At 38.6% G+C, this 72,089-nt stretch overlaps 2 protein-coding genes across 2 annotated transcripts; one reads left to right on the forward strand and one right to left on the reverse strand.

Annotated features, from left to right (window-relative positions):
- Window positions 1-11,986: 11,986 nt before the first annotated feature.
- Window positions 11,987-40,444, reverse strand: LOC109029991 (uncharacterized). The gene is made up of 3 exons (XM_072299071.1): window positions 40,372-40,444; window positions 30,121-30,480; window positions 11,987-14,541 (listed from the first exon to the last, which is right to left on the reverse strand). Exons 1-3 carry the CDS (start codon window positions 40,442-40,444, stop codon window positions 14,159-14,161), a joined length of 816 nt encoding a protein of 271 aa, XP_072155172.1. The 3' UTR covers window positions 11,987-14,158.
- Window positions 40,445-54,359: 13,915 nt separating this feature from the next.
- LOC109030045 (uncharacterized) lies at window positions 54,360-63,780 on the forward strand. The gene is made up of 4 exons (XM_019040791.2): window positions 54,360-55,715; window positions 56,790-57,290; window positions 61,476-61,687; window positions 62,575-63,780. The coding sequence occupies exons 1-4, from the start codon at window positions 55,712-55,714 to the stop codon at window positions 62,773-62,775; spliced, it is 918 nt and encodes a 305-aa protein (XP_018896336.2). The 5' UTR covers window positions 54,360-55,711; the 3' UTR covers window positions 62,776-63,780.
- Window positions 63,781-72,089: the final 8,309 nt, after the last annotated feature.

A 72,089-nucleotide genomic window follows, 5' to 3' on the forward strand; every position in this document is an offset into this window, starting at 1 on the left:
GCCCTCATCAAAAGATATAAGATAAAATACTCACGCCCTTTTGATCTACTCGATTTTTACATTTTATGATTAAGGACAAATGAGAGTACGCTAGAGTGGGATTCGTAAGAATAATTTAATATTATTAAAAAATTCACAGTTTCGGGTGACAGCTTTTATGCCAGCGTAGTATAAAAAGTGCGTCCTACCATCTCTCCAACAACTAAATTCATAAAGATGCCATGCAAACTATAACATCATACAGACTTACTAATCTTACCTTAGAACTTACAACAGTCGAGTCAACAGAAAAGTCCAATGTATATTTATCATCTCCCCCCTTTTTTTTACTTTATTTGTCTTTATAATGTCATACGATTTGTTTAGTTTCCGACGGTTTGTATTTTCAAAATTTTAAAATTAAGAAAAATAAAAAACACGATCGAAACTTTATAAATACTATTTTTGTGATTTGTGGCATTTAATTTGTTGTTATTTTTACAATCGCCCACACAAAACTATGGAAATCCTCATACTCTCACGATAAAAATAATTTTCAATCAACGGGTAACTTTGAAAATTTTATCGTGGTCTCTCTTCTACGAAAAAACTAAAATTTAATCTGGCATCTTATAGTATAGAATAAAAAATTCAAAAGCACTTTATCTCGTCAGAACTTCAAAACATATTTTTGATAAATACTATTTTTTTAAATGATCTGAGGGGGCGCAAAGACTCGTTGTAAGTGTCTTCTTTAAATAATTTGGTCATCTGGCTTTCTTCCAAAGTGTGTCTTGATTCAACCGAAGAAACTGACCATTATTACAGAAATACTTAAACTTATATTTGAGTCAGTTTTTACTTTAAAATTCGACAGGAATAGAAAGAATAATTAATTTTTTTAAACTTTATAGGAAAGCATCTAGTCAATTTTTATTTTCCTCGAAATACCCTGCCAGCCTTGTGGCACACTTTAAAATATTTTAGAATTTGATAAAAAAAAAAGTTCCATCGGGTGTAGACAGAAGAAGAACTTTGCGGATCCGCTTCTGTTTGCAGACGAGCCGGAGGACCTGTCCGGGGAGAGTTTAAAAGTGAAAGTGGTGATAGTCATCGTCTCCCGCCTCGCCCAAGGCAGCCTTCGAGCAGCGAATCTTCACGTCCTCTCCTCAGCATCCTGAGCACGCCAGCCAGAAAAGGATCTGCTTTGAAAATTATTTGCGTGATTCACACTCGTTGCCAGTCAAAGCCGAAAATCCATAAAATATGAAAAAGAGGAATACATTTTTCCCCCGAAAACGTCATGTGATCCTTAATACATGTGATCCTTAATACTGACCATTGAAACAATTTAAAACTTGGAGGATGACGATACTTCCTCTACCCTAGGGGAGCGAGAAATTTAGGACTTGCACAGTTAAAAAAATTAAGAAATAAAGAAATAAAGAAAAAAAATAAAAAAGTAAAAAAATGAAAACTCATCAAAAAGTTTTAGGATGTGCAAAGCAAGAAACCCATGTTGCGTGAAAATCCCACTTTATGCAGATTTATGAATGTTGTAACACTATTTCACTATTTTCACTACCTTCACTATTTTCGCTATTTTCAGTACATGTTAACAACAGTTTTACGTACATTTTTCATTTTGCACGTTGTGTAATCCGCGGATTATTTGAGCTTTGCATCAATATATAATTTTGTTTAGAATTTAATACATTCTGAATGTTAATTTTTGTGTTAATAACTTTTTTGCACTGATTCCAAATTAAGTTTTCTGCTCCGATTAGGAACGAAAAATGGCTATTGGTTTTAGAACACGGATGCTTTGATCATTTTATTACATTTTTATTTTTCATTTTATTTGTTTTTTGCACCAAATTTTTTTCCAGAAACATACCTATGATGTTGACGTTCGACAGACCTTTTAACTTGTTTTCTAACCTAATGAATTCAATCATCAGAAAACAATTCTCCGACAAGCGTGATTCTTTTTCAGTACCATATCATGTATGTATTGAAAACCAAGGTTCTTGCCCTTTCATCTGCGCTGCGACATCATCAGTCAAGATCATTCTTCGACTACCTGAATCAGAGGGCTGTTGTTCAACCCCATACTGTCATGCTGAGGAAAAGAGCGGTATCTGCTGGGCCTTTAATTTTATGATGTTTCATAGAACGATGCAAGTGCATTAAGAAATATGAATGTCAAATAATAATGCATAAGGTTAAAGATTACAATTTTGGCTGGCCCGTAAGTAGCCTTGAAACGTATGGGAGATTTTTGCAAAAAAAATATGCAAAGCCTTTATTTCATGCTTTTTTCATCGAGTTACAAACAATGCAACACCTCTGTAAAAACACCGCTAAATCAATTAAGGATCCGCCCTGATGTTCAAGTACATGTACACAGCTTTACATGAGGCAGACGGTGAAAGTTTGAGCTACAGCTCACGGTTATTTTTCAGATATCTGGAGTCGTAGGTATCCTGTTGTGAGCGTGCATTTCTGTGGACAATCACTCGTGAAGAGTAAGCATGCAGCGCCCTCAACGGCTCTTGCTGTAACTATCGTGGCTGCAGTCGCTAGATCATATATATAAAACTCCATGACCACGGTCTTCAAATGCAGCCTCCTCCTTCTGTAGGTGGGTCTTGTTGCGCAGTTTTTACGCGTCTTAGAGACGTCATTCGTCTTAACATCACCGTGGAGGTTCTCCGTCATGTAGCTAGAGTTGGATTCAGTCATTTTTCAAAGTCACCAAAGAACATACATCGATACATATCGCTTCAGCGTGACGTAACACCACTGGAATCTATGAGACCTTCCGCTAGTTTCCTAGTGGTGGACTTGTCGAGCCAACTTGCCGGACAAATTGCACATTACGATGACAAGTTACTCACCCGCCAAAAAAAAGCATAATACCGTGACAGAACGTTGTATTTTTGAAACTTTACGCTCCCACCTATGCCGGGACTCTAGATAAAAGTCTCTGTTCGTTTCTGTCGTTTCTGGTATGTTCTAATTTGGGTCAATTTCAGAGTCACAAAATGTCATAAAATTGAATTATATACAATTTTATAAAATTGAATTATATACAATTTTATAAAATTGAATTATATACAATTTTATAAAATTGAATTATATACAATTTTATAAAATTGAATTATATACAATTTTATAAAATTGAATTATATACAATTTTATAAAATTGAATTATATACAATTTTATAAAATTGAATTATATACAATTTTATAAAATTGAATTATATACAATTTTATAAAATTGAATTATATACAATGTTATAAAATCGGTTGATAAAACTAACAATAAGACAGCCCTGAAGTATTCTGGAACATTGAAAACTCAACTTCGAAATTTTAGGGGGAAAAAGATTATGAGCCGAATTCCAACATTCTTCATAATATTTATGGTTATTCTTTAAAAGATGTATACTCAGCCTCTGGAAATTTTATGACATTTTATAAAATATTCTCAGCTAACTGATTCTTCTTCCGGTGAATTTTATTTTACATCACTGGTTAAATAAAGTCCCTGCAGGGGTGAAGAACTCGAGACTAATATAGGATGGTTCGGTGTTACCACTGACTTCGTCAAGAAGTAACTTTCGGGTAGAAAAGTAAATTTTAGATGTAAACATAATGGACGTAGCTTATCCAGTAATGGAAGAGCCTTTTTACGTAAAAATTTCGAATCCTTTGCGCTGAGTTTGGCTAAATGTATTAGTAAAGTTAGCACCCTTTATGTAAAATCTGGGCATCAGGATTATTATTTAAACCCTTAGTTACAGACACCCTACTTGTAGGTTATTTACCTCTACCCCTGATTAGATACTTTGAATAATTACAAAGCTGATCTTACTAATGATTTCGATCTGCAGTACCACCATGGCGTTAATTTCGACGATGGTTCCAACCTCATCGTATAAGTTTTTGTATGGTTTCATCCAGTCTTTGATATAGAATAAAAAACCATTCAACTGATGCTTCTTCAGGGCATGACTTGACAATGTCCACATGAATTTCTTATTGAATTAAGCATAATCACAAATAACATTTTTTTGAATATGTTTCAAAAAAGAAGGAGAAATTAAGGTAATTTTCAAAAAGGTGGGGAATTTTCCTCCGTTTTTGTTATTTAGTAAGTGGTATTTTTCTCAATTGACCCACTTGCTTCCAATGATGGGGACAAAATTATTGAAATTTCTTTAAATATTATCAAACGTTTTAGAAATTACATGAAATTTTATCTTAAACTAAGGGGTCCACCCCCTGACCGCTTCACAGCCCAACCCTTCGTAGCACTTCACGCCTCAGACGTTATGCGTCACGCATTACTCTTGTGATTTGATATAGTAGAGCAAGATTTCCAAATTTCTTGTAGCAAAACAGATGGGGTATTCACCAAAATTCGTAAAACGTGACCAACATTCATGTCGTTTCAAACCCGTATCCTATGTTGGTTTATACTGAAAAAATATTATCCCGGATCAGGGCTCTCATTTTATGTCTGGCAAAAGTTCCGGGAGTCGGAACTTTTTGTTCCAATTTCACTCACTTAATGCCTGTCAAAAGTTTCGGGACACTTTATAGATTCTTTCAAAAGTTCCGAGAAAGTTCCAGAAAATGCAAAAGATCCGGAACATTTCGGGAATTTCAAAAGTTCCAGGAAAATTCAGAAAAATCTCAAAAGTTCCGAAATTCAGCACTAGTTCCGGGGCACTGTCCCGGATCTGAAGATAATCTGAAAAATATCCAGGTTGTCTCAGTCATGGAATGGAGAGTAGATCCGAGAATCATACGTCAATTTTCCTCATTCATCAAGTTGGCTGTGCAAAAACGCTCGAGCAGACCGCGTGCACCGAGATCTGAAATCGGCGCGTGAACTTTGCGAGGCGACGCGACGAGGTGATTTTTCGACGGAGATTCGGTTCGGATGGAAATAGCGACAGCTTGAGTGATTTTCGAGGGAGATGATCGCCGCCTCAGCCCTCGGGGCGCCATGTCGCGCTCCGATGAGGCCTACTTTCAGATCCGTGTCCGCACGCAGCTTACATCGACTCATCTCCCATCGCTGATTAAGCACCACAATTTCACTGCCTCCATATGCTTCAGCCGCCTGGATTATAATAAATATTTCACAGTCGATTCTCTTAGAAAACATATAGGCAGAGGGGTGTTGCCATGCTGGTGGCGTTTTCACGCGGTTTTAAAGCACCGATCCTCCTGAGACCCAGGTAGCATGCAGCGATCGTGATAAGTTGCAATTTGATCGAAAAATGTATCGCAATTTTATCGACGGCGATTTATCGCGATATTATCGAATGAAAAATTCGCGGTAAATTGAGATAAAATTTCGACTTTATCGAGCGAGATTTTACGGAGGTAAACTTTTCACAATATCGAGGACAATCGCTTAGATGTTGATGATCTTAGCAATTTTATCGTCAGAAAATCGTGAAAAAATTGAAAAATTCGATTTCAATAGCATACATTTGCAATGAAATCGCAATTTTATCGACGGGGATTTATCGTGACATTTTCAAACAGAAAATCGTGGTTACCTGAGATTTAATTTAGATTTTATCAAACGCGATTTTACAGAGATAAAATTGCTTTAAGATTGAGGACAATCGCTCAGATGTCAATGATCCTAGCGATTTTATCGCCAGAAAAATTGCAAATAATCATTTCCATAAATCGCGATATTTCCGTTGAAAAATGCTACTTGGGTCATGCGGTTTTAAGGCGCCAATCCTTCTGAGAGTGGTTTTTTGAAGGTCCGAGTTTAATAGAAAGCGTACTTAGGTGCTATTTGGATAATGTGAGTTATATTTAATAGATTTGGATACAACTAGAGTCCACGCCAAATAAGTTTACATAATTTTAGACTGCGAGAAAAGATCCACCATCTTGATTCTTGCATTTACGTTCCGTGCTAAAATGACGTCGCGTCAGATGATTTTCCGTCGCGGTCCAAATGTGCGTAAACTTATTTGGCGTGAAATCTAATCGGAAATTTTTGCCTGTCTAGACTTCAAAGTCATGGATAAATATTTTCAACATGAAAATAATCATTCAACTTCATCCTTTTTCAGTCTAACGGAGGAACAAAACTTTAAACCTCCTTATCTTAATTCACACTTGATGTGAATCGGAGCATTTCTGTTAAGTACAGTCGAAATAAGGTTCATGTCACACATATGCATCATTTTTTTCAGGGTAAGTGGCTGAAAGATGGTCGAAAGTTTGAGTAAAATCCATGTAAGAATTTGTGAGTAAACTCAAATTATGTAGAAAATTCATTTTATTGAATAGAATTGCTTTCTGAGATCCACCGCATTACGCCCCTTTAAAGTATGTTTTTCATTTATATATAAATAGTTTAAAAAGTGAGAATCTGCTGATTATTTGTAATTTTTTCATTAAATTGATTACAATTGTTGGTACAACCAGACATTAAACACACATCGTTTGAAGTAAAATAAAATAAAAATTCTCCTATGAACACATTGTCAAAAGGACACTGATCGTTCAGCATTCAAAAATGAGAAAAAAGAAATTAAGCATGCGTCTTGTGGAGGGAAGTGATTTAATATCGATTTGGCGGAAAATATAGATTTTTATGCATACCCGCGAAAATTTTAATTGGAAACAAAATAGGATAAGAATTTGCAACATAGCATTAACAGCTTATGCACACTTTAAAAAATGTCTCGAAAACTGTGCATCAAGGAGGAATGGAAAGTTGTTGTGAGGCTATGAAAGAGTCCTCAGAAAAGATGTAGAACTCTGAACTAAACGTTACTTCGTTGCGCCTGGGAAGTATGCGATTATTTCGAACGGAATGTTACGCCAGGTTGCTTTCTCTCAGGCGTTTTGAACGTTGCTACGGTATACGCTTGCTTGCAGAAGCTAGCCGTAAGAGAACGGTGCGCCGGTACATCCGTATTTGTTTTAAACAGTAATGCTGTTTGTTTTCAGACATTCTTCGCTCCACCACAATCTGACGTGCACAGTCTGGCCTGGTAGATTTACATTGAAGAAAGTCGATAAGATAAATCGTGTTTTTAGGAACCTGGAACTTTCGGGTCAGACTAAAAATAGTCGGAGAAGCTTCGGTTTTTAGTTAGAATAAAGCATGGTTACATTGAATTACATCCATAACAATAACATTGATAATTTTGATCGAATTTCATAGATCGGGCCAAAATTAGCTTTTGGAGAAGTACATCAGTGCTTCAATGTGTGAAAATGGGTTAAAATGTAAATGAGAGACAAAAAATAATTCTACCGTGACATGAACGACGTCCGAATAAATAATATATCTTATTTAAAAAATAAGTGAGTTTTTATAGAATATTGTAAGAACGAGAATAATCGTGTTTCTCAATAAGTGTCATCAGCATAGGCAAGATGATACAATACTGAGCCTGAGATTGTTCTTAATTTCTTATTTAGAAGTGCAATTAAAGTGACAAATAAATGGGCAATAAAATAATAGTTGTTTTAGTTTATTTTTTCGTATAAATATTATGGCCTTCATTTATTTTAATTTATTGCGATTAACGATCAAAGAATATTGAAAAATTAAGCAGGTCTACCATTTTCGATGTAAATTAAATAGTCTATACATGAAGTCTATATAATTAATTCACAGAAGACGTCCACCGAAATTATGAATTAGTGTTTTATTTTAAGTTTTACATTGTATTTCATTGAATTGCACAACATTCTAAAAGTTTTATCTTCGTTGATTTTTGAACTTATACATTATTATCATGCACACTTTTAAGCACACTTTAAAGAGGGGAGTGTAGATTAAGGGTGGTATTTGCAAACAAGAATTTTTATTTTAAAAAAAATGAAAGCCTTCTGAAGAGGTAAGGTTACGCTGGTGTAACTTTTTAACAGTTTAATTTTGAATTAATACACAGACTTATACTTACAGGATGACTACGTCTCCTACGTAGTGGCGTGGCGCGCTTTGTAATATATCGATTGAATATCGAACCATTTAAATCTTTGAAAAAGGATCGATAAACAGGGTGTTTGCAACGAACACCTGAATAACCGATTCTTTACCACAGATTTAAATAGGATTGAGGATTAATCATTCACGCCTCGCCACTATTTTCTTAGATTCCAAAGTTTTCCCAATGATACGATTTAGGGTAAAATTGACACTTTTTAGATTTATTCTGAATTCAATATTGTGGAAAATATTGGTGATAAGGAAGCATAATGTAATTGTATATCCAAGGCGAAATTATTTTTTTTTAATTGTTTAGAAAAAAACTTGGGATACTTTTAAGCTTTCCTCACCACCTATTGAATAACCAACAAAGCTATTAATAGCTGATAAAGTTGAAGTTTTGAAATCTATAAAAGAATTAAAAAGGAAAATAATTTTTTTTCAACAAATGCACAACTGCTTTTGCACGTCTTCGAAAGAAACTGAGTTCAACGGACCGCGATGTCTAAAGCCGAAAAGTGCCTTCATTTTCCGATGATACCACACCATGACAAGGAAGCTACTTTACAGATGCACAGTTGAATCGCATACATGAGAGCATATTACAGACCTTAACCAACAGCTAAACGGTATTTTTGCATGCGATGCAATTTTGCGCATCAAGGGAGTTTGCATCGATTATTGCGTTATTTGAAATTTCTGCTTTGGAAAATAAATCTCTTTGAAGCACGATATTAGTGGCAAACAAATATTTACTTACAGGCTCTAATTTTTCAATATTTATTCAACGAGAGTCTGATAAGTTCATAATCATGCTGTCTTCTTCAAATAAGTGTCTGCCGTCTTAAGCTTATAGTCTAAGAGCCAGACGATATTTAGTGACAAACTTGTGACACAAGTTTTAACTATACTTAAATCGATAGCCTTACATGCACAAAATGGTCGTCTGCCATATTTTAGCGTATACCAATATATGGCAGACAACCATTTTCCGTGTTAGTGCAGATTTGAGTGGTCAGAACTTGTGCCATGATTTTGTCACTGAATATAGTCTGGCTCGTAGACTATAAGCATTGAAATTAAATACAGGAAAAAATGGCGGCCTTTTTTAAAGTTGGAGTCCCTGTTTTACTGTCACGACTGATTTTTAGGATAACTTACCGGACTCTTTATTGAATGTAGATTTGCATGAACATATACATTTGATGAAATAGTTTATAAATTATGATTTTTGAGTAGTCTCAAGGTCATTTATTGTTTTACTGCATTTTGGCGAATTATATGGTAAATATTATTAATGAGGATAAAAATCATGGATTGGAGCATCGTCGCAATGTTTCTGCTAGAGCTATGAAAGTAATAGACTCGAGGGACGGTAATCATGATGACATGGAATCATTGTTGTCCAGACTTTGATTGGACCGATTTTGATAGAAATGCAACAAGTCACATTTTGGAATAAAATTGAGCCAGGAGTAGTTCTGATTCCATCTAATCGTTAATTTTCTTCCGTTGGAAATATTTTGGACATGAAAACAGTCGTGGAAATTTTCTGTAGCGTTGGATTTCATGGAGGAATACAACTTCAAAACTCCTTTTCTTAACTGGTTCAAAATTGAAGTCCCTTGATGTAGTTTGTTACACTATAGGTCCAATTTTTCTCGGCAATGCTTATGATAATGCAGATATGCCCAGGATAGTTAATATTATCAGGCCATTTTCCTTCCCCCCTCTTTTTATATGTTTGATCATGTTCATCAACTGTCAACAGAATCCAATACGGCATTAACACTATTAACAGAGATACCAGTTTGAACATACTCTGATACTGAATAGATACAGCTTTCTTATCCTTGCGTTCAAGTCTCCAGGCCATTATATAGCTTCAGTCGAAGCTCTGACTTTTGGGGCCGTTCATGAGTTACGTAACGCTCTAGGGGGGAGAGGAGGTTCTGGGAGAGCGTTACGTTATTTTGTTTTTTCATGATGAAGGATGGGGACCTTCGTCCTACGTCACTCAAAAGGGAGGGGAGTGAAAAATGCCGAAAAAGTGCGTTACGTAATTCTTGAACGCTCCCTTTCCACCAACACCTCAAATATTTAAATGGCAAATTTAATCAATATTCCTCTAATATGACCATAGGCAGACTCACGACTATTGTTTTTCAAGCAATTGAAAAGTCACGTGAAGATAAGCCACAAGCATGCACAGTGAAAAGGATACATTGATTTGAATTTGTTACTCGCTGATTTTTCAATGTATCAAACTCAAATCATTCCTCTTTATTTTTTCACATTTTCATAAATTCCTCTGTCATATTAATATTTTCGTGCCGCGGAAAAATGCCGAATGAACATCCGGCTGTTGCCACATTTCCTTTCAAAAATCATTCACGTTTGGGGGGCATTTATGAATATTTTTCCTTGAAATTTTCAGACACTATAGGTAAAAATTGCAGTTTAAATGTTTTAAAAAAAATGCTGAAAAAATTTAAACCCTAGAATGTATCTAAAAATGTTCTTAATTTATAATTTATCAGAAAAAAATGTTTAAAAGTGTGAAGGTTTAAACGACGTTTCCCCTCAGCCCGGCAGATAAGATTAGAGGTACGTTGCGAGGCTTAGAGTATGAGTTTATGAGCACCCGCAAGAATACTAAAGTTTCATCAGAGATATTTATGAAAAAAAGTTAGTAATATTTAGAACTGAGTTGTCACGGGGCCTGTATTGTTTATATTTTATGAATGTATTCATGTTATTTTCAGATTTCTTTGTAATTGCAATTTCCAGAGTTCCGGGAGAAATACTCTCAGTCCTTTATTCAGGGCAAAACTTGAACGTACAGCATTTCCCTGATCAAAGATCCACGTGACAAAATTTAAAAGAAATTCATCCGTGAAATGTATGGGCTTTCTTTCCAAAAACTAAATGCAAAACGATTATCGCTGCTGAATATCACTGATGACGGTAAAATTACCTCTGAAAACTGCAGCGCGTACAACTATACACATTGAGCTGTTACCGAAATACCGTTGTCTATTCAGGAACAGGAGTCCCAGGGATGGAATATTGACGTCATAATTACCTGTATGTGTTTTTAGCCAACTATTATTCAAACGATGAGTAGAGACTGATATGTATGAAAAATGCCTTACATACAGACAAAGAAAATCATGCCCACCACCAACGGTGCCGATATTGCTTTGTCAAAATTAGTGTCGCTTAGCACACCTTTTAAAGCTATTTCTGAGGTAAGAGGCTCAGAATTTGCATAAGTGCGTTTGTTACACCATATTTAAGAGGAATAGAGGCAGGAATATTACGCTTCAGTGCGTATATAGTAACATTGTAAAGTTTGCTAAGTTATACTTGACAATTATGAATCTCCTCACTAAATGCTACAAATTTTCGGTAAAATACTATGGCGATCCCTGTAAATTGTTAGAAAGTTTTTGTTTTTGTTTTTGATAAAACGAGTTTCTTTGAATTTTTAACACATATAATTGAAATTAAACCATCGTCTATTCTGTTATCGGTCATTATTCGTTAAGGCAAAGGAAATATTGAAAAAAATAAGAAATGGGGCATGATGCATACATTCACCAATGCGCTCAAAAGAGTCGTCTCCAAGGTTGGGTGAATAATCTTCATTTCTAACCTTTATTCGCACGAATCAAAAGAGGCCTTTAAAATGAAAAATCTGGTCGTTAATCGTTCAATGAACTTAGTTGGTTCCCTCGTATTCTAAGAAATTTAAAAAAAAATTGTTTAAAGAATCATATGAAGTACAACTTCTAGATCTGATTTCTTACAGTTGTCGCTCGGTTTGATAAGAGCTTGTTCGTATTTTGATTTTTTATTAAATTATTGTGATATCTTAAAATATAATCTCAGAGTTTCTTGACTTCATTTCTCATTGAGTTTACGATTTAAAAAGTATTCTGTCTGATATGGTGAGAAAATGTGTATAAATGTGATTATTTTAAAAGAAGTTGCAAATAAGAAAACATGGAATTTAGAAAATAAATATTAATTTAATTTTCGTAGAAGGTCAGATCTGGAGTGGATTTTAAAGGTCGAAACAAATTCGAATTTAATCACATGGACAAGGCATACTTAGAACAACTCATTGAGTTTACAATATTACCAATTGATAAGTACACAACTGTACATTGAAATATGGTCAAACTTACAAAACTAACAAAAATAAATTAGGTAATAAATTAATTATCAATCAATCAGGGAATGTACATTTTGGTAGCTGCAATTTGGTTGAATTTAAAACAGTCCTTATCACACGTATGTACAAAAGGAATTTTGTAATCGTGGGCCTAGAGACGAAGTTATTGGTAAAATTTACATTAATGTGACTGTAAGGATGAATGTATTAACAAATTGTCAGTCTTTGAAGAGTCAGCGGGATATCATCCCTTTTTGTCGAAAAAAGTCAAAAATAGTTATGTTGTCAAATGTAAAGTCCAGTCAAGTTTCCTAACTTAAAATTCAGTCACAAAAGATGAGAAAAACATTAATTGAACAGAGAGGTAACTTAAGTCGAAGTCAAAATCTATTAATATACAATTGATAGTATGAGAAAGTAAAACGTCAATTTTTGGAGGTAGTCTCATAAACAATGGTAGTCTCTTTAACTCCACCGTCGGTCAGTCTGTCAGTCAGGGCACCATCCGCAGTATTTTTAGGTGAAGATCTGTCAACATATTTTTTTAACAATAACTTTTAAGTTTGGTCTGGATTTCGAGTTGTGAAAATATGAATGCCAACTAAGTTTTCACTGGTTTCCACGATGGTCACAGATAATGAAAAAAGTAGGATTTTATGAACGACGTACAGAACTGTCGCAACAAACTAAATTGCCAATGACTGAAATTACTGTAGATTTGATGACTGCATCTAGAATTATACAATTAAATATAACAATTGAGCAATAACTAGAGGGTTAAATTACAACACAAAGTAACTTAAGCATCAATCAGTTTTCCACGGTAAATCTATCTTAATCTAAAACTACTTTTATTTGGCATCGCATTGGATTCACACGCTGTGTTTGTGTCCGGTGAGAATTTAGAAACGGATTTGGTTTTGTTGATCCCCCAAAATGTGCTAAAGGATCACATATTGTTTTACATTGTTTCATTTGAATAAATTAATCTTTTTGGTTTCTTTTATTTCTATAGAGAGATTGTCAGTCTTAGGCTGTTAAAATGCTTTTATGGTTCAACTTCGTTCTTGTATCATAGATTTTAATTGTAGGCTTCATTTTTATACAATGCGTGTGTGGAAACGATTGTCACCTTTACCAAACTCGATTTTTTCACAAGTTGGTAACGATGATATAGGCACGTAAGGAAAACTGGTTTAAATCTTTGGTATCTGACACCGCAAACTCTTGAGTCATGCGCCTTCACCGCATGATTTAAAAAATTCATGTTTAAACATACAGTTTTTAAGGCATGCTACTCAGTATAAAGCTCATCGCTAAAAATACAGGAAGTTTTGTGGGCTGTTTTCAAACCTTTTACCATAACCGAATTTCAGCCTATCATCAACATGTCGATGCCACCCGAATATTTATCATACTATTAAAGCTCTTTCCCATACTCCTATCATATTGTTAACTCTATCTCAAGTCATCCAAGCGATGACTGAGGGAGTCAGAGAAACTAGTTGTTTTCATATCAATCTCTCGTGTTATCCTTTTAAAAGCCATTCAATCAGTGAGACGTTAAATTTAAAAGACTTGCAATCTTTATAATTTAACTTCACTTATTGAACTAGAGAAGATAGGAAAAGCTATGAAACAAACCACGCGAGTTAGTCTCGATATTCGGTCGATGAAGAATTGGACGTATTTCTATCAAACGGAACTATGTGCATTATTATGACGTGAGCCCTGAGACCCATAAGAATGTATGCATAACAGGGTTCACGTCGTTGAGCACATAGTTCCGTTTGACAGAAATACGTCCAATTACGAAATCTTTTGATGCTTGTGTGCAACGGTATTTTTCATCTAATCTTTAGTTTGAAGGCGCATGTAAATCTACCCCATTTAACGATGGGTTTCGGAGTCGTTTCAGAGGTCAAAAAGGTGAAAAAACAGCTCAAACACTTCTAAAGTCTGCGTGTCTGGGCGTCACTTTGAGCTGAAATCTATTTTCAAGAGAGTTATGAGTCGGCGCTGCCGGAGGAGGCGGGGATCTGGGCGCTGTAGGCCATCTCGTGGGCGCCCTGGAGACCGTTCATGCTGCGCTTGTAGTAGCCGCCTCCGGGGGCGCTCTGGGCGGCGGAGTTCCAGCCGGTGGCAGCCTGGTTCGTGGCGGAGGTCCAGTTGTCAGCGATCTTGCCCCAGCTGCCGATGCCGCTGTAGCCGCCGTGCGAGTACTTCTGGATGGCCAGGATTCCGGCGACGATGAGGGCGATCTTGCCGATGAAGAAGGCCTTGGCGGCGAGCAGACCCACCACTCCGATGATCAGGGGCAACACGGCGAAGATCTTCAGACCCAGGAGAGCGAGGATTGGGTACAGCTTCTTCTTGATCTTGCCACGGCCTGCAACATAAAAGCAATGCTCGGTTCATGAATCACGTCACAGTATCAACTTATGGTAGTTGAAAATTATGGACTTGCAAACTGCCTTCATTTTAAGAAGTAGGCAAAATTGTCACACTGACGTTAAAATAGTTACATACTCTGCGCCTGACCATTCAACATGAACAAGATCCGTGTAGATGATGCCTTGTAAATGCTTGCAGTATCCCCTTAGGTTTGTAGGCGTCAGTGCGCGTTTCGAGCTGGTTGTACGCCGCGCCGCAGCGTGTCATGAACTTTCCCACAATTAATAGGTCACGGTGTCAAAATGTAGGCAATTTCACATCAAATTCGAAATTAGCGACTCAAGTAATATAGTAGTTACGAAACTTTTGTCATCAAGCATACGTTTTTCACAACAATGATATTTGAAATTTTGATCTTTAGATAAGTTAAAAGACAACTTGACGACATTTAATGCGTCAGGGGTCGTACCAAGGTATTTTCTCCAAACTGTTCTCAATTAGATTCAGATTTTTGTGGAGAAAAAGTTTAGATATTTCCCTCAAGTTTTCTGCATAGCACTGTCTTTGTTACCGATGCGTGAACGTTGAATTCTTGGAAGGTTTTGTCCTTCCGTGCTTTCGAACAAACAGCTTGGCCCGATTTCAAACGGTTTCTTCTATTTATTTATCTGTTTATTCAGTTTTGTATTTATTTTGACAGAGACCATGGAACAATACCAAAGTTGAAACTCGAGAATACGCGGAACATACACCTCCTTGCACGAAATACGTGACGGTATGTGGCCCACCGAAAAATGACCGTATTACGTGACCAGCATCAAACGCCAGCGCCAGCACCTTCTTCCTTCAAGCCTATATGCTCATCACCCCACGCCCAGACAAGGGCCAAAATGAGAAAACTTAATCGTGAGTCTACTGCATTGCGACCAGCGTACCATTAAATTTAAGCAGGCGCCCATTCACTTCACTTTTAAGAGATTCACTCAGAAAGCTTCTCGTTAATTACATCCTTTACCGGCATGACAAGGAGGACCAATCATTCAGGTGGACACATCACATTCTCCTTGGTTTTGTCTTTCCGATCAACTAACACAAAATTTCAACGATCAGACTGCTGAGTTATCCAAAATTCTCCCTATCTACACGGAGAAAAAAATCCCGTGCGTGGGACCCGAAGTTTAGGTCATATGGATCTCTGAAGTTTTCAGATTGAGCATCTGAACACTTTAGATCTAGCTGTCGAGGTTTGGATCACACATCTAAAACTTCAGTTCTTACATCTGGAGTACTTCAGATGTGAGAACCGAAGTTTTTCGGATGTAAGAACCGAAGTACTTCAGATGTAAGAACTGAAGTTTCAGATGTGTGATCCAAACCTCGACGGCTAGATCTAAAGTGTTCAGATGCTCAATCCAAAAACTGCAGAGATCCATATGACCTAAACTTCGGGTCCCACGCACGAAGTTTTTTTCTCCGTGCACGTGCTCTAGACCTCCACTGCAAGGTATGCTTTCACGGAGAAAAAGCTATGGCTCTATAATCAATTAGTGGTTCATAGGGAACACCACTGATAGTCGTAAATGAACTAATACTTCTAGGCCTGTGAACCATACTAATGAATACATATCATCACTAAGGTATATGTGCCATTGCTATTAGTTGTGTTCCATGTGAGCCACTAATCGGTTTATAAGCCATAGCTTTTTCTCAGTGTGGATCCCGCATGTAAGAACTTCATTTTGCATCACCATCCGGCAACCAGTTCATAGTGATCTCCGCTGCAAGGTCAGTGACGTTCACGTAGGGGTCATCAGCACGAGAGTAAGTCGTAACTAAACAGGTTTGCTGCCGATTGCACCGATGACGCAAGCTAGTCTGGGTCCGGTCTGGCCGATCCTATCATCAAAATTCATCGGGGCGCCGCCGCGCGGGCCGAAAGCTACATCGCGGCGGATCGAGCTTTCTTCGGGTGACGCAACTTGCGGTCAAGTTCGAGGCGCGAGTCGTGATCTTCCCGGATCCGCGAGGCTCGGATCGAGAACCTCGTTAGTGCAGGTTGGGATGATCTGGTCCAGCTGGTTACGTCACGCTGGTGCAGCCTCACCAGAGGCTCGATACTCTTGAAGACTAATTAAGCGCCTACGCCTTTCTACATACAGGGTGATCCAAGATTAAACGGCCAGACTTTAGGAGCCGAATCAACCCCAAACCCCTCCCCGTCCATTTAAATTGAGATGTCGATTTTACTTAGATAATTTTTGAATTCAGGGCGTAAAAGTACAGGGGAGTACAAATTTTCATGAGATTTGGTTCACAACCATTGCCAAAATTCAGGAAAATTGATTTACTTTCCGAAATTTTGGGGGGCCGTAACTCTGATCGGGGGCACTTTATACAGCAAAAAAAAATTGGCCTCCGGCCAATTTATGCGCGGCGCTTCGCGCCGCGTACCGGCGCTACGCGCCGGCATTTGGGGGGCTTCGCCCCCCCATCCGCTTAGCGGATTGGTGCGGGGACCGCACGGGACTTTCTCGCTCGAGCCGGCGCTTCGCGCCGGCATAGACACTTTTACTGGAATATTTAGAAAAATACTGCCAATTTTACAAAATCATAAAGTTTGATTGGAATTTTGATCACAGGATAATAGTTATGAAATTTTTATTCAAACCACTGAACTTTATTGTAAATGTCTTCGCGATATGTGATGAATTCATATATTCGGACTCGACTTGTTCATTTTATGAGGCATCTTCAATTAAATATGTAATTGATTAACAAAGTCTCCTGTCAAAGATGGCGATCCGTAAAAATCTTAGCTTTTCTACGATTCATTAGGATCCATTAGATTCATTGACATCATACTTCAGATACGATTTTATATTATAATCTCTCCTTAAGCACGGTCAAAAGCCATCAAATATCTACTTGAATGGGTAGAATGACTATTCGATGTTCAAATAGTCTTAAAACTAAACGGTTTTCGCTTAGCATCTCCCAAATTTTAAATTTGGCGGGCGAATCTACCTGCTGGAAGGTTCACCACACGCCCGCCAGGAGCGCCATCTCCTTACTGCGTATCCCTGTAATTCAAAGCGAAAACAATAGAGAGCGCTGAGAGCGCCATCTCCTCGCTGCTGTCAACAAACCTCGGTTTCTAACAATTTATAACCTCCTTTATTAAGTAACAAGCATTAAATCAGTCATATTTGTGCCGTATTATTATATTATATTTGTGCTTAGTACCTCGTAAAAAGGAACCGCGAAAGATGGAATCTGCCGGGATTCTAAATTCATTAACAACAAACATATTAGTATTTAATAAAGATCTAAGTGTCAGTTCTTGCGTTAGCTTGATGATTCATAGTACCTTTGATATATTGTGAGTACCTAATTAGTTGTCTAATTTTGCTTGGTGTATACCTACGGAGTAATTTTGGAAATAGTATATGATGCATTATATAATGCATTTGAATTCCTGGGTTTCACCTGACTCAAAGCGTTCGCTGCTGTTATCTAGAAGCGTTCCGACTCACTTATCAGAGAATTGAGCGTTTCCTATCGGTCCCTCTGCAATTATGAGATTAGTCCAAGAATCCTTTAGGAACTTAAATTAATGACTCAGATGGTGCTTTTGAGCCAACTTTCAAAGAATTAAAGGCATTTTTTCAAAATCTACAGTCCATGAGCTCTCCGTGTGACCGAAGTGCTCTCCTCGCTATATGACGCGTAACCCTTCAATTTTTAGTTTAGTCCAAAGACCTCATAGGAACTTACATTATTGAACCAGGTGGTGCTCTTATGCCAACTTTCGAAGAAATGAAAGGCATTTTTTTTCAAATTTACAGTCTTTGAAAATGAGTTGTTTGTGTGATGTCGCGGAGCAAAGTGCCCATCCATTTACAGCAAAAAATCTTATTTCGACCCATAGAACACGCTCCTGGAGTCTGGAAGTTTAATCCTGGATCAGCCTATATAGCCGTTGAATTAAGCCACTTTTTTAAGGCTTGGCCAAAGGACCGATATCAAAACAGTTTGTTTGTTCTGGGAGAAACCATCGAATATCGGGCGAAGTGGGTACTAATTCAGTCTCATTATACAATCTAATTTTTTTACTTCTATACAACGCTTTTTGCCTGCATTCCATCCTCCTTTGATTTACTTGTAACGCATTGAGATTGTTTTGAGATTGTTCGTAATGCAAACTAAATCTAGGCTTTATTACCTGGATTCTTGTAATATGTAAAAATCGAAATTTCTGACCTCAAATCGGGGTTTTCCGCTGTTTTGAACAATTTACGTTTCCACGTTATGTGGCTCCTTTTTACTCCAACACATATCGATCTTATTCGATATTATGAATAATAATAATGTACAAATTGTACATTCTCAAACTTTTTCAAAAGCTTTACGTAACATTTTAGTTGTATCCAATTTGTTTATCATGCGAGTATGCATCCATAGAATCGGTTCTGATTCTGCGTGCGGTATAGGATAGTAGACCTGATCTCATCGTAAAAGCGAACTTGGGAATTTAGCCGACAAACGCGCGGAATTTCTGCTTCTGCGAGGCGGTGAATTTTTGTGCAGAGAGAATGACAGGGCCGAAAAAGAGTCTAGTCAGTTCATTAATTAAAACGCCGAGCTGAGCCCGCGCAGCGCGACTGAGTCTGAGCTGTGACTCTGATTTCGTCCAGCAAAATGACCATATTTGGCACGCTTTCCACTCGCGTGCCATTCCTCGTACTGTTTTCGGCTTTACCAAAACTCAGCAGGAAGAGTAATGTGTATCTTCTACTGTCAGCGTTGCAATATCTCGCACCGAGGGAACGCTCCGGCGTGAAAGCTGTTGGTTCGAGATCCGGCCCATTGCCCATAAATTGTATAACATTTTGCAATAAGGAACAACAATATTTGGCTCTTCCATTAAAGCACGTGCCTCCATCGGGAGATCAATGGCATGTAGATATGTTGTTTCTAAAATGAGCCAGAAAAAGTGGCTCCATATTGCAAAATGGAATCCAGATATAGTACAATAAGGAAGTTGCACGAACGGAAGACGTAGGGGACGTCCAGCAAAATCGTGGATAGTTGGCATTCAAGATGAAATCACAAGATGCCATTTACCAGATGACCTCTGGATCGATAGGCAAGGATGGCGATTAGGTGTCGCAGAGCGCCCGGGCGCGCTGTAAAGCGACTCGAATGTATGTATGTAGGAAGTTGCACTAGTCCGATATTTCGGTTTTGATTGGTTCAGATTACAGACCAGCAAATAATAACAATATTTTTCCGAAAACCAAGTTTCCACGTCCAATATCTACTGAGATATTGCCCTTTAAAAATATAACTATGACGTCATCTACCGCGATGGTACATACCATGGTAGCATTCACTTTGGTTTCATCCATGGTTCAAGTTGAACAACAAGTGCAGAAGTGTATATCTCTAATTGATCATACCAAAGTGAGAGGAACCATGATAAATACTATCACGGTACGATGACGTCATACACCGGAGTTTTTGAAAGGTAATATCTCAATCAATATATTGAACGCAGAAACGCGGCGTTTTGGACAGATCGTATTGTCATTTGCTAATCTATAACCTTAAAACATCAAAACGCAATCCTGCGACAGGTGCATTTGACCTATATACTTTGCCCCCAGTACGGACATGTATACTGCCGTGCAAAGGAGAAGAATAGTGTCTATCATCATGTTTCAGAGAAAATATAATTTAACGTTGACTCGATCATACGGCGGTTATGTACTAGTTTCCATGTTTTTGTATGTGTTTCCTACGTTAAGAAGGGTTCTTAACCCTTTCACTTTCCTTACACGCTTTGGCTGCTTGACGGTTTATTAAAGATTAGAAAAACCCTCACTACCGGGGTTGTTGCACAATTTTTGGAGCTACATCCAGTTGCTAAAATTGATAACACAATACATCTTGAACGGGACGATGATGCAAAATATTTTCATTAAAAAATGGCAGCATTGATCCTATGACGAATCAACTTATTTTGGCGATGTCGAGCCGTAATTTGGCGTGTTAGCGAAGTCGCAAAACGGAGTAACGACCTATCAGCTCTGCAGGAAAATTAGTGCAAAAAGCATAAAATGAGGAGTCGTAGGTCAAGCGAAACGCAAGAAATATTTCTACCTCAGCCACACCTTGACGTTCTCGCGGATTCTAACTAAGATTTAATTTAATTTTACGTTACAATCAGCGTTTATCTATGGATAGTAGGAGGTTACAATATCTAAGCAAACATTTTAAGTGACAATGGACCACTAGACAAGGTACGAATTTCAGCATTCTGATAATTGTTTCGTAATTAAAATTTTGCATAGAACACGATGAGCACAAAGAAAATTACCGAAATTAACTCCTTACGAAGATATTTGATGATTCTTGATGCGTGAATTCAAACCACCCGCTCATGAAAACTCAATGCTCTACGTGATTCACATGGCGCGCTAAACGTTATCATGAACGTCTCTGCGATAAAAAAAAATCTGGCAACCTCAATCTTGTCGCTTTGGCTCAGCTATAGCAAATTGCTAATAGTTTGAATAACACATGGTGGGAAATGAACATTGCTCGATTGAGAAGCTTGCTGAAACCGTTGTAGTGCGCGATTTGACTCGCGTAGAGCTTTGAGTTTCTTGTGAGCGGGCAATTCGAATTTCTTGTATCCAATGTGAAATAAAGGCGTTAATATCTTACTTAGGAGTTAATTTCAGTAATTTTCGTTGCGCAAATCGTGTTTCACGTGAAATTTTGGTTAGGAAACATGTATTAGAATGCTTTAATTCTTACCTTGTCTAGTGGTCCATTAGACAATAATATTTTCTGAGCAAGTAACAGAGAGTCATGGGATACTAAAGTAAGTTGAGCTATTTTAATCAAAGAAATTAATGAAATTGATGATTCTGCACTATTTTCATGCATCTTTTTCTTCAAACTACTTCTATGTATACCTGCAGATATAAGATGCAACGTTATCTGTTTTTTCATTTGAGCTAATAATAACACACTCTAACTTTTTGATTCGGACACAAAATTTTCCAAGTATATTTTTCTTCAATTTTGTCTATTCTCACGAGAAAAAGCATCAAACACCGGAGGGTTCTCCACGATGCACATTTTGGCAAATTGTTCGTGCTACAAAACTCTCTCAAAATATTCTTATTGCGCAAAATTTTTCGAACGGATTATTATTGAGCAGAGAACTATTTTTTAGATACCTTCCATGATTTTTTGTATCATTGGCAGGTTTTCTGGTTTAACTGTTTTTATTTTCTGCGTCTTAATCGATACTTTCTACAGGATTTAAGGACGAATTGCAACGTGCACCCACCGGTTTGTCATATTTTGTCAAAAAATGTTTTTTATTTTATACTTTTTTACCTACAGGAATGGGAGTTTCTGGTCAACAATGGCATGTTTGCAGAACTGGTGCAACACAGAACCATTGATATCGTGCTGAGAGGCGGCAGGAAACCGCTAATCTCTTCACGGCCCAGTATTGAATAACAGTGCAAAAAGCGCAATTATCCTGGATTGAGGACTCACTCAGCTGTCAGCTAACTTGGATTAAATGGTTTCAATAGTTGATCTCTGAATAGTTTTCACTTTCCTGGTTCTTGCCAATGCTGGAGAATGACCATGAACATGTCCTGATAAAAAAGGCAATTTTTAAATCAGCGCTCCTTTATCAAAAGGACCCAACAACACTCACCCCACTTACAATCAAGCAACTGATCTTTAAAAAAAATGTAAGGATCACACTGATACTGTTTGTGACAATGTACGTGTGTACAATCAGTGCCTGATCAGAACAGGGGTTTGTGTTTCAAATTCAAAAGGAACGCACAGAGCAGACATTTGCCATTTTTATCAGGGTCATGAGTAAGAATCTCGGGACGATCATGGTATTCACTTATTGCATCACACATTATTAGAATGAAAACTTAATTGAAAAAGTCATTCTCAAAAATACTTAAGCGCAAAAATTAAAATATGAGGAAAACACAAAAAAACTTTTAAATTGACCTGTTCCACATCTTGTAGCTCCAAAATATGAAAACATTCAATTGGTTAATCAAATTATTACTTGAATTAAGATTAAAAACGGGTTGATCGATACAGTTTTTACTATGTTTCTTACATTTGAATTTCTGGCGCTTAAGTCTTTTTGAGAATGGCCGATTTAATTTCTATCCGGATATGTCCTCCTTCAATTTCGCATAACTGGTGGCACTGGCATAGTGCCTCTCTGCAGGAACGAACAGTGAGGCACTACATCATTTATTTTTGGTTCAAATCAGTGGCGTGGCGTGAAGGATCGATTATCGATATTTCTCCATTTGAAGCTGTAGTAAAGAATCGATTGTCAAGGTGTTCGTTGCGAACACCTTGATAATCGATCCTTTTCCATAAATTTAAAAGGCAGAGCAATCGATATATCGCAAAGCACGCCACGCCACTGGTTCAAATTGTATAATAAAACGGTCAAACCGATAGTTGAGAGTAGATTCCAACTTCCATGCAAAGTTTACAATGCAAAATAGATGAATTTCACTGTAAATTATGTATCTTTGGTTGCTAGAAGGCTATACGCTAACGTCGTGCCTAATAGTTTACAGCCAAACTTATCGTTGAGCGATTTGTTTCTACAGAGAAGTCTCAGAGCAACAGTTCGTGACATATTAACGTAATTTATTTCGTATTTTTCACGTTATAAACCGGTAGGAAAATCTCTTAAAACAGAAAAATTCTGTCTCTTACTTGGATTTTTCAATCATATTAATAGTCGAAAGTGATTATCAAGGGATCTTAAAGAATAAAACGTGTAGAATAATCTTCAAAGATGCGAAATTCACCATTAAAGGTAGAAACATGAGTGCATTTATTGGGAAGATGGATCGAAATCAGTAATCGATGACTCATCGCAGTCGCCGAATGCCAACTCCACTGCTATCTATTTTATATAGGCAGGATTTTTTTTCAATCCAACGCGTGTCATCGCGCGCCACGATTTTCGGATTTATTTCGTTGTTGGCTTTGGCACGTGGGCAACGGAAAATAGAAACGTAACGAACCAATCCTCATCGGAAAACACTCGTATACTTCGGTGACCTCCAATCCTCCATTGCCTGGTATCAAAACATTATTTGTCGATATTTCCACGGACATGAACCTACTTTTCTCTTTTTTCAACACGGCTTCCTGCTCGTCTGGAAGAGACGACTTTGACCAACAAGTATCATGGTATCTCTTGAGTCTATTTATGCTTGGAGACAAAACATAATTATTTGCATTAAGTTGGAGCTAATTCAGTGAGTCAGTTTTCTGTTGCACAGAATCGTATTTTGGACTTGTATTTTGTAGATGAATTAAATTAGGTGTAAACTAAGAATCGTGCGAACGTAAAAGTTTTCCGCCCAATATTATTAGAAGTATCGCTCTGAAAAAAGAATGCCGGTTGCAGTTATTTCTTCTTCGACATCCAAAAAAAAATCTTGCAACATAGAGGAGTTTGATGGGCTTCACAGTTTGACTTGTGGTATGATGCATGCCCTCAAATCCTTCACCTACGCCAAGAATTCCTGAGCAGAATTTTGGCAGATTATCAGTGTCAAGTTCAGTGCGCGTCACGCTCACCATCTGGCTCGAAACTAAAGTTGCCAATTCATCTAATAATTCTTTACCTGCCGCTTGTTTGAAACTGCTTTCCAAATTAATGTGTATTGCCAAAGAATGAGACTCAGCTTGAGGAAAGGTATTCCCAGAAAGAGGCATACCGCGCGGCCAAATACAAAGAATCTACGATGGACATAAGCTCATACTGTACCATAAATCATGCGATTTTAGCCGTAAATTGATGAGGTGAAAGCCAGGAATTCCGAACACTTCATCAGGTTGTGCCTCTGTTTAAAAGACGGCACTCACTGTTGTTTTAATTACTATCCTGGATATGTCAATGGGGGATTTTCTATTCAAATTAATATCAACTATCTTGAAAATAATCCTAAAAATATCACGATCTCTATCAATGCCACTGACTGGATTGTATTGAAGCAAACAAAGAAATCCATGTCTGTTTATGATATATATAGGTCAGCATCTGCCCTTCGATTTGGATGGAGACTTAAACGAAGATCAGAAAAGTAGTTCATTTTAGGATATGGATTCGTTTTAGAGTGCTGTTTTAACACTATGCTATTTTTTTGGTACAACATTTTTTTAATAATAAAACTGCGAATATTATGCCGAATCCATCCTTACATTTTACTTTTTAGAGCTTAATCGGAAGGTATATATTTGACTTGCAATTTTAGAAAATACTGTGATAGGATGACCATAAATCGCACACTACAAGAAATATATCGATGAATATTTTTTCATGAAAATAAATCGGGTATCCAATTATGATTCATCATGACAGATCTCTATAATGTTTCAAATCAATCAGATTTCGGGAACCATTTTGAAGAAAAAGAGAGCTGTTACGTAATGCCTAAATTCACATTGACCATTATTTTGTAACTCTGCTTGATAAATATCGCAGCCATAATGTTGTGGGTGCATCATACCGTGAGAAAATTAGGTTTAAAAAGAACGAGAATCAATTACCTACGATAAAAATCGAGAGTGAAAGAGTCCAAGATAATTGACAGAAAAATGCAGGAGGTGATAAATTGACCCGTTCTCCTTCCCTCTAGCATAGCTCCCAACACAGAGGGCGCTTGCAGTTGCAACTTCTGGCCATAAAAATTAGTTTTCTTTTTGTTTTTTGTATTCTTGTCATGTCAACCAATTTATTCAAAGATTTCACCTTATGTCTATTCGTATCTGAATTTGCGACACTCGAAACAGTGCCTTGGCTAAAGTTGACGAACACACTTGTATGCATCGATAAGTTCTTGAATTACAGGCATATGTACGCGAAAACTTAGTCTTGAAATATTATACGGGGCTTTATGGTCTGAGGAAAATTGACGTTTGACGAATCATTTTCACTCGAAATACTCCGGGTTAGAATAATTATTCTTCCGATTTAGCTAAAACGTTTACTTGATATGGTCATGCGATAAAGAGCCTCATTTGATGAAGTTAAAAACATGCATTTTTTCCTTACGATACAAAAGAACATCAAAAAGAGAAAGAGAGGAGACTGCATAAGAAAATTAATTGACTTCAAATGTCCTACAAACAGTAATTGATAACTAAAAAGGGCTCGTAAGTTGCTCGGCAGATAAGACAAGTCAGTAAAAAAAGAAGAAAAAATTGTATTTTGGAATAGTCATTTCTCCTGAAAATCAACGATTGACTGCTTCTTTAGTGTCAGAAAATGTTGATAAATTCACGTGCGAGAAATTGCTTGACAAATCTTTTCACTTCTTTTCGTCTTTTCCATTCTTAAATTATTAATAAATTGAAATGTTAAGTAAAGGGTGAACTAGGGCATACAGTCCTATTGAAAAAAGTTCATTCACGCCAAAAAACAATGATGACGGCAACGTCACGAACTCAAGTTCAGATGGTTATCCCAGAAGTATCAGATGGAGTCGCCATCCGTAATATCGGCTGGTTTCCATTCACCTCACCAGAGAGCCATCAATTGCTCCCTTCTCGATTCAAGGGTCACCAGATTTAATAGGAAGCTACTGAAATGAAATTTAGACGATTCGGAGCGCTGGGTGCAAGAAATTCAGGGAGACTCGGCAACCGAGCTTGATTTCCCGCAGGATTTGCCGTCAATTTTCGCCACGGAAAATTAGAGACGAATCACGTGCCGCCAATCTACCTATTAACAACGAGATAATTTTGCATTTCTGCATCGAGAATAAAAATGAAACTGAGCTGATGAATCGACTGCAGAGGGAGAATTTCACTCAAAGCGATCTACCGCCTCTGCTGCCTTTTCTTGCTCTGCGGTTTATTTCCAAACTTCTCCCTCTCATTGCATCACGTTTAACGCGTTTCCGGAAAAAAGCATCGTGATGAATATGAGCTTCAATCGGAAAACGAAGGTGGGAGAATTCTTCATAAGCGATCGTGTAAATAATTTTGACATTTTTCTCCTTTTATTCATCTAGGTCTCATTTTTGATGAAAACTGAGAGGAGCCAACGAACAACTCGAACCTTTTCTATGATTTAATTATTTAATTTAAAAAGAGATCCGAGAGAAAATCAGAATATGAATCGATGCCGTTAAAATTTTCCGATTAAACGATTCATTGAAAGAAAACTGTAATTTTGATGGCAGCTTCCGACCGATAGATAAAAGTGGCTCGAAAAAGTTCATTTTCTTGGCTAAACCCAATCTGAATAGTGGATTATTTACGACTAACCCTTCTTAATCGTTTGAAAATATAAGAGGAAGAAAGTTCTCAATTGCACGAACGATAAAAGCAATTGGCTGCATGAGAATAAAATCTGTCAAGTCCTAAATCGGTCAGCCACGTACGGAAGCAACCTAAACGAGTTGTTAAAGATTCACAGAAGAATCAGAATAAATGAATAAATTTATTTGGTCTCGTACACAGAGCAAGTGAGCAAGTCCATTAAAAGTCACGGCAAATTTTCAACTTTTCCTTTCATTTCCTTCTCTTTTCCGGGGGGCCTCACCTACTTAGCTCCACGACGGGACATGAAACCGATCTTAGCCCGGCGAGGATTTCCAGCCCGAAAAGTGGGTGAAAGGACCGAGAGCCGAAGCTCTCTCTTCCCCAAACAAACGCCGCATAATTTAAGGAGTCCAAACAATGAGGACCTACGGTTTTTTAAAGTATTACGCATGTACGTACACGCTAATCTTTTGTTGACGGATGAGGCAGACTTTCCGTATTGTCTCCGAGTCCTTTTATTTGTCGAGGAATGTTTCCAGCGATGCCTCCAGCGCCCTGCTACGCGAAAACCGCTTATTGTCAATAGATACGCAATTTTGATGCGTGGTTTTTGTTCATCGTCACCGCATAATAGTGCGTACCTATGTTCTTTGCCCTCTCCGTCCCTAGCGCCTGTGGCACCCAATTTTCTCCTCGTTTAATTATTCACGATTGGCATCGTTGCCAATTTGAGGCACTTTTAAGATCAAAATATGAATGAATTAAAATGTGATTAGTATTTTTATTATGAGACTTTGATGAAAATCATCGAAATAAGTTCGTTATTTAGAGTTTATGTTTAACTTAGTCTCTGAAAGACTTTAGGAGAATAGGAGATGAATCTAATGACATTGTCAAAATTGTGCATCTCAGGATGCATCAGACTAATAATGTTTTGCAAAAGATGAAAAGACGCAAGGTTATAAAAGATTGATATCTAAATGAACTTTCTTTTATAAAAAAATACTTTTTACTTTTTTTTTAAAAAAAAAAAACCTGTTTAAGTTTTATCTTGACTTTTAAGTACCTCGGAAAAATGAGCGGGAGAAAAATGTATGAAAAATGTAGGTTCCTTTCATCAAAATTTTGCCGTTCGAGTCCCCGTGAATTCAAACGATAATTTCTTCAATTTTTTGCTGAACATTTTCCCGATGCGTAGTGTGAGATAAATTTAGAATAGCAACTGAGATGAATTTGAACTTTTTTTCGGCTTTAGAACATTACAAAATACTTGCCGAGGGTTTGAGATCATTGTTGGGCACTCATAATGCCTAATAAGTAATGTCTATCGGTTTTTTTTTAGCTTTAGGAGTACTGGCATAAAAGATTACTGTAACGCGTATCCCGGTGCGGATTTCCTCTCAGGAGCCTCATAAATTCTTTTTATTACGCCCCTCTATGGTGCTGGCCAAATTTCAGAAGTCTTTGGGTGCTTGTTTAGTTAATTTAAAATGACAACTGTCGAGCAGCCCACGCCTACGACGAAGGAGTGACACACAATCAGGTTGTGGAATGTCAAGAGGAAGGGCCCCATTTGTATTTTGGGAGGAACTGTGCGAGTAGGTGGAAGAGGGTAACTGGGCAAGCCATGAATAATAATATTATATTTAGGATAGCGGTAATTTCGACTGCCACTTGATTCTCATCTCCGTGGAAAATGATTTGATAATTCAATCGCTACCAAGCAGAACTGACAACTTTTGTAGGTAGTATTTTGTAAAATCTGAGAAGAAACAGTCCCTTGTAAGAATTATCGGGGCCAAATCATAAGCCCCTGTAATTAAAGGAAATAGCAGGCTGACTATTGAAAAAGTAATTGATGATAATAAGCGTGGTACAGCAATGGTAAATGATAGTTGATGTTAGCGCCTGGATACAACTAAACGTGCTTCCGGGATGTCCTCGTTGCCTATCAGATAACACGAAGGCGCTCTGGTATTCTGCTTCCTCGGCCAGCACAGCAAAGATGCGGGCGGTGACTTGCCTTTTCACTTCATACACCAAAGTTAGCGGGCTGATTATTGAAATTTTTGAAAGCAAGAGACAAAGACGACAAAGGGAAAAAGAAGCGATCCTATTGATTTAAAAGATAGGCCTTAGAGACTAAGGTAGAAAATGATGGACTAACTATAGGATCTCTCGTGAATTGCCGTTAGTTAGTCTATTACTTATCTTCTTTGTCCATTACAACCACCTGATTCCAGCTATAGGATAGCTAAATTTTCCCTTTTTCTCTCTTGTCTGTTGCTGTCGTGCTTTACATTTTCACGAAATACTCTTTTTGGTATCCTGTTTCACAATCTGTTCTTATACTTTTTAATTTCAAGAAATTAAAAAGAAAATGAGGACAGAAAATAGGTAAGAGAACGTAAGACTATCTGGCATGTGTAAATGACACACTGAGAGAAAAGAAAAGCTTGATACATGGCATATAACCAACCCACATTGAGTATAAACTTCGGAAAAGCTAAGTATAGTTACTCTGTAAAACTCAATTTGAAGGATACTTTTTAGGACCAATGTTCACAAACCAAACTTTTTTCGAGCTTTAATTTCGAATAAAATGAAGTAACAATGGCTTAAGTAAAAAAAGAGCACCTTCATTTGTACTGTTGAAAATTTCCGCTCATAGTTTATGATTTATCAAAAATAACTTTGCGATATTTTTTATTGAACTTCTCTGAGAATTGACTTGGTGCTCGGGATCGGAACAGCAACAATTTCGCGTTTAATTGTTGTTTAGGTTTGTATCAAAAATAACATCATGCGTAAATTTGCACCATTGCCGCAAGAGTGGTACCTTTGTTCAACCTTAGCCATCGATTAAGACTGGTTGAGCTCAAAACTACTCTTAACTCGACTTTTTTCAATCGAGATATGAGCTGGTACCTTTCCAATAAGCTCAGTCAACACTGGAAAAAAACCACATTGGATCTAGAGTCCAGACTCTTAAAAACATCGACAAGAAAAAAGTACTCTTGATTCAATCAGATTTAATCTTAAATCAAGAACCAAGCCTCTTAATTTGAGCGGATTTCCTTTTGATTTAAGCTCAAATCTGATTGAATCAAGAGTCCTTTTTCTTGTCAATGTTTTCAAGAGTCTGGAATCCAGATCCAATGTGTTTTTTTTCAGTGAATAATACAAAAGCTCAGAACGCAAAACGGAAACATACCTTCTTCGAAAGCTCTCTGGAGCTCTTGCGGGGAAGTCTGGGGGAATTTGAACTCGAGGGAGTGGGACTGGAGGAACTTGGTGGCGGACTCGAAGAGGAGGTCCAGGAGCCGGGAGGACCTCTCGGTGGGTTCGGCGTCGATGGAGTTCTGGATGTCTTCCTCGGTGAGGGAGCGTCCATTCCTCAGGGATTCAGCATCCTCGGTCTTAACCAACTTCACTCCGGAGATCAAGTCGATACTCCCGGCGCGGGCAGCCCTGTCGAGGGCCACGATCGTCTTCACGCCGAGACACGACGCGATTTTCGAGTAGTCCTCCGAGTTGCAGTCCTCGAGGACCTTTGCGAAGACCTTTAGGCCCCCTTGTCCTCACTGTCGGCACTGCGGGCCCGCCACACGACCTCGTTATCCTGGGAGGCGAACCCCGTCACCGCACAACTGGCCAAAGCCGGCAGAACCAACAACAAACAGATTTTCGCGTACTCCATCTTCACTGAATATCCAAAGCCGGGCACTACGCGGAGGAAACACAACACCCCTTCACTTGTCAAAAACGGACTGATAATTTGAATTTCGTAGACTGAGTTTTTATACGACCGGCGCGGAGGAACACTCCTCAATGGATCTGCTGCCCCCTCTCGTTCACCCCCCGGCCCCCCGCCGCAGCGTCCGGGGCACTGCGTCTGCCCGCCGTCTCCTCGCGTTGCCCCCCTTCCCGCCCCCCGTGACCCCCACCTGAACCTTCCGGCACACCGAAACTGAGTAAGAAGAACAGTGGATTCTTTTTGTAATACGTTACACGAAAGAGTTACGTGTGCCGACGTTTAGGGGAGAAAGCGTTTCTTATCGGCGTGTGTAAACACAAAAGATTATTTGTTTTTGTTTTTTTTTTGACATTTTGAGTTTCGTCTTCCTCCTTTTTTGAACTTTCTTTTTTGTCTCTCCGCTGCGATGGCTCCTTTTACGCGGCTCAACTAGGTGTATTTGTTTTGGCTCGTGTAATTAACTTTCTAGGCCGGGTTTGGGCCTTGGTGCTTGGTTCTTGCAGCTTGCTGCTACCCCGGTATTGGTCCTCGTCCATTGGTTTCATTCACCTGAAACTCACTCTAGTTGCCGTTTGGAATAAGCCTGGTCCTTTCGTTTTCGTTTAGCTGATTTTGCTGTTGTTCAGACCGAATCAATCAGATTAAATCATCAACTTGAATTTACGGAGAGGGAGAGGTAAAGATAAACTTCAAATAAAACCGCAGAGGAGAGAAATATGAACGGTCCAGCGTATGAAAACGTTGAATAAATCTTGTGATATTGAGGAGAAAAAGATTAAAAGTTGAAAAATATATACCTTGGAAGAAGCATAGACAGACGTTGTTAAAAATAAAATGTTAGTCTATGTCAATATTATATTAATAAATGACATATCTGAAGACTTGTTTTACTCAATCTGGCGATTCTCTCAATTTTTCAGAGATTACCCTTGGTAATTTCACGCGTTGCAAACATCAGTTGGATCGCATTCAGCAAAAAGTATTAGTGTTTCAATAGTGTTTTCAATATCGTGCAACCTCTCATTTTCTTTTGAAAATACTGAATTTTTGTACAGTATTGAAACTTACACAATTATTTTCCTTTAATATTGACAATTTTTTGGTGGGAAGCTAAAACCATTTGCTATTCTAGGAGATGTATTAGATAAATATAAAGAAGCAACATTTTTACAACACTGTAATAGCGCTGGTTCCCTCTTTCTACATGCGATCCAGTTGTAAACCGCACCAATTTTTCCGATTTTTAAATAGTTTCTTTACTTGTTGCGAATTTAACTGTGTTCTGAACCCCCATTTTGATGGCTCTGAATTATGGAGATAATTTCAGTATTTTCCATGAATAGGCATCATATCACTCGTATACTGTGCAGCACTAAACTGAATTTATGGAAAAGTACCCAGACTCTAGGAAAGTATATACACGGTAGTTTTGATGCATCGAAAAGCGAATAATTATCATCCGTGTCGTTTGAAACTTTCTGTTTATGGAAGAAATAGTTTTTTAGCCAATTTTAACATGCTGATTACGTTGATCCCATCCGGGACTGTTAGCAATCCGTCAAACCCGTGAAAGTTTAGCACCACCTCGCCAAAAGTGTCAGCTGCTTACAAAATAGACCTACACCTCAGTCAACCGGATGACGCATTTCTCTCTTGTCGTCAGAGTCAAGTATTATTATTAGATCCCAAGCTTTAAGTTTCGATACACTCAAAATTTTATCAAAGCTAGCCTATGAAAATTTTGTGACTTATCATATTTCACAAAAAGGCAAAATTTGCGGAATCTTTCTCTTAAAAAACTTGAATCATTGAAATTTTTTTTAAAAAAATGACTTTTGCGCAGCTTTTGACGAGCATATGGACTGAAATGCACGCTGAAGGAACGTGTGCAATACAGTGAGACGTAGAATTGCGGAAAGCTATGCCAATCTCATTCAAATCCGTAGGGCTTACTTCAATTGCCCGTGAAGCCGCAAGAATGACGTACGAGTTCCAATTAAACAGATTTAAGCATAGAAACATACCAAGCCACATTAACTGTTGTCAAGTTTGGTTAGGCAATTTAACATACATGAAAACGGTTATGTGGTTTTTTTTTGCAAATTCCAGTGAATTTTCTTCACAGTGCGAAGCAAATTCCTTAATTTCAATAAAAAATCCGCATAAACATTCTCTTGTAAAAAAAATTAAATTGTCCAGTTAAATTTGAAAATAGCCGTATGGCTTGGTTCCTTTCTGCTTGGTCCAATTCTTCTTCATTTTTACCTCGTCTGGTCGTCCGCGGGCCGTTCAGCAAAAGTTGAGCCGCAACGCGGACGTTAAAGAACCAAATTGCTCGGTTGAATTTGGCAAAAGGTGATGCGGCTTGGAACCTTCCTGCTAAACGCGGTCCCTTCGTCTTCATCCCAGACACATGTTCAAACGGTAAAAAGAGAGCGATGCAAACGAAATAACCTCACTCTAGCGACACCGCCCGTGCCAATTTCAAAGCACAGCGGTGTTACCAATTCGCATTTCATCCCTGCTAAGATGATACCTAAAAACAGGTCTTACGAGGAAGAAACGGCATCGGAGCCGGGACACACTCTTAAATGCATAATCACGCGCACGCGCTCTTAATAGCGCATTCACCGCATGTTCTTATCCGCATGTCTGTAGTCTATCATCCAACGCCGCGCGCACGACGATACCAAACACCCCCCCCCCCCCCCCCATAACCACCAGGGAAGTACGGCGAAACGTCACGTGAGGCTACGCAAAATTGAGCGTTGCTAAACGCGGATCCCTGAAATTGTATTTAGTGCACTCGGCCCTATTTTTTGCAGCGTTGCCACTAACATAAAAAGAGTTTTATTTCTCAACTGAGGAGTGAGGAACAGAGATTTAAAACCTGGTGAGTGCTATGATGTGTTGAAATTAATATATCTATATGCTGTTTTTATGTGTGGAAAAAAACGCAATTCCATAAATTTTATGAAATTTGTATTAATTAAAATTCTCTAAAGTGGCTCACTTTTAGATCAATAACAGTTGCTTTTAGAACTATGAATATTTTAATAAAAAATATAAGCGCATAATCTTAGAAACACCAGCTGCCACTTACCAGGCTTTGAATTTCCTTTCTGTAATCGAGGTATCTAATTCCGATTGAACCAAAACATGGTTGCTCATATGGATATATTAGTCAAAGTTTATCAGCGGGGAAGAAACTTTCTGACTTAGAGGGCTTAAAGACCTGTTAGCAGCAGGGGTGGATTAAGGGGGTGGCCACATGGGCCGCGGCCCATGGCGGCAAACAGTAGGGGGCGGCAAATTTTGCAATCTTTTTGAATGTAGGTATCAAAGAGAGAGAAAAAGCGGATTCAGAAAATAAATTACAAACGGGAAAAGGCGACAAAATCTCTCATTTCTTGAGAGTGGAAGTATAGTCATTTCTAATTTTGCCGTCTTTCGGTGATACAAAAGACAACACCTTTAATTAGTCGAGTTAAGAGAGAAACCAAACACGCAATTTGACCTGGAACGGAGCTGTGCGGCAGTCGGCATGAAACGCATAGCGCCTACAAGACTGCATGAATACTTCACGCATTGCGTCAAACCCACTGCGGTCAGCAGCAGTCGGCTTGAAACGCATAGCGCCTACAAGACTGCATGAATACTTCACGCATTGCATCAAACACACTGCGGTCAGCAGCAGTCGGCGTGAAACGCATAGCGCCTACAAAACTGCATGAATACTTCACGCATTGTGCCAACACATTGCGGTCGGGTACAGGTTGGTAGAACCTACAAAAATTCAGTTTAAGCCTAACCCACGTTTGTTGCAAAAATAAAAATGATATTTAAAAGCACGAAGAACATATTATAGTTCAGCGCATTTTGACAGTTTTCACTTTTTTATAAAATGAGGGATTGAAATGTTATCAGAAGCTGCTCGTAAGAATCACTCAGTTTATTCATTCCATTTAGCTCATATGCTAATACATACCTGAAAATTGTTGTGCATATAATCTGCCGAGGATTTTGAGGCCCTCATGTAGTTACCAATTTCCTGGCTGATTAGGCAGCATCGCTGATACACATTTCCTCCTTGGGCCGTTCACCTCATATTTTTACCTCCTTTTTTTCACACTTAATTTTCATTACTGACTTAGTTTTACATAAACGCCTTACATAATGTGACTAAACTGTGAGTCATTACATTTTCCGGAGAGACTCTGTCTTCCGTTCGAGGAGTGAGAAAATGAGAAACGGACGTGTGCAGAGTGCACTCCTACCAGACAAACTACAAAAGATCATGTTTTCAGAAAATTACCGGTCGAAATTAGGTATTCATGATCACCCTATTTAGATTATCTTTACCGATTGATTCCAACAGAACCAAACATCAAAAATTTTATGATTTAAATAGGAAAAGCTGAAAATGAGAAAATACATAACAATTTCACTTTCAGTGCCATTAAATACTCATAAGAATAAAAAATCTTTCACAAGAAACCCGTTCCCTTAGATTAGGTACACAATTGACTTTTGGGGCTAAGTTTACGTGTTGAGCCAATCGATATCGATACGATTTCACCTCTTCGATGTATCGAGCACGATCCATTGGAATCAATGGGGCCGACGCCCACGATATTTCGAAAAGATTAAAATGGAGTTAGGTACCTTTACTTACTACCTAGGTACTGGTATGATACCGCATTGGTGGCAAGTTGGCATACCATCAACATGGTGTCATGTTTCATCCACCAACATGAACGTTTCTAGGATGGATCTTCTAGGAAAAAATAACGAAGTTGAAGCTGAGTAAAAAATCATGCTCATAGAAATTGAAAGTTCCGAGCTGCAACTTGTAAAACATAAGCTTTAACAATAGCGATGGAATCATTCATGCAGAGGCGCACTTGTCGATAGGGAAAGCATTAATGTTCCGGTCATAAAATGATTTCCTGTGTGTAATAAACTTATCAGGTTATGAATCAAATGACATGCGGGCTGGATTGATCACTGCGGTATTGACAGACAAGGCGAGTCTGCCTGAAGTCTTAGTCATCGGGAATTTGCACGCGCCGGCCAGAAGAAAGGAACGATAAGGTATCAAAAGAAAGTGACAAGGAAATGCAGTGCTGTCAAACATTACATTGAAAAATTCCTCATCCTAGTTGTGGAAGTTTCACATAACGTATTATCTGTTCGTTGATTATTCATAAACTACTCGCTTAAGCCCATTGAACCTTTCAACTGACATAATTGAACGAAAAGTTGCATGGGAAGTTGGACGCAAAAAAGTTTGATTCTGTCTCATCCAAGTTTCCGTTCAATTTTCCATCGAATTGTCGTTTTTTCGTGCCAATATCACACTTTCCAACTTTTCATCATGGCAAGTTGCATTCAAGAGTCGAATAAAAAGTTTGATAGTGTAAATTGGGCTTCAGAAACTAAGGTATTTTTTAATCAAATCAAATGTCATTCTAATTTTGGCGAGCTGCAAAATCATATGATTTTCCTCACATGTATATTGCTCTTATTCCCGATGATAGCAGGACAAATATTAAATTTTTCACAGAGCAAGGTTAGGATTCCTATTCCAAAAGCCTTAACACTACTTAGTAGCTTCTCTGTTCCTATAGTTTCATGTCAACTTTTTCAGTATAAAATGACGGATATTATGGGTTGAGGATGAAAAGGTGTGAAATTATGTTCATAACTTTCATGAAAGGATGATGACGGACGGAGTATTGGCATGGGAAAAGAGCAAATAGTCTTAGCCTCTTGGGAATTCTTTCGCCAGGCGTCAAACACAGGCCGAAGACACACCTCTAATGACACTGTTTCTTGTCACCATTCAGATTTCGCGTGCCTTCTTCTACTAGGGCATCTCGTGTCCAGTTAGAGCAGCCTTAAAACTCATGACAGTGTACGACATTTTTGAACTGGGCCAGGTGCGAGTGTGTTAGAATTGTCTGTTGAGGGTTGGTTTGTGCAAACTTGCGAAAATAATGGGATTAATTGCATACGTAACGAAGTTATCGATCATCGAGGAGATGCCTTTCGTTTGTCCATTATTCGGCCTGTTGAAGGCACCAGAAAGAGACCTCAATTAGCGTTGCAGAAAGAATCGACCAATCACTTTACTAATTTCCTCCTTAATCTTGTATTGTACAATAGACAAACACAATACTTTAAAAATGTCCGTGCTGGAGGCTTTTGCAAAATTATAATCCATACTTCCTGGGCTATCCCCAAAGGGGTGGCTATTCTTGCAAGTTAACAACACCGATTTTTGTCCATTTAAATGTATGTAAAACAATTGATTCTTGGTGAGGGTGAGGCAGCTTGCCTAGCCTGGAATCGATATTTTTGATTGATTTAAATGGAACAATAATAGTATGTTGCCATTTTTCAAGAATCGCTGCGTGCTAAAGTACAATTAGATTTCCAAAAATCACTTAGGTATCCATAGCCTTAGTTTTTTCAACCATCTTAATAATCGTAGATAACGTGGTTTATGCGTGTGCATAATAACATCTACTTGACATGTTCGACAGACATGTCCTAACGCAAGCTTTTTTTAACAGTATCTATGACAATCAAAACGAACGGAGAATTTCAGCTGCAATCGACACTTGACCAAACTGAAAACTAATTTTTTTAACCAGTGAGGGTCTGTTTGGACTTTCAGGTGCGCAAAATGGTTAAAAATGTTCGCAATTATTGATTCTCGAAATTTTGGCGTAACAGCGCTACATCGCGATTGTCATAAATCAATCCGACCCGATAAAGGCACGAGGAGAGAAGTCCATGAATGTTGACGACCACTCAATCAATCTCATACCTAATTTCCATCCAGTCATCGGCGGATCCAGCAATTTGGCAACTCCGGAATGCCCTTATTTAAAATTATGTTGAACAATCGATTCTTGTCGGAGCACCTGTCTCCTCCAAAAATTGATACATTTCCATAGGTTTAAATGCAGAAGAGATAATGTTGCCAATTTGCAGGATCCGCCCATGCATCTTGTCTTATATTTTCAAAAAACAATCTCAAAGCTCCAAAAATGGGTGTGCAGAGGTGGGTTCAAAAGCTCCACAATTTTTGGGTTTTCAATATTTTGACTCGAACCTATGCCATATTTGAAGTGCCACCGTTGGGATTCCCCACTGAAAAAAAATCTCGGTGTATTTACTAAGAAAAGGGTAAAATTACCAAGAATTCAGGGTTCTATTTGATCCCAGTTTTTTCTTGGTAAAATTACCATTTATGTAATTGGTAATTACCAATTTAACCAATTAATTTTACCAATAGTAAAATTACCATTTTTGGAATTGGTAATTTTACTGAGAAGTCTCGGTAAAATTATTGAACTTTCTCGGTAATTTTACTGGACCTTGGTAAAAACGCCAATATTTTTTATCGACTGTGTTAGAATTACCGAGATAAAATGGCAAAGTTACCGGGAATTGATTACCAATAAAAGTGGTATTCTAACCTGAAAAAAAACAGTAAAAATACCGGTTTTTAGGTAAGCTTACCAGTCTGTTTTGGTAAAATTACCAATCATTGGTAAAAAAGTGAGATGGTAAATTTACCAACGGACCTTGGTAAAAACGCCGAGAATTGTTTTTCAGTGCCCCACGAGAGCAACGATTTAAGCACTGGTGTCGAGCTCCGTCTGTTTTTCCCGAGAAGGCTATTTAGTGGAACAGAATTGCATTGTTGGAATTCTAGAGGAAAGCATCTCAGAGGGAAGTCGACGCAGAACGGCCCTTGTGGCACAAGGCTTGTGGCTCGTGACAGAACTTACGAGTACGGGAGAAAGAGCGCGTTGAGGCGGTGCGCCCGTAGACGCTAAATATTTGAATACACAGCCGGCATTGCCACGCCTGATGCCTGAACCGTAGTTTGTAGCCATTGACCTAATGTCATCTGCTGCTCATGACCTAGAAATCATTTGTCGCCCTATCTTCGTTCAACAGACAGGCCGCATCGCAAATCGTTGCCTGCTCAAACGAGAAAAAGGAAGTTCCAGGGTTTGGAGATCAAGGATGTCGCTATGTGGAGACGGATCAACACGAATGCAATAGAAGGAAAAAATATATTTTTCGAGGAAACGGATACTGACCCAACACTTTCATCTGGAAGATTCTTTTATTAATTTAGAGCATTCGCACCGGAGTGGTTACCTATGAAGCTTGTAGTGTATGGCTTCGTTTAGTTTTTGGGTAAGATCGAGATACATAGTAAGCAACTATGACACCAATCCTCAGGGAATTTTTAGAAAAATAAGATTTCGGATATCAATTTTTTATATAAGACTCTATGACCAATCCATTACTCAATTTAAGGTTCCTGGTTTAAAACTCGAGTTATCATTTTTCAGATAATCTCATTTGAGAAAATTTTAATGCAGCCTCCTTGAAGGCAGCCTCAAACTCATTTTGAGAAAAATGTGGGTTTATTCTTTCCCGCTTTGCTTGGTCTGATTAGCTTTCTCAAAGTTTACTACCATGGGCTGAATCACGCGCGATGAACATGCTGCAGATGGATCCCAGGTGAAGAGTAAATTCCAGAATCGAAATTGGGGAAAGAACTAAAAAGATAAAGCACTGATTTTTATTTTTTATTGAAGTGGATTTTGTTTGGACATAGCAGAAAGCCAATTGATCTATTCTGCAAAAAATAGATACAAATAATTTCCTTCTTTCAAGGCTTAATTTCGCAAAGATATTGTGTATAAATTTTTAAAATTTGACTTTCTTGATACAAAATAATGTAACTGCATTCTTTCTGTGGTGCCGATACTGTTCATGATTGTCTTTTAGAGGGGCATCCTATTAATTTTGGTTCTTTTTCCAAACTGATAAGTGGATCATAAGAGACCGCGTGTAGTGTTTGTGGAACATCTTTTTCGCAGCAATTTCTCTGAATTATAATATATATCACGTGGAATATCTCAAGGATAGGAAGTTAATAATTATGAATATTGAACTCAGTTTGAAGTCAAACGAGCATCCATAATGGCAACAATGTCCCTGACGATAGTAGACATACATGCTCATCATGTAGCTGTGCGTTTCGTCTCTTTTTGGGCCGCCGCGCTGCAAACGAGCGCGAACGTTGCGTCTGACAAATATTTATCTTTAAATAATTGCCTTTCATCTTGAATGAAAGTTCTTGCCTGGACCGGGGACAAAATCTACGAAAAATAGGCCTCCGAACATCGGTCCAACTCTCGACTTTTTCCTTTCCAACATTGTTTCCGTTGCCCGGTGAAACGTCCCAGAAGAGAATCATCACAGCCACGGTTTCGACGATGGTTCATAGTCCGTCCTCCAAAATAGTCTAGTCACAACTTAGGAACTCTTTGCAACAACTGCATATCGTCACCTTCTGGCCAGACCTATCACAAGCGCCATGCGACGTTTCAATACTTCCGCCGGATACTTCCGGAATATACACGTCCATGAATTATATGAACCAGAACCTAGCTTCTTGATTTTGGTTTGAAATTAGCCTCTATGTTTCTAGCCTTGCGTTAAAGTCTCCTTGGAAGTCCTTCTCGTGTGCATCCTTATCGAACATACGTTTTACCAGCACTAGAGTACTGTACAAAGGTTCTTACTCCAAAACCTTTACTTATGTAGATAGAACTGATTTGCTTAAAACTATCCAAATAAGAAAACACACAACTGCATTTTATTTATTACCTTTGACTAGTCCCTCTTGATGATATTGAATTCTTTGATATTCATAGTTCAAGATATGTGAAACTGTTGTCATTATGCCGTCACCTCCCGGCCAAATTATCACAAGCACCATGCGACGTTTCAGAATTCCGTCGCCATTTTATTTTTTTATGGAGAAAAAGTTCGACGAAGCTATCCAAAAATTTCCCTGAATTTTCTTTGTGGTGCCGATAACATGCAATTATTTTCAAACAGATTAAGCCAATAATTTCTCTATGAAAAAATAAAATAGCGGCGGAATCTTTGAAACGTCGCATGAAGCTTGTGATACTTTGAACGGAAGGTGACGATATGGTTCCACAAGAGGTTTTTGTGAAGAATACATATTCAGATTGTTCGTGATCTCCAATGATGCATAAATGTTGTAATAATTCTTTTTCATTTTTACAGAGGAGAAGATATTAAAACATTCCGGTTTAATTATGTTGTTTTATGTTGAATGAATCGAATGATAATGCAGAGGTTATAAACATGATCATATGGTCATTACCTCTCGTTTGCATTGCTGCAGAAGAAGGGGGAAGGTAGAAAGAGGAGGGAGAGATGATTCCGGCGAAGTACTATCACCACCAGAATGCAACTAATTGCGCTTAGTGGTTGACCGTGATGCATACCGAAAAAATTGAAGGCGTTACGGGTTGCCGTTTAACAGTATGCGTTGTGTAGGTGTAACGCTGGGGGAGACAGGAGTAATTTTATTGAAAGTATTAATCGTGAAATGTGAGGAAAAAACGGACGGAATCATAAAATGTTTTTTCTTACGTTTTAATTTTCATATTAAGTCTTCTGATCTCGCATAAAAACACCGTCAGGGCTGTGCGCCTTCAATTTTTCCGTACAACACAGACAGTTTAAGAGCGCCATTAGTTGCATCAAGGCACATCAATGCGGCGTCAGGGAGTCGGATGTCCTAACATACACTGAAAAAAAACACATTGGATCTAGAGTCCAGACTCTTGAAAACATTGACAAGAAAAAGGACTCTTGATTCAATCAGATTCAAGCTTAAATCAAAAGGAAATCCGCTCAAATTAAGAGGCTTGGTTCTTGATTTAAGTTTAAATCTGATTGAATCAAGAGTATTTTTTCTTGTCGATGTTTTTATGAGTCTGGACTCTAAATCCAATGTGTTTTTTTTCCAGTATAGGAGTTGATGTTCAAACTCTCCTTTTGTTATTCATTTGGGGGGGGGGGGACTTCAGAAAAAGTTTCCTTGTGATCTGGAAGTGATTTAAGTAGAATTGATGTCAATTGAAATACTTTGCCCTTCAGGGAGATTCGTATCTTTCGCACCAAGTTCAACGCATAGTGCCGTGATAGCGAAGAGAGCAGTAAGTTCATGCTGGGATGAACCTCGAGACGCATTAAAGCATATGCTAACCATGGTTCATACAGAAATGTACTTACTGCTCTCTTCGCTATCACGGTACCAGAGGCATGACAAAGAGGGAAACCCAGGGAGTCTGCACTTTCCCTGTATGGAGTCATCCATAAATGACGTCAAACAGTATTTTCAATATTCTGACGCCTCTCAAATGTCATTTCAGGCATTGTCAGGAACATTTAATGTGATTTCTGGCACAAATCAGGCACTTCCAGGTCATGCCTTTCTCGTGTGCGCCTCACGTCACTCACAAAGTCACGAACGATCCCTTCTCTTCCATAATTCTAGGAAAGGTTATTTTTCACGATTTTCAGGAATATTTAACGTCCGGGCCGCCATTTGTTGATCCTTCCACCGTGCTTAAATATACTTAGGACAAGTCTAAACTTCACTTAAGTTCGGCTTAGAGCTCCTGATTGGCTGGTGGTGCGGTTTTGACTCAGTGGCGAGGCATGGATGATCGATTATCGATATTTCTCCATTAGTGGTAAAGAACCGATTATTTAGGTGCTCGTTGCGAACACCCTGTTTATCGATTCTTTTCCACTTGTTTAAATGGCAGAACAATCGATACATCGCAAAACACGCCACGCCATTGTTTTGACTCATCGATGGATGCTGCACCTCCATGCGAAAGAGCCGACAAAATTCGGCCCGTGGATGATTACGACCCTTCTATGCATAAGAGCAATGATAAAGAACTATTCGGTTGCGGAAGCCGTACTTACGGGCTATACAGACATACCGTCTTCGTTCCGGGCTCAGAGGCCGCAAGTTCCGGGCGTAGCAGCTGCAGCAACCGAAGCTACGGCTCCAGCGCCCGGAAAGGACCGTATACGTTTAAATAGCCCGTAACTTTTTTCTTCAGTGAGGTTTTTGACCGTAAATGCTCTCATTGCTCTCGCGTGGTTATGCCACCGTGACCCACTTAAAAGGTCCGTCGCTATTTCGGTCCAATCCGATATCCGAACCAAGGAAATATAGCTGATCACGATCCGGCGGGAAGAGGAAGTGGTTAGAAATTGAGGAAAATCCTGGACTACTTATTTTTTTTTACTTCCCCTGCCCTCCTCCACCTGTAGGTCACGAGATCCGCGTTTGCGAGCAAGTTGGATAATTTGACTAATCGTGAATGGATCGTGTGGACGCGTTATGAATGAAGTTGTATAAGCGAGAAATCGAGTCTCGGCGACGCTCCATTGGAAACGAGTTACTTAATATCTTGATACTTCCGAACCGAGCAAGCGGATGCGAGTCACCTGCTCCGTGCCCCAACGCAACGGCCGCGGCGGCGCCGCGCCGGTGCAGCGGGCAGGGGGTTTTACGTTCATTCACCGCTCGCTATGTTGTAGTAAGCAATCCGGCAGAAGGCGGGGTCTTAAGTCCTCGCCTGCAAATCTGCCATTCAGTAATTTACCGAAAATTTACGAGAACAAGTGGATATAATTGGACACATTTATGCTAAAAGGAACTATGTGCATAGGGATTGCGTGTAACATAGTTCCTTTTACCATAAATACGTCCAATTTTACAACACTCTGCGTCGTTTCCCGGACGAAGGAATGGAACTCCATCGCGAGGTTGCAAAATTAACTCAAACAGTTTAATTCTTTACAAATTAATCTGGGGCGGGATGGGGTAGAAGCTCCCTTCATAAAATCTTCGAAAAACTTCTTCGTTGATCAAAATTTCTGAGGAGAGAGTCGCTATTCATAAGTCTTGCAACCATAGTAATCATCAGCCAGCCCCCTTTCCAAAAATACGCTCATTCTTTTTTAATATTCGACAAACTAATTGGCCCCAAACGATCATATAAAAAAGCATCATATAATATGGGTCCCTTTTTGTGACCTTGGTCCCATCTTAAGCTGTTTATTTTGTATATACGCCCCTAGAGAGGAGCTGCGGAAGCTGTACTGTACTTTTGGTCCCTTCAGCTTTCATGATGTGTCTATTTACACTGAAAGAAAAAATTACTGTTGCGGGCTCAGAGGCATGGAAGTTCCGGGTGCTGCAGCCATAGCCTCGATTGCTCCGGCTGTTACACCCAGAAATTTCGGCCTCTGAGCCCGGAACGCGGACGGTACGTCTAAATAGCCCATAAGTACGCACAACTTCCACGGCCGGAGTTTTTTCCCCAGTGTATTAGTATTAAAAAGAAATGGGAAAAACCTCTCTCGAACAATTTACATACGGTGGATGATTTCAAATTCTGTGCACATGCTCATGTGCATCGTAGCACGGATCGTAAAACCCAAAACTAAGGGCCACGTAACGCGGGTTCCCCGCGGTCGTCAGCCGCACAAGATCCTGTTCGGACGAAGCGTTGTATAACTCCCACTAACACTTAGCGTCCCGCCGGGGGGACCGTGTATGGGACGGGGGGGCTTAAGGCCACCGGATCAGACTGCCGAGATAGAAAGTGGCCGAATGACATCACCGTCCACAGATCCGGTTACCTGGATGAGCCGCGGGTTCAATAAACCGCCGCATTGTTCGAATCCGAATAATTATCGGCCACCGTTGTCAGTGGGTGAGTCAACGCTTTTTCCTCACTCGTCTCCGCAACCAGCGGGCTGATTATTGAATTCATGTCGATACGATAAGACAAGACACAGCCTCATGTTGATCGTGCAGTGTATAGCATTTTGATGTCTTGTCTTGCTGCCTTTAACTTTCAATAATCGATTTGCTGGTTGCGTGATAGAAGCTAGAGTAGGATTTTTATGTATTTGACTGAATGATAATTTCAAGATTATTAGACAATTGGACGTAGTTCTGTCAAACAGAACTATGTGCATTATGACGTGAGCCCTGTTGTGCATGTATCCTTCTGGGTCTCAGGGCTCATGTCTAAATGCACATAGTTCCGTTTGATAAAAATACGTCCCATTTTCGAAAATGTTATTTATGCGTATAATCTGTCTTTAGAACGCAGCCAGGAATTTATTTTTTGCAAGGAAAGGGACCTAGGGTTAAGAATTTCTCGTGGGGGAGGGGGATCAAATCACCTGCGAATTTTTTATTATTCATCAATTGCTCGACTCTTTGGACATTAGTCGCCATTCGTCGAATATAAGCGTTGACTTCCGGAATCAACTTTTACACTGTAAAGTGGGATCTGTAAAATATGCCATCTCTGGGTTGGACGTATTTCTATCACACGGAACTATAGACGAGTGGGAATGATGGGGTGTGCACTAGAAAGCTGCATAAGGAATAGTATTAAAGAGTGCGTGATTCCCTCTAGGGAAATGGAAAAGCGGGATTTTTCATTCTGTCAAACGGAACTATGTGCCAACTGAATGTGGCACTCAAGAGCCGTGAGCATGTGATAAGACCGCTGTGGACCGGGCTCATGAGTTAAAGACTGACGACCTCGTCATCGTGGCTCCTGTCGTCACCGTTGACGTCACTGGTGCTTTATAATTCCCATTCATTCTTATGACCCTTGACTAACGAGCACACCCCTTTCTTTCACCCTGTCTCCGTTTGGCAGAAATACGCCCAGTCCTCCTCTACTGTTACATAGTTTTTACCCCAAACATGACAGATTGTGCGGCCCTACAAAATATGGACGTTTATGCTAAATAGAACTGTGTGCAAGTGGAAAGATAGTGTGCGCTCGTTAGTGTTCGAGCCATTAGAATGAATGGGACTTTAAAAGCGCCAGTGACGTCAGCGGCAACGATTGGGACCGGGTGGGACGAGGAGATCGGTGGCGAGACTCTTTAATTCATGAGCCCTATCCACAAGGCTCTTGTCGCATGTCCATGGCTCACGACTTAGCGCTCAGTTCCTTTTGATTTAATTGAAAATCCCACTTGTCCATTTTCTCAAAAGGAACTATATCCAATTTTACACTGTTTCTTATGCAGTTTGTACGAGCACAGCCCATCTTTCCACTTGCACATATTTCCTTTTAGCATGAATACGTCCATATATAGGAAGGAAACACACGAGGCAAAAAGTTTATTTGGCAACAAATCCCGATGCTACTGTAGGCTCGGCTGTACTCGGGGAATTTCTGCCTCCTTTTCCCGACGGCAGCGGCGCCGGGCATGCGTACCCTACCGGCGCGGCGGCGGTTCGGCAGGCGCGATCCAGTTTACGTTAATAATTCGCTCGAGTGAAAGTGACTGGGCGCGAGCGTTCGCGTGCGCGTTTAACGCGCGCGTGTTAGTCATCAGTCAAAACCGGAAGAGCCGCTTACTCTACGTCGTGTGGTGATTCCCTGCTCCCCCTCCACTTTCGCCGCCCGCCCGTTCGGATGTCAGACGCTCCTTTCGGCGCTTCAGATCGTCCCCGAAATTAATGCTGTAAAAGCGCGAATTACATATCGTCAGCTTCCGGCCAGAATATCACAACCGCCATGTGACGTTTCAAAATTTCCGCCGCCATTTTATTTTTTAGAGAAATTGTTAGTTGAATTTGATGGAAAATTTCACTGAATTTTATTGGCAGCACAAAGAAAATTCAGTGAAATTATTGGATAGCTTCATCGAACAATTTCTCTATAAAAAATTAAAGGGCGACGGAAATTTTGAAACGTCACATAGTGCTTGTGATACTTTGAGCGGAAGGTGACGACATAATGATAACAGTTTCACATCTCTTGAACCGCATGAATATCGAAGGATTGATATCATCAAGGGGAACTAATCATAGATAATAAATAAATACAGTGTGCGTTTTATTATTTGGATAGTTTTAAGCAAATCAGGTCTATCTACACAAAGGGTATCGGAAAAAGAACCTTTGTACAGTACTCTAGTGCTGGTAACGTATGTTCGACAAGGATGCACGTGAGAAGGACTTCCAAGGAGACTTTAACGCAAGGCTAGAAACATAGAGGCCAATTTCAAACCAAAATCAAGAAGCTAGGCTGATAATTCATGGACGTGTATGTTCCTTCTATGATCATGAGCAGTATGAGAGGGATATTCAAGGAGACTTTAACGCAAGGCTAGGAACATAGAGGCCACTTTCAAACTCTCATTTCCTCAAGCTGATTCTGGTTCAGATAATTCATTGATGTGTGTATCGCTTGTGTAAATATTGGCCATGTATGAGAGTATGAGAGGAATATCTCAAGGAGACTTTAACGCAAAGCTAGAAACATAGAAACCATTTTCAAACTCTCATTTCTTTATACTATTAGGCTAATTTTGATTCATATCATTCCTTGATGTATATAATGTATATGCAACGGTCGAACCCTGAAATCCAGGCGCATTGCGATTTGCCCGGGCTAATCCCGAAGTTTGCGATTTGCCAAACACAGCACACATCATGACATAATTAAAAAATTCGGCTATTGCCGGGGTAAATTGTGATGTACCCGGACAGGTAACGATACACAAAAACGTGCCCTGGGTAGATCCCGAAGGATTGAAAAAGGGATCTTTTACCTGAGATGGGTTCAAACCTGAAAAGTTCAACATTTGCCAAATTAGCGCGATTAATAAAAAGCATAATTGCAAAAGTTAGGTACAAGAAATATAGTACTATCTTTCCCCTTTGTTTTGGAGGAAGTTTTCCGGATGACATCCTCCAAGTTGCCTCAGTTTTTCCCGTTCCACCTCATTGCCTCATATTTTTGCCCCAGCAGATTAGTTTTGTTCCAATAGGGCTCTTTCGTGACGAAAAATGTATTTCTTGCATGCACATCTTAATTTCAGAGGAATTCCTCGCAGATGCGATGGCTTCCCGGTGCTTCCACAAGCTGGTATGCGGAAACCATTTTAAACCATTTTCACTGCCATTATCAGATTATCAGGTCGTTAACACGACGACGCGACGCAGCGGAGACACAATCGACGAAGACGACGGAAGCACTTACCGCGTCTGCGCGCCGATTGGCCGATCGCGAAAACCAACAGACGGCGACCAATCCGAGACAATTTTCCACGTTCGCACTTCCTGATCGCGTGGCTTCGACCAGTCCGTGTTCATTCAACAGTTCGTTGTCCTACTCATTCACCTTCCCGATTCTAGCCGATTTTCTACCATTCACAACTCTGCGTTTATTCGACTAAATATAAAACCGTGCCGATAAACAGCAAGAAGACGATGTTTATCAGTATGCATTTCAGTTACGGACAAAGCAACCAACGAAATTTTCTTGATTTTCCCTCCTCATCATAACATGTACACTGGAAAAAAAAACCACATTGGATCTAGAGTCCAGACTCTTGAAAACATTGACAAGAAGAAATACTCTTGATTTAATTAGATATTTGCTTAAATAAAAAGGAAATCCGCTTAAATTAAGAGGCTTGGTTCTTGATTTAAGCAAAAATCTGATTGAATCAAGAGTATTTTTTCTTGTCGATGTTTTTAAGAATCTGGACTCTAGATCCAATGTGTTTTTTTTTTCCCAGTGTACGATATGAATACCAAACCCTGCATGTGTCCTTTAACCAGCAATTCAACTTTTCAAATTCTTACCTTCGTAAGGTAGTTATTTTATGGATTCACCTACTAATGATTACGAAACGAAGGTAGGTAGTAGTGCACTGCACCGCGGTAGGCCGTGAGACGTAAAATTACGTTTCAACAAGTCTGATTGGTCACGAGCTTACCGACTGGATCACGGTGCAAGTTCGAGGTCCAAATGCAGCACACGCAGCTGCCAGATGGTTTCTCAGACCCACAAGAGGAAGTTAAGTTGACGTCGAGACATAGTAACAGATTAGATTGAAAGAACTGATAGGGCAGTTTTAGCTCCTACTTTAGTAAAAACGACTAATACGCACATACTACTAGAAATTTGCAGTTCGGAAAAAAAAACAATTAAGACGATGCAAGTAAACCCTGCTTAAGATAAGTCAACCGTTTTCATCTTGTGCAGATACTGTAACTGCTATGAGTATTTGCCTAAGCAAATGGAAAAGGAATATCTTACTTCAAAAAATTGATGTTTCAAACTTCATAAAAACAGAACTTTGTTTGATTTGTAAAATAAATCTCACTTGATTGTAAAAATCATTTTTTTAGTTGGATGAGTATTAAGTATAGGCATGATCATGTCAACAGGTTGACGGAAAAAAAGATGCCCAAAAGATACTTGCTTGGTTCCTCCTGGGAGGAAACCAAGGGGACACCCACTGAAAGGGTGGCAACTTGAGCTTTTAGAAAAAATAAGGGAGTACCAACACCCTGGAGGGCTTTAAGAGGTTAGAGGACTTTAGCGATTAGGTGTCAGAGCGCTAGAGAGCGTTGTGAAAGCGGCTTTTATGTATGTATGTTTTTAGTTGAAAGATGGTACCACACAAATGGAGTGATAACATCGACAAACATTCCTGATTTTTGCCTAGAAATAAAAGCTAATTCCTTGTTCCGGCAGAATACATCCAATATTCTGCTGCCGAGTGTCCATCTGATGAACACCCAATTTGTCACTACCGCGGGTGCCCTCCCATGCGTGGAAAAGTAGCAGTCGCGGCGGGTGTCTCGGTGCCCGATCCATAGTGAACGCGCGATTGAATCTCGTCGATAAGTGGGTCAGTGTGTGAATGTTGGTGGTGTGCGAGGGTGTGGTGGGGCTAACGGTGAGGCAGGACCTTGACCCTCGAGTCCCGGAGTCCTTGGGGTCCAGACTCATCCTTTGTTTACCGCGGATGTCGGTTTCATTACGGACCCTCGGATTCTGGATGACCGCTTCGTGATAGCCCAAATCGTTAGCTGCATCTCAGCGGTGTCGGCTTGTCCTGAAAAATCATCTCTATTCTAATACATTCGTTTTTAAGATGCTTGATGTACGGGGTGAGAAAGGGGCGTTTAAAGTCCGTAAGTGGGAAACTATTGCAGGGGGGTGCGCGGACCAATCACGCTCTGGGGCTGGGCCGCGTAGTTACCAGGGGTCCGCTCCCTAGTTAGTCAATATTCTGTAAATTGTATCGATTGTCAAGTATTACGTAAGCTCCTCGAAGAGGAGATAGGGCATAAACACCCCATGGGATCAAAACGTGAGGAAAGTGTCGGGCTGGGAGTAATAAAATAGGGTGGGTGATGGGTTGTCTTCAGGTTGCCTTATGAAGGGAGCAGCAAAAATTCCTTCCCTAAGGCTTGCACGTCCCCTTATTAAAATTTTGATGGTGTTCACAGTCACCATAAACTTCGTATTCTGAAGGATCTTATACTTTTTTGATACTTTGCAAGATCCAGCCATAAATATCCAGTTTTTAGAGTAGTGTAACTGGCCTGTTGGTTGCACCTCCTCGAGTTTGACCGAGTTAAACTCACTGGTTGTTTTTTCTGCGCTGACGTTCAAGTCTCTGTTGCGTACTTAAGAATTTGACCGACGCATGCTAAGGTTGAAATGGGAACATTAAAGATTGAAATGCAAACCGGAACTTTTCTCATTGAGCCTCTTTAAAAAAAAACGGAGCTGTTTAGCGAAAGAATTGGGGGTTATTTCTGTTCGCCGAGAATGGGTTTGGGGATTTGGCAAAAAAAAACCCTATAAAATGGAACATTAAAATTGAAACAGACTCAATAGTGCTTTTGATCAGATGAAGTTTTTCCTTCCCACATCTTTGCGGATGTGACCGTATTACAAAACTGTATGCATGCTGAAATTGTTCTCGGCAAATAAGGGGGGGGGGGGTCATATTTGGATTAAAACCATCTAAAAAGGCTTTGGTGTCTTATGGGATTTTGGATTGTTTTTGCTATCGCTTCCCATCAGCGGTTTCCTGGTTCCGTTGACATAGGCATCACCCTACGAATTTCGTGTGCGAACCTATCTAACGTATGTTACCAGCCTTACACTGTTGCACATAGGTCGTTTTTCAAAACTCTTAATGTAGACGTAATTAGTTTACTAAAAACTCAGCCTTCATGAACATTTGTGCCAAAACGGCTGCAGCCTCTCGAGATTCATTTACTCAGACGGCCTACGTATCAAAAGCTCAAATACATTTAGTAAATCTGGCAACGATGATGCAAGGAAGCCTGGAGAGCTCCCTAATTCGTGGATTGTTACGGAGCGTTACTCATCACAGAGCAATCAAAACCAGGGAAGCCGACCCATCGTTCCATTCGTTAATGCGTTCAGGATAAGAAACGTCCCGATAAATCTTGCGCCAAGGCCAAGGAAGCGACGAATTATTTTTGTTTTCACCTTCTCCCGGTCCAGAAGAGCACCTTCCACAAGAATTTGTTGCGCTTCGGCGTACCCTTCGCAGACATGTTTCATGCTTTATGGTCTCCTAACAGTGCGTTACCGTAACTTGTGGTGGAGGCTCTGTAACGAATCAACACTTTCAATGCTTTCTAATTTTGAATTCGATTTAAATCACGATTTTATGAGTCACTTTCGATTGAGACGGACTATGTATCCTTGCGTTGATGTCGGCTAGGCAGGAAAAAAATTCTTACCGGGATTAAAAAACGTCATATGGTGTGCCCTCCGGACATATTTTGCATTTTTATTTTTGTTTTCGATAAGAAAATCTTGACCTAATTAGAGTGGATTTTCAGTGATAATTTTTAATCATAAACATTGAAAAATGAAAAAACGAAACGAAGTCATTTTATTCATTTTATATTGAGACACGTTTGTAGGTGTTTTTTGGGGTTTGGAGCATTATCCCGATCCTCTGACGTAAGAACATGAATACACTGTTGTATGAATCCTGGAAGGCATTAAGTTGTCCGGAAGACGAACATCACTCAAAATTGGAGTTATGCCCTTACTCCACTGAAACGACGATTTTTCGTATGAAACATGGCTTCCAATTTTATTTTACGAGAGGTCCTAAAAATACCTATTTGTACTCTGCGTCCAACTGAAACCTAAATGTTTAAATTCAGAGCTCATTATATTAGGAAAAAGATATAATTTACGGTAAGAGAAATACGTAGAACATTTTAATAAATGTGAAAAATTCTGATTCAGAATACCAAAAAAATTAGCGTATTTTTTCTTCGACGACGCACTGGTCTCAAGCACACGAAATAATGGGTAAAGGTGGTATGATAATTTTATTTTTCAGAGGTACCCTACATTTGCGGCCGCATTTACACGCGTCCTGATAAAATTTGATAGAAGGGTGTTTTCAACTACAAAATGTATTAAAATAGAGGATACTAAGAAGAATATAGAATAATAAAAGAAAATAATAACGGAATACTTAAAAATCATTACAAAAATACGATTACGTAAACCGTCTAATCATCCAATTTATTACTTTCGTATTTTAAAGTTACATTCAATTGCTTTTAAATAAATTAAATACCATTGTAGTATTTGTATTGGAATACACGTATACTTGTACTTGCTTGTCAGATTAGCTATCTTTCTATTTTTCAAATATCCTGATGCTCACAGTCGTTCAAAACGCCATCATAATGGGAATTCTGGAAACTCCATTCACGATTGTTGCTTTCGCGAAAGAAAGCATGACTCAAGGACTCAACTTCATCTCTTCAAAAAACTGAATGTAAAGATTGTTGCCGAAAGACTCCGAAAACTGAGATCCTGCTGATCATTCACAGTGGTCTATTTTTTAAATACTAATAAATATAATAATAATTGACAGCATTGGTGTGAATGAAGGTGAAATTTAAGGCAGTTTTCCACCGAGTGAGAGATGGGAGTGAGGCACGAGAAAAGAGGAAATTAAAAAGGCTCGAAAACGGGCGGGTCGAAGTCTTGGGCATACGGTAAAATATGTAATTACCGTGAGAGATTTTTCAATAAGGCGTGAGGGCGCGAGTCTTTGTGTCCAAAATTGAATATGAATCACCTGGGGCTCAACTGCTCTCGCGGTTGGTTGTCAAATTTAATGAAAACTTACGATTTAAAGAATAGTTTGTTGAAATGAATGTCAGTCACCAGATGATAGGTTGCCTAAGAAGGTTCTGGATTGGGTCCCCCCTGACAGAAAGCGAAGAGGACGCCCTGCCAAATTGTGGATTGAGGGAATAAGACAGGAAATGAGGAGATGCGATCTGCCGGAGGATCTCTGGCAGGATCGCTATCAGTGGCGGTTGGGTGTCGCAGAGCGCACAGAAGCGCTATAACAGCGACTTGTTAGTTATGTCAGTCACCTACGATTTAAAGAATAAACTTTTGGAATGAATGTCAGTCACCTATGATTTAAAGAATAAACTTTTGGAATGAATGTCAGTCATCTAGGTAGAAGGCCTTGGGAATGTTTGATCAGTATTATTGGACCGGAGGCTATAACCGCAGAGAGTTTGAAAGTTCTTTTGATTAAAATTCTTTAAAATTTTAAGTCTTTTAACTGTCAATAATTTTAATCCTTTTTGAATATTTTAAATTCTTTAAATTGATTACCAAAATGGGGATAAGGGAAGCTCACACTCAGTGTATTTATTTTTATATTTTTGATTTTTTTATTTTATTTTTTTTTTAAATTTTTTTTGTCACCTTCCGAGAGTTTTGCTTTCAGCCGTCAAGCTTACTGGACTACGGATATGATACTTATTGTGAAGAATGCATTTACAGTAGAGTGGACACTCATCGAGTGGTTCTAGCAGCGTGGTTACTCCGAGAGTAAAACCATGAAAATTCAATTTTTCAAGTTGAAATGATGTCCTAAAGCTCCTTCCGAATACCTTAATACACATTATTCATAAAAAATTCAAGTCCATTAATTACCCTAGCAGTTGAAAAGGTCAGTAAAAATTTTTGAAAGTTATTTTATCACTTGATGAGAAGACATGGCAACCACGCAAAGCGGAGATTGAGAATTATTATAATTAGCTATAGGCGCCCTCTGGAAGCGGGCGAGAGAAAAATTCAATAAACGAATGGTGTGAGGTAAATACTTGTAAATAGTCAATTACAAGGCGCAAGAGGGTCCATGGGAGGTAGTTCAGTCCTCTTCACATGTGCCGACAGCCGCCGGCATCTTCCTTGTCCAAGTGAATGTTTCCCAAGGGCTAATCGCACCCGCGCATGCATGGAGCTTCTAGTTTCCTTGACCCATCTAATAAATCCATAATCGATCGTAAACACTGAAAAAGAACACATTGGATTTAGAGTCCAGACTCTTGAAATACATTGACAGGAAAAAATACCGTTGATTCAATCGGATTGTTGCTTGACTCAAAACGAAATCCGCTTAAATTAAGAGGCTTGGTTCTTGATTTAAGCTAGATTCTGATTGAATCAAGAGTACTTTTTCTTGTCGATGTTTTTGAGAGTCTGGACTCTAGATCCAATGTGTTTTTTTTCCAGTGAACGTTAAAATTCTTCTAAATCCAAGAAAAAAAAGTGGTGATAGGCAACCCGATCACATGATTTGAGGAGATATCTATTGTTTGAATTCTGAAGAGAGTGCAGCTAGGAATTGTTGCCAACAACTATGATCGATAGACCCAGATCAATCCGATCAAAAAGTTGAGTGTGATAATCTTTGGAAAACGACGGCTAGGCTGTCCAAGTTGCCAAAAGATCCCCCTGATTCGCTTGCTCCATTCTGGTGTTCCCCAATCCGCTTGCATTGTTCTTATGCAGATGGGGGAGATTGGGGGAGAACTATGTAACGGAGCAGCGTAAATCGGGGCTCAATGGATCGAGTCAATAAGAGAGGCCGGACAAAATTTGGAAACTTTAAACGCTTATAAGTCCGTTTATACGCAACTTAGAGGTTCTGAAATTAGTTCCACTGGTTTTTTTGTGAAATTATCTTCTAGAAACACCCGCTAAAAGTTAAAATGTGACGAATTAAACATAGGAATTTGCAGTTTCGGTAAAACATTTCATGCCTGACCTCTATGATTGACTCGATCCACTGTGTGGGGGAACGTTTGGAAGCAATGGCAAACCGGGGGAACGGCAAATCAGGGGAATTCGTCACCAGATCGGAAAATTCCAAAGAACATCTTGCTGTCGGATCGACCTGGGTCCATCGATCTCGGCCAACAACGGCTCCTACCCTGACCAAAGCAACCAGGTAGGAAACAATGGCTCACCTAAAGCTCGTTCGGTGGATAATCAAAGATAAAAGATACATTTTTATGGGACTTTTTTCTAATCATCCATGAACAACTTCAGTTGCGCCTTCGAACGGTGTGTAAAGTTATCCGATGCGTCCCAATACAATTTTACCAATCCAAACGTGCATGTATCAAAAATTGCTTTCATCATTTAAACGTGATAAAATCTATGCTTTACAGCGCGTACACGCATGATGCTCCATGGTTGGAAAGTGATGAGCCAGTCTCCGCCGAATAGAGCCATAAAGCTGCGACCACTGTTATTTGCAGGGCAGTCGCCGTTAAAACCCCGCTACTTTTGTCTTCGGCGACACCCGAGCCATCCATCAATGACCGTTTTATGGTTTCGATGCTAACTAGCTAACCGCACGAGCAATTACCCGTCCTCGAACACAACTTGCGGACAGAAAAAAAGGCGCGCCTCCTGATTCCGCTCTGCAAACCCGCATATTCCCTCACGAAGAAAGAGCTTTGCTCATTGCTGATTGCTCGGCAGAGAGTTCATTGGATCTCCATTAGGAGCTTCGCCAACTAGCCTGGAACGAGCGCACCCGTTGTTTTCAAATAACGGATACGTTGTTTTGAATAGAAACTGAGGACTTTCAGCCTGCCTGGGATTGTCCTGAAAAGTAAAAACAAGGCGATGGCAAGGAGACACACTTTTCTTTTTAATTGAGATCCCCTCCCTCCTCCTTTCTATCCCTGTAATTTCTGTCGTTTTCCTTTTCCTCTGCATTTTTTTCCAGGTGCGGTTGCCTCTCGGCCACTTTTACTGACGTCATTTTGGCCACATATAAAACTGCGCCCACTACATTTTTCTCCAGTTTATTGTTTGCTGGAATAGTTCCATGGAGTTTCCCATCGCGGAGCTCTGGTATCTCCTGTGTCTGGTGTGTTTTTTATCGCGGTTCAAAGTTCAAAACATTGAAAGTTCCATTCTTCATGTGTAAGCGTGATAGTTAATACTACTGTGTACTTGCTTGTCATCCGTGCTTGTCGTGATTTTTAAGAAGAATCTAGTTTTTAATCCCTGAGCTTTTTTCACCCCCAGTTAATGTACATTTAAGGTATTCTTAACGCATGTGTTTTCAGTAAGATGCGACTAAACTGCACTAATATTGTGTGTTGGGAAGGAGCTTTTACAAGTGTGCCACACAAACGATGAATGCTTTACCAGTGGGTGATTATTGTTGTTAGGAAGTCATGGGGCTGTCATTTAGAGCAATAAAATTCAGATTTTTGAGGGAAGACAATCGTACAGTGATGAAAATTGTACAGAAAAAATTACAATGTAAAATGAAACATGGATAAAAACAGCACAATTAAGACTCTAATGCATTCTTTTTTCAGTAAGGAATTAGTCTCTTTCCTCTCCTTCCAAAGTTTGTTTTACCGCTTAAAATTGAATTTAAACGCTGCTTTAATACGAAAAACAAACATAAACGGTAAACATTTATAAAAAGTAAACATTTTAAATTGTTGTAACATTTTTTTGCGAAATATAAGTTGATATGGAGACCAACCAATGCATTCATTAAATGCTGTTTCTCCGGTAGATAAGTGCGGTCATGCATGGTCAAACATGTCTGATTTGACTCCTAGCACTCATTTAGTGAAACGCTCATAGCACTAGCGGACATGTTTGAAGATGAAGTAATATAATAAATTCATTATTTATTTGTAATGCGATAGCCAAATTAAAGCATTTATAGCTCGTTGGAAACCTGCGAGTGTTTCAATTGGACTACATTCTGCAATTAGGAACTACAAGTCCACTCATCAGTAAAAATACTTTTGTGCTTAGGGAAACCGATGGTACATACATTGTTTCTAAACTGAGCCAGGTGTTATAGTCACAAATTGCAAAATATAGTCCAATTCAAATACTAGTTTCATTTTTTTATTTTGCTGATCGTTGTACAGTGAAAAAGATTAAACTTGCTTGAGAATCAATCCATGTAGAGGCGTAAGGAGTTTTCATTACTTTTTCAGTAATATTACCCTTCCAACGTTTTTTTAGACACAAATGCAGCTATGACCACAAAAGCTGAGATCACTCCTACAACGGCTCTCGGACTGCTTCTAGTCACTTTTTGCGTAGCCCAGCTTCAGGTTGAAGCTACGGAGATCACGCTGCTCGAAATTTCCAAATCGGTGATCAAGAGTCTGACCAACTGCGACGAGAAGAATGTGACTTTGAGTGTATGCCTGAAGAAGAGGTCCGTGATCTTGCTCGATAAGTACTCTCGGGCCCCGGATCCGATAAGTTTGATGAGCAATTCTTTGAGTCTGGTGAAAAGCGAGGTCTCGGTGAATTCGACGGAGAGCAACCGGTCGATGGGCGATTCTGGTTTAACGCCGGAAAAACTGGACGAGTACCTGCCTGCGGAGGAAAGCTCCCGTCAGAGGGTGCTTGACGCTTTACTCGTGGGATCCGTCTCGAAGTTTCTCCAGTCTCGATCTCTTCAAGTCAAGCTGCCTCAGTTTTTGGCCCGCTACATTAGTTCCGGATTGGACGAAGGTTAGTGCTTACTGAAAAATGGACCGAGCTCATCAGGAAGGAACCAACCCAAGAAGTCGAAACTGAGAAAAAGGTTTGAAGTTTTATCCCTGCATACACGGAACAAAAGTATCACAATCCCAACTTTACTCCTAGCTGATTTTAGCGCCAGATATTAGAGTAGTTGCACAAGCCAGAGGTATGGTTAAGTCAGCTGAAAGTGTGGTTGGATCAACCATATCTCTGTCTGGTACCCTCACAGTCAGCATAAAATGTGGTTGGATTAACTTTATCGCTGGCTGGTGCCTTTACACTTTTAGCCAGTGCAACTACTCTGATGGCTGGCGCCAAAATCCGCTAGAAGTATAGTTAAGATGGTGATACCTTTTTTTTTAGTGAAGGCTCATTGAAAAAATTATCTTTGACCCCTATCTTCGCAAACTAATTTCTTTTTTCCGACTTTCAGGTTTTGGCAAGAGAAAATTTACGGTTCGTGAAACTCAAAAACGTTCTTAACTCAATTTTTTCAAAAATGTGGGATGGTTCCTTTCTGATAAACTCGGCCCAAATATGACTGAGTCGGACAAAATTTTCCTCAAGGCTTCATTGTTAAGTGCAGCGGAAAGTCGGTTTGGTGTGAAAGGATAGGAATTTTCAGTTTCGAATGCTGTACACTCCTTAATACTCTCAAGACTTTGCGTACAAAAGTTTCAAGACATAATTTGCATTATTAACGGGGTTAATTATCAGCGTTTGAAGTGAATTGTTCCAAGAATTGGCAAAAGCGGACGAACTTTGGCAGAGGTTTTCTCGAATTCTCTGTTTTTTGTCCTCTAGAATTGCAGCTTAAGGGCCAATTTTTGGAAGTTTTGAATTTCTTCCTTGAAAAATCTATCTCACCCCCTCCCTCCTCTTGAAGGCACATTTTGTATGACTCCGTTACAAATATTTGTTAAAAAATTTAAAAATAACTCCCTGTCAAGGGGTTAAAATCTATTTCCATAAGATGAATGATTCAACGGTTATCGCCAAACTTCCTGGTAATAAAGCCACAAAACAAGTAAATATCTATACACGAGACAGAACACTGAGCCAAGAGCGATTGAAGATATCTGTTTGGTCTAAGGTGGTTTTCAGGGCATAATTATAGATTGAAATAAAAGTACCTACCTCGCCCCCTCTAATAAAACAGTATTTTATTCTTTTTACCCTTCCTAAACATATACAACATCATTTGAAATGAACCAATGTTAATTTCCCTCATGAATTTCAAGAGAGTATATTGTACGTTTCTTTTTTTTCCAGAGTTTTTAGATTTATACCTCACCCTCCTTATTGGAATTTTGGCTCGATAATTTTCAAACCCGGCAAAAATAAATTATCCAATCGAAATCCGAATTACCTCTGAAAGGTATGACGTTTAATAGGAATCAAAATATAAATAGGAATAAGTTTTGTTTCTGATTAATGTGCTGTATGTTGATTCCAAATTAAGATGTTAACATTTTCCACTTCATCGGCGTGAAATTTCGTGATCTTACCGAACTGAAGTTTCAGCTGAGTCTGTATTTAAATACATACATTTTGAACATTGTTTGCAATCAATGTGTGATGTTATGAAGCTTTTTGAAAAACTCGAACGAGTCAATGAGATAATTTACAGTTGGTCCTGTTTTGCCAGCCATGTTCATAGTGTTCACCGTGATCTGTAAAATTCAACTTTTGCTGAATAGCAGCTCAAGGATGTTTGTGAGTTAGAACATAAAATATGATTTACACACTACCGGAGGTTTCCTCTCAAATTCCACAAATTTGGTCACGTGTCTAAATGCAAACACCCTTGGGCTCTCAATTTCTCTCACTCAGTGAAATATCTGCCGTGCATGTGAAAGAATTTGGAACACATCGCAGTCACGGCGTGAAAGATCATGACTCAAGCTAGCGGTCACCAATTAACACGTGGTTAGAAGTTGGACCAGCCAAGTGTTAATAGTGTTCACACGATAGACAGTTAGTGGGCAAATATGACTCCGATCTGCAGCCGGCCAATTCAGAGTGGTGATAAATCCTATTGCTTAAATTAGACGGCCAAATGAAAGGAATTCATTGTGCCTCAGCCTCAAAGTGGTTCCTTTCGAGGAGGTCGGGGTCTGGAAAAAATTACTGCTATTTTGTGCTTATCATCATATTTCTGTAGGTCTACAGCCTTATTATAATGGAAAAAAATTGAACATTGATTAAAGACCAACAAGTTGCTGATGATAAATTAATTACATTCGAATCACTTATTTGTCCAGGGAGTAACTTGGTTTTTGGTACTTTGAAAACTTTAAGTTTGAAATTTTCAGCTTTCAGAGGTTCAGTTGGATTTTTTGTATTTTTAATAGTTTTTAAAGAAGTAGTGAAAAACTTACTTTCAGAATGATCCTCGTGTTACAGCAGAGTGATGCTAAAACGTATACAGAATGAGTGGTGAAGAAAACTGAAAAATTAATTAAAAACCAGAACACCGTGTTTTTATTTTGGCCAAGATGAACTTAATATAATCATTTTAAACCATGGCGGTCAAAATAGGCGAAATTCCCTTGATTACTGCAAAGAAGCAAGTTTTTAATTTTTAAGCGTTATTAGAGCTAATGGTTGTCGTGGAGGGTAAAATCTTAAACTTATCTCTTCTTAAAATTGGAATTTTTATGTTTTTCAATCTAAAAATTTTCCAAAATTATACATTGTTAATCGATTCCATTCTCAAAAGAGAATTTCAATTCCAAAACAACGAGTTTACCATAATATTCATGCCTCCTAGGAGCAATAGATTGCTTTTATCAGTTAAAAGTGTACTCCATGGGTGGATGAACGAGGTGCTTTTTAGATTCTACTAATTAACTGATAATCATAACAAAATAATTGATGAATGTGAAATCACTACAGCCATGTGTAAAATTCATTGACAATATTTAAGTGGCAAGAGAAAGGCTAAACTTTGGAGATCAAAATCTACAGTTTCTCATTATGATTTACAAACCATAGTTTGTGAGTTTTTCCCGAAACATGTATGCAGATATATTATCATTGACAATAATGAAATGAAGACGTTTCTTTATATAGTAAGAAAACGATGAGTACATTTTTGCTTGTGAATTTAAATTATAAAAACTGAATTACAGATGCTTGAAAATTCTTGAAAATCCATCAGTATATTTTAATTGTTAGTTGCGCACGAAGTAAAACGTATAATATGTATGATATCGTGCACAATGAGAGGCGGATGGCAGCGGTTTTAAGCTGGTCGAGCCGAACAATAGGCTCACCTAGTTCCTTCAGAAACAGCACTAGGCAATAGCTTCTACCGAGAAATCATCTGCGACGGTTATTGTCTACGAGCCAAGGCACTCTGAGAAACCGAAAACAAACGCAGTGAGGCTGTCCACTCAATGTTAAATACCTCGTGAACAAACTCTATCGCATCAAACTATACCACTTTGAATAAATAGTTTTTAAACGTATTTTGAAGGAAACATCTCCTGCCCAAGCACTGTAATTTAAAATTTATGACGTTACAAAGAATTCACTTGTGACGATTCTTTTTTTCCGACTTTATGGCAGACGTATTGCGTGATACGTAAGTACTACATTACTAGGTGGTAAAATGGTGTTGGGTTCGCACTATTTTGCGGGGAAAGCAAGGCCAAAAAATTCCAAAAATTTCAACTAGAGTAAAAATTCTGAGCTCTAACGAATATTTGTATAGTACCGAGAGAAGGAGAGTATTCAATTCAGGCAAGCACTACATTACTCAATACTACATGTAGTAGCATTTTTTCAACGGAGAAATTGCGATTTTTTCGGTGATAAAATCGCTAGGATCATCAACATCTGAGCGATTATCCTCGATCTCATCACCCGGAAATTTATCGCGATATTATCGAAATTAAAATCGCAATATATGGGGATTTAATCTCGATTTTATCGACAAATATTGATCGCAATTTTATCGAACCAAAAATTGCGATGCATAGCGATAGAATCGCAATATATCGAAATGTTTATTTCTATAATATCGCCATAAATTGCCACTTGATTGCAATATACAACTGACAAAATCGCTATTTATTACGATCATTGTTAAATTTATATTTCTTTTCTTGCGTATTGTTATAGATTTTCATTTTATTTTTGATCCTGTTTGATTTTTGCTCCCCCAAGGTCGAGGAAAAAAGGCGGAAAAGTACTACGGGGCTTTCATTCTGGGAGCGATGTTGGTGGCAGGGACATTGATCCCGATCAAGATGGGGACGCTCGCGCTCATGAGTGGAAAAGCGTTGATGACCAGCATGCTAGCCCTCACCCTTGCAGGGATTGTAGCTGTCAAGAAGCTCAGCGAGCAACCACCCAAACCTGGGACGACAACTTACGAGGTAGTTCTCAATTTAGTACAGAAGGAAATGTATTTTATTCGGGGGGCTTAGAGGACAAGGCACATATGAGTGGGTTTTGAAAAAAATTAGATAATAATGATGTCAACCTAAGCTAGTCAAGAAAAATGCACAAACAATAGTCCGAATAATTAATCTAAAAGTGCAAGAAAATGGGTGACCAAAACTAAAAATAAACAAGCAGAATGCCTGGGAAGTTTTGGGGTGGTTTCAACCCCTTCTTCGGCCTGAGGACAAAAAATATAAAAAAATTATAAAAATTCATCTTATCACTTTTTGTGACCTAGTTGAGGAGGGGGTTAAATGCACTAAAACATTCGAGACATTCCGTTTGTTTGTTTTTAGTCTTGATCGCCCATTTTTCTTGTGTTTTTCAAGTACCTTAAAGCTAGTCTTAAAATATATTCGGCAAAAAATTACTATACTAAAATCTAATTTTTGCCAAGCCTGCACCTGGTACTGTCATATATTGCGTCTGCTCGGGATTCCAGTCTGCCATATCATGAAACGACCGCGCGCACTAATACGTGAACTCATTTCGAATATCAATGGTGAAACTGCAGAGATGCGTAACTCGGTTTGCGGCGTTGCAGACTTCCTGTGGCAATTTATTTTCTACATGGAATACTGCCGAACGTCATTTTTTTGAAAATTTCAGTGATATTTCCTCTCTTTGATAAAAGATTCTTCTGCGAAAACTTCAAACCATGATGTTTGGTCTCCTTTTAAATAATAAAATAGGAGCGGACATTTCGAAACACTGCAACCGAGATAAGTATTTTTGCAGTTTCAACGTCGATATATCATGCTTTGGATCATTGTATTATATTTTTATTCATTGAGCGTTTTGCCCCGTGTATGTTTACAAGGTAATCAACGTCCCTGCAGGAGGGGGTGGTCACGGACATCACGGACGAAGCTTGCCACTTTCGACGATACCACCGGAGATCCTCGAATCCGCACATCTGCCCAAAGTTGTCAGCCCTCACTCGGATACCGGTCCTTACTCTGCCTATAAATCTTACGTTTACAATGACTCAGTCAATATGGAGTCTGACTATGTCTCGTGATATTTCATACCGAGTCGAGCTAATTTGAACTGTGCAAATTTTAAATTTAAATTTAATTTTCAATTTTTAAACGTACTGATCATTTTTGAAGCATATGCCCGTTTGCTCACTACCTTGAAAACTTTCCGTTCCGCAATCCACCTTTAAAAATAATGATAACACTTTTTACACATTTTCAGCAGTCAGCTCTTAAATCAGTTGTCTTAGATCGAGCCCAATGATACTGCAACTTAGTGGCAGTTAAAGTATTTTAGAGTGAATTGAGTTGAAATATAGCCAGATGTGACCCCAAAGTAGAGTCAAAGTTGCATGTATTAATATGGAAAAGAATGATCCTCGCCATTAAGACATAAACTCTATAACTGTGTATTTTTAATAGTCTCAGGGCCCAGGTCACAATTAAGACAGTTTCGAATGATTTTAATATGTTTGGGACGTACTGAAATCAAAATGAATTATCTCTCTTGTGACATGAGCCCTCTCATGCATTTACTCTTATGGGTCTCAAGGTCTATAATTTTCTTACCTTAGAAAAATTATTCATTAGTTCAATTTCTCAGATTTTTACAAGGAGTAGTACACGAGTGCTAACTTGACACAATCAAACCACAATTGTAATTTACATTAAACAACTCCCTGTGCTGACTTCCCAATTTCCATGCTATCTCAGCATTCAATAACGCTAAAATGTCTTTTTTTCCTCGTCTTATGTCCTTAACTTACGAGAAAGTCTAGGAAATCATCCAACAGACGTTTTTTTTTAAAAAACTGAAACTAACGTGATGTATTTTCTGTAAAAATCTTTGGTATTTTAATGTTCCCCTGTTTCTGATAGAGGTCAGGCTGTAAATAAAGTTTTACAATGCATTATCAGATAATTATTTTATTAAAAAGCAATTTGTGAAATCTTTCAAAATGTATTTTAAATTTCATCACTAAAATAGTCGATGACATATGATCAATGTTGTTTCTTAGAACCTCGAACAAACCCCCTTTAAAACGTTTTCTTAAGTCTCCCAAAAGTGATCGAACGTCGGAGATAGCTCGCAAAACGATACGAGGTAAATTTTTACCACGTGTGCAAACATTTTCGAAAATTTTATTAAATGAGCACTGAAACCAAACTGTGCAGAATACCACTGTAAAACTATCAAAAATAAAAGTGCAAAAGTTAAAGTGTCTCAATCGTGTGACAATAAATTGCGTGATATGTACAAAAATTATGTGGGAGTAAAATACGTGTTACTTTTATCCAATCAGTTGTGATAATTGTGATTATAGTACGAATTAACTATATACGTTGATGTACATGCTGAGAGTGTCGCCAGAACCTTTGAAATTTAACGGACTTTGTTTCCTCTGCGTGGAGTGAAACCCCCGTGAAAATAAAAAGGAACACTTAGATGAGACTCCTTTAATACGCCAGCCTTGAGGATTGTATTCATAGTCGTTCCTTAAACAGTTTCTTTCCATATGGGGCTTCATATCGTCGCTCTCCTGACGTAAGGGCGTAACTCGATTTTTGCGTGAGCCTTGTTTTCCATATAACCCTATGCTTCTTGGGGCTGATAACGAAATCAAGACACGCCATTACGTCTTTAGAGGAGCGACAGCATGTTTTAACTTGTGATTAAAGGAGGTATTAGGAGGTCCTTAACATAGCATCATAGGAAAGACAATTTTAAAGAATCTTGAGTAAAATTCAATGGCATAACTATAGTATTAGACTCTCAGGAGAAAACCATGATTTTCCTCTATAAAATAGATATACAAGTAAAAATACCCTCCATGTTTTGACAATATCGATAGGTTCGCACCCACCTCAAAGCTTGTCAAAATCATAGAATATTTTCCTCCAGATTTGTACTATTTTGTAGTAGCAAATTCTTGCATCCTTTGCAAGGATTTATTTCCGTGGTTATTCCGTTGAATTTCACTCGAGATTAGCAAAAATTATCTTTTTGATGGTGCTATACTAAGGATTTCCTAAAATCCTCCGTAACCTCAATGCAAACCGCATGGAACCTGCTAAGGAAAGGAGCTGTTAAATGAGTGACTATGAATTCGGCCCTAAGTGCGAGCAGGTGCTCAATGATGATGTGCTGGGACGTTGATGACTTCGTAGGTGGTGGCGCCATGGAGGGCGGCCGAGCCCCCTTTTCGGTTCGAAAGGGCGGCCAGTGTGAGGGCGATTAAGCTCGTCATCAAAGCTTTCCCCGAAAGCATGGCCAACGAGGCGATCGTCATCATAAGTCCAGCCAGTAGACATCCCGCCAGCATAGAGTGGCCCTTGTCTTTCTTGCCTCTGCCTGTATGGGAGGACATTAATATATTTAGAATAGTAGTAATGGACCTCAGTGCCAGAAAACCCTAAATTAAGGTATAGGAATACAGAGGAGATTTAATTAAAATATGGGTAAACAAGGCTAAAAAATTATTAAAAGGTATTATTTAAGGTTTTTATTAAAGGTATTATTAAAATTTATAAATTATTAAGGTATAGGTAAGTGCTAGTGCTTAAAGTAGCGTTCGCCCAAAATACAGACGTATTATACAATGAATTCACCGCCCAAAATGCCGAACAAAATCGACGTTATGATGGCTTCACGTTGGTAATGTAGCATCGCGTCCATGATATTGGACTCCATGATCACCTATATAATGTTCAGTTGCTCATCACGTCCAAGATTTTGGACTCCATGCTCACTTTAATGAGGGATAATTTTTTAGAAAAATCGAAGTGAGCATAGCGCCCAAAACTGTGGGATGCAGGTATTCTCTGACAACACACGAGCATATGGTCCAAAAATTTATTAAGACAATTTTTGTGAAATAAAGACGAAAAAATGGGTTTTCGCAAAAAATTGTGCATTGGTTAGGGTAGGTTAGGTTAGGTTAGGTTAGGTTAGGTTAGGTTAGGTTAGGTCTAGTTAGATTAGATAAGAGAAGTTTACGATTTTCTATCATTATGAACTTTAAAACTAAGAAAGGCCTACTTGCTATTGGACTCCATGCTCAAGCAAAGAAGTGAGAACTTTAGCGATGAGCATGGAGTCCAAGATCTTGGACGAGATGAGCAGGCAAGTAAATCAGGGCTGAGCATGGAGTCCAATATCATGGACGCGATGCTACATAATCTTTACGTTTTCAAACGGAAAAAATTGGTTTAAGGAAAATGGATTGAAAGTTGTATGATCTGCTCTTTTCAGGACTCAAAATTGTATGATTAAAACGCAACTCTAAGCCCTTTTTTTATGCATAAATAAACTAAGTCACTCGCAACGTGTTCTCTCGGATACTTCAAGATGATCTTTATCCAAAACTTGAATTTCGATTTTTCGATTCTATCTCACGAAAATCGCTGTCCTACAAGATATACTTCCGCCTGTTAAGGCCTCTTTTTGCGATTATTGGCATGTTTTCTCATAATGATTTATCGTAAAAATAATTATTGTTAACCCTGAAAATTTCAAAACTCAACTCATTAAAGACCGACTTTAATTTATTTGTGTGTAAATTCAAAATTTTCTGTCTAAAAAACCAAATTCAATTTGAGTTGAAATTTAATTAATATCTGTACCCATCAGGGCCATATTAACGGGGTGGCCACATAGGCCGCGGCCCATGGCGGCAAAATGTAGGGGGCGGCAAATTTTGCAATCTTTTTGAATGTAGGTATCAAAAAAAGAGAGAGAAAAATCGGATTCATAAAATAAATTACAAACGAGAAAAGGCAACAAAATCTCTCATTTCTTGAGAGTGAAAGTATAGTTATTTCTAATTTTGTCGTCTTTCGGTGATACAAGAGACAACACCTTTAATTAGTCGAGTTAAGAGAGAAACCAAACACGCAATTTGACCTGGAACGGAGCGGTGCGGCGGTCGGCATGAAACGCATAGCGCCTACAAGACTGCATGAATACTTCACGCATTGCGTCAAACACACTGCGGTCTGCAGCACTCAGTAGTTGGCCTGAAACGCATAGCGCCTACAAGACTGCATGAATACTTCGCGCATTGCGCCAACACAGTGCGGTCGGGCAGCGGCGGAAGTTAAAATTATTAACCACGTTTATGTTTGTTCTTTCATAATTTTTTCGTTCGTTTTTTATCAATGGAAGGCCTTGTCCGAACAGGGATGGATTTACGGTACTGAACTTTTGTTAGTGTTGACAGGGCTTTCACAAAAAATGTTGCCAACACGAGTAAACGCGTCTCATACACCCCGCCTCCAACGGCATGTTCACTTGATGGTTTTTATAGATCGTATTTGACAGATACACAGGTGAGATTATATTGATATCGATTGGTTAAATTTGTAACCACATCCTCAAAAGTCAATTTAGAAATCTGAGGTAATGGGTCTTATGTGATCGAATTGTTATTCTCTCGAGTACCAAATGGCAATGGAAAGTGAAATTATTAGGACTTTTATCATTTTCAGCTTTTCCGAATTAAATCCTAAAATTTTTGTTTGAGGTTATGTTCTATTGTTTTGAACCAAACGATACATCGAACCACTGTCGAATACGATCTATTGATGTTTCAAAACGAATGAAAAGGGGCGGAAAAACACAGGCGGCCCTGGGCGGCAAGTAGGTAAATCCGGTCCCGGTACCCATTGAGATGAAATTATTTTCTTGAATTATTTTTCTTTCTTATTTTTCTAAAATTATTTTCTAATCTTTCTTGACAAATTTTTGAATAACTATATTAGAAAATGTGTGTAGGATAGACTTGAGTTAGTTGCCAAACGTGTTGATTCGTTCCGAAAGGTTAAAATCTGGTTTGATTTTTGTTTCTCTTTTTCTCGAATAAACGGCTTAAACTGACTACGTTCTGATGTAAACTTTAATGCCAGTTCCTCATTGATGCGTCGATTTTGGAAATTATATACATCGTTCATTATTTCAACAAAGGAGGTCTCCCGCCTTCATTTAAAGAGGTAGGCAAATGCGGGTCCACAGGTATCGCAATCAATAATATCCTTTCACAAATTCGATTAGAAAGCGGGAAGTTTTGCCTTTTTCTCATGAATCAGGCAAGAACTTTCCTGTAGTTCCAAAATTTGCCAAGGAAACCAGGAAACACTCAACGCACGTAGATTAGTAAGGACATAATATGTACTTATGTATTACACATCGCACTGCATGCATGATTCAACTAATCTTCCCAGAATTTCGTAAGCATAATCTTTCGCAAACTGTTTTAATTGATTCAAGAATACATATTACCCGACATAAATGATTAAAAAGGTATATTTTAAGCTACTTACCTTCAACTGCTGAGTTCCACAGGGTTTTAGACCACAAAATAGGAATTCTGAGTTGCAACGATCGATTCTTGAAAAAATCCATGAGTATCCTTGTGAATGATAAATCTCCGTATCGAAGTGAAAGTTTTCTTTCTCGATTTTTGAATAATCTGGGTGTAATTGCAAACGTATTGTAGTCCTCTAGCCCATTAGAATTTTCTCTAATTAGCTCCACTGAGTTACCTAGGATCGGAATATTCTTCGCACTTTCCTCAACTTTATAGAGAATCGATATTGACTCATTTTCAAAACATGGCCAGAACATCTTTGCTTTGTTATCCGTGCAATCACTAAAAGACTTCCAAACTTGATTCATAGTGTCTTCAAAATCACAAGAAAATGTTTTCAGTAAAGTGAGTTCGAAAATAATCAAAATTAGTTTTTTACCCACATTATAACGGCTCATTTTGATTACCACTGCGTGTATTTAAAACTTTATTTCAAGCAAATAAAATTCACAGAATAGAATATTTTTATTTTCTTGAACAATCTTAAAAGAAGAAACTTACACGAACAATGTTTTTGAAATTATATAATTCGTAGGAAGGCGTTATTTTATGAACGAAGTCGGGCAATTTTTCGCGTAATAAGCCAGAAGTAAACCTGCGCCTGACTTAGCGCCTATAAGTAATATCGTAAAGATCAAATTTCACAGTAACGATACGAGGCTATTATTTCTTATTGGAAAAGATCCCATGGAAGTTGAACTAGCAATGAAGAGTGTAAAAATTACCAGCCATGTGACAGACACTCATAACTCCCACACGACGAACTGTCCATTATGGACGACTAGATCCCTGGTCACCAAAGCAGAACTAGCGGTTTTTTGGTACAGCGAGCATTTGGTCAAGGGTAAGATTTCCTCTTTGAGCGAGATGAGTGTAGACCGTCTGTCTTAACCTTAATAAATGTGGAGAATAAATGACTTATTATGGTTAAATAGTTTTCCATAAGGAGTCCAAATGGACAAGTAGAGCTTGCTAGGTTATTTTTGGGTTTCTGGCTTGCTTTTAAGAAATCAATTGACTTTCATATTGGATGAAGTTTTGTCTTAGTCTTTAATATTTTTGAGATAACATTTTGAGTCGATTACAAGATAAGAAAAATATAGAAAATGGAAATGATCTATTCAGAGACAAGGCCCTTGCACATATGTGTCAGTCAATCTGTTTGACTTTCATGATCTGGACAGAAAAACTGTGTAGGTAAGTGTGATGAATAAGCTTCTCATTTAATGAAACCAGACGATTTATAAACTCTGAAGCAAATGTCTCACACATTTCATTTTTTTGTGAGGACCACCTCAGATGTTTACTTTTTTACTTCAAGAGGAAGCGATAATCCCTCTGAAGTTATTGAATAAAAACAATTTTGATGTAATGAGTCACGCACCGAGCAGAATGAGAAAAAAATAGAGAAAGAAGAAGAGGGAAGAAGAAATGTTTCTATCATGATACTTCACTAAATCAATTAAAATTTTACATATTTTTTTCAAAACAAATTTTAAAGATGTTGCTTCCATATTATTGGAAGAACTCATAGACTGTTATCAGTATATTTTGATCTAGACGGATAGCCAATTTCTCCAGTGACTTAGACCAACAAAAACTTACGCATTTTTTTGTCTTAACCCTTAAATTGCTTTTTTAAGTGTAATTATTGTCAAATTAAGAAAAACTTAGTAGTAGTTTTTTTATTCTCCAGGCAAACGTAAGAAACAGCGCAAAGGACAGTGGCGAGGCGTGAATGATCTATTGTTCATATTTTCCCATTTAAAGCTGTGTAAAGAATCGATCATTAAAGTGTTCGTCGCGAACGCCTCGTTTATCGACCCTTTTCCCTGTGTTTAAATGGCAGAGCAATGGATATATCGCAAAGTACACCACGTCACTGAAGAGGATGACGGAACTTTCATGATGGAGAATTACTAGTGCATAACTCAAAGCATCACGTATGATTAAGCTATTCTAAAGGCAAAGAAAGGCGGTCGAGATCACAGGAGACATAGATACTGATCGAATCGAAGGGGTCAATTACGTCCTCGCATTTTCCATGCTTCGCTGACACTTCGATTATTTGCATCGGACACGATGTTTTTGCGAACGAAGAGCTCTCTTAAAATCATGTGATTAAACTCCAGTGAGTTAGCTTTGGTCTACTTTTTGTTACTCGTCGTTTTGGTTGATCATAGCTATCAATAGATCCTGGCATATCGACAGTGAAACTTGAAAAGCGTGAGTATACAGGTTTGCGAAGTTTTTTGATCATATAAGTATGTTTCTTTTGCTGTGAATAATGAAATTAGAGCAAATATTTATGATGATCTAACTAAAGTTCACGGTGATGCGGATGTAACTCTTTAAAATGTATGTAAATTCCAGAATCTCCTTCTACTTTGAAAAAAGTATGGTTTGAGTTACAGTGATCTAGGTATGGGAATCATCAACGGACTAATTGGGCATTAATAATTGTGTTGGGCATCGAATTCATTATACATATAAGAATAGTTTTGCAATCGATGCCATTCGTGGAATATTTTTGAAGATGATTAGTGGTAAACAATTGACACAATTTGTGACCTTTTTTGCATATCAGTATTGAAATCGGGCAGCCTGACGTCGCAAAAATGTTAATGTAAAAGCGCAATTTGCAGAAAGAGTGAGCGTAATAGGTTCCCTGTATAAAATTCATTTTCTCGCGAACTATAGCGATTTTTCAATTTTCTCCTTTCAAAATGATGGGTTTTTGGAGAGCTCTAAATATTAGAACATTTTACAGATTTGATTCATCTTTTTTTGTGATTGAGATCTGAACTATTTGAATTTACTTTTTGGATGATCGTCGTAGAAATCTTAGAAGTAACCAAATGACATACTAGGTATCTATTCTATCTCGATTATTTTAGCGTGGATCGATTGCAGTTATGCCGGTAATCATGTCAAGTTTGTAACTTTGAAAGGAGGGATATAGGGCCGTTTTTGGGCCCACTTAAGCTGAATTTTTTAACTCTACGATTTTTTGCTCATTGAAGGTCTATATTATACTGAATGCATCTTGATCTGGTCCTTTTTCGGTCTTTTAAGGTCTAATACTGGTCTCAAAACGGGCCTGACGGCCGATTTTAGCGAAAAATTCAGCTTTTCCGCAATTCGACTGCAAACCCAAAAAACTCACATTTTCCGCAAATTCGACCTTTAGGCCCATGCGTAGACTAGTATTAGACCTGAAAAATCGAAAATTACCAAACTATGATGCATTTGTAAAGAATAGATCTTTAAAGAGCAAAAAATTGAGTTGACAAAAATCAGGGTGGGCCCAAAAGCGGCCCTCGTCGATATCCCTTTTTTACACATGATTTGAAATATTTTGAATCGGAGTTCCGATATTACTCACCTTCTTCGAAAATTTAGCTTATCTTTGAAACATTTGATCTGAATGCTTATAAACTACTACGAGGAGTGTCAGTATTCGGAATATAGCTGTGTCTTTGAGTCTAACCACAAATTTGCATTTTTTAGGTAGTTTCAATTTGCATACAAGTGAGGGGCAAGATTTACAAACAATGATTAAGATATTACTTGTATATTTTATGTGATTTCTACAAAATTATATCAAAGTTTTTCATACATTTCATGCGTCTGAAACAGCACATCTCCTGTTTGACGTTACTGAAACTTAGGGAAAAACTTATTCGAGTATTTTCCTGAATCACTGCACTTTCTACATTACCATACATTTAAATAAATTAACTTATGGTACTAAAAATAAACTGTACAAAAATACAATAAGTAAAAATATGGCGTAGCAAAACTTCATCAGAGTTTCGCAGACAAAAATTTGTGGAATTTGTTATGATGTTACACATTACAGAAGGTTTTAAACTTTTTTGGATATTATGTTGTCATCAAAGATATAGTAATAAATTCAGAAAGGATAGTATTTAGTAAAGTGTATGAAACTTGCGTTAGCCAGACTTTCTGCTTTCCAGAGAGTAAGAGTC

This window comes from Bemisia tabaci, chromosome 4 (assembly GCF_918797505.1).
Source record: "Bemisia tabaci chromosome 4, PGI_BMITA_v3".
NCBI classification, from domain to species: Eukaryota; Metazoa; Arthropoda; class Insecta; order Hemiptera; family Aleyrodidae; genus Bemisia; species Bemisia tabaci.

Excerpts from the sequence above, each read along its gene's own strand:
- LOC109030045 (XM_019040791.2), top strand. Across the intron at positions 57,291-61,475 it reads TAGTTCCGGATTGGACGAAG|GTCGAGGAAAAAAGGCGGAA; the intron begins GTTAGTGCTTAC and ends TGCTCCCCCAAG. Across the intron at positions 61,688-62,574 it reads CTGGGACGACAACTTACGAG|GTAATCAACGTCCCTGCAGG; the intron begins GTAGTTCTCAAT and ends TATGTTTACAAG.
- LOC109029991 (XM_072299071.1), bottom strand. The coding sequence starts at position 40,444 with ATGACAACAGTTTCACATATCTTGAACTATGAATATCAAAGAATTCAA. Across the intron at positions 30,481-40,371 it reads TCAAGAGGGACTAGTCAAAG|GGGGCCTAAAGGTCTTCGCA; the intron begins GTAATAAATAAA and ends AGTGAGGACAAG. Across the intron at positions 14,542-30,120 it reads CCAGAGAGCTTTCGAAGAAG|GCCGTGGCAAGATCAAGAAG; the intron begins GTATGTTTCCGT and ends TTTATGTTGCAG.